Source organism: Mustela putorius, unplaced genomic scaffold, assembly GCF_011764305.1.
Source record: "Mustela putorius furo isolate JIRA1106 unplaced genomic scaffold, ASM1176430v1.1 tig00000508_pilon_pilon_pilon, whole genome shotgun sequence".
Lineage (NCBI taxonomy): Eukaryota > Metazoa > Chordata > Mammalia > Carnivora > Mustelidae > Mustela > Mustela putorius.
In genome coordinates this window covers 7,847,808-7,919,896 of record NW_025421402.1, presented here as the reverse complement: position 1 = coordinate 7,919,896, position 72,089 = coordinate 7,847,808, and positions in this window count along the sequence as shown.

The window sequence follows — 72,089 nt, the reverse complement described above, 5'->3', positions numbered from 1 at the left end:
AGGAGGAAGCAGGCTCCCCACTGAGCAGAGAGCCTGACGCAGAGCTCGATTCCAGGACCCCAGGATCAGGACCCAAGCCAAAGACAGAGGCTTTAACCCACTGAGTCACTCAGGCGCCCCTGAAAAACTTGTTTTAATATTTCTTATAAGGCAGATGTACTGGCAGAAAATTCTCACATGCAAAAAAAGTATATATATATTTTTTTCTAAGAAAGTCTTTATTTCTTTTTCATTTATGGAAGATACTATCACTGAATAAAAATTTCCAGTTTGATGGTTTATTTCTTCCAACACTTTAAGTATTTTGCCCACTGTCTTCTCTACATGATTTCTGAAGAAAAGTTCCATATGATTCTTATCCTCATTTCTCTAAAGGTAAGTTTATTTCCTCTATATATTTTTTCCTTCTTAGCTTTTTTTACAGTTTGAATATGATATTATATACACACACACAAATACACGCACAGAGAGAGAAAGAGAGAGAGAGAGATTTATTTTAATATTTTAAAGAATAAGAATTTCCTCATGCATTTGTAGGGGTTGATAACTTCAAAATCTGTAGAGCGGGCTGGAGGCTGAACATTCAGGCAGAAGCTGATGTTTCATTGTCTCACTTTGATATCTCATTTACATTGCAGTCTTGAGTATTCCTGCTTTGTGGGACACCTCAGTCTTTGCTCTTAAAGCCTTCAACTGAAGCCCACTCATAAGCAGAGTAATCTGCTGCACTCAAAGTCTATATATTTAAATTTTGGTTATGTCTAAAAAAATACTTTCACAGAAATATCTATACTATTGTTTCACTGAACAACTGGGTTCCACAGGCTAGCCAAATTGACACATAACATTAACCATCATACCTAAATTAGATATTTTTAATATTTTTTCTGCTCAGTATTCTCTGAGATTCCTGGATCTATGGTTTGTTGCTTAACACTAATTTTGGAAATTTTTCATTCAATTTTCTTCTAGTCCTTTATTTTTCTTCTCTGTCAACCAGTCTCAATATATATTTTCTCACACTTTTTTTTAAAGATTTTATTTATTTGACAGACAAAGATCACAAGTAGGCAGAGAGGCAGGCAGAGAGAGAAGAGGAAGCAGGCTCCCTGCCAAGCAGAGAGCCTGATGTGGGGCTCGATCCCAGGACCCTGGGATCATGACCTGATCTGAAGGCAGAGGCTTTAACCCACTGAGCCACCCAAGCACTCCTATGTTACACTTTTTTACGTGTACCACATCTTTGGAATACTTTATTCCATCTTATTATTTTTTTCTTTTCATTTCAGCTTTGGAAGTTTTTATTGATATTTCTTCAAGTTCACATATTCTTTCTTTGGTTATGTCCTACTAATGATGAGTCCATTAAACACATCTTTCTTTTATGTTATGTATTTAAAAACAGCTACTTTCCCTTTCACTCTGCTAGGAAATGGAAACATAGGATATTTTTCTCATATACACACTGTGAGAATCTGATAGGGCTCCTTGGAGGTACAAGCCAAAAAACTGTGTGAGTGTGTGTGAATGTGGTGGGGGGCAAATACTGGCCTCCTCTAGAAATATTTACCTCTTAAATTTGTCCATACTTAGCCATCAACAATTTTATATAATATAGTTTAGGTTTTCCTATCCTGGTTTTAGTTCCTGCAAAAGTTTTCTCTTAGGCTTCTCCTATAACAAGCTGTGATTTTCTGAATCCAGTGGTTTGTCTCTCCAGTTTTAGAGAATTTTTGCTGGGTTACCTAAATTTTCCACTTGATCTTAAAAAAAAAATTATTGATTTTCAGTTTGTTCAGCTTTGTTCCTGTGATGGTGAGGAGTGATGGCTTCCAAACTCCTTATATTCCACACTGGAAGTAGAAGTCTCACCTTTACTTTTAAATGAAATTGAAACAAAACTTAACAAACAGATGAACAAACAAGAAATTTCTTTGGTTCCTTCTTTATTCCACTCTATTTTCTATATATATTCACTCATTTTACCCACCATCCTCAACCATCTGCTTCCCTATGGCTTCAATTTTCATCAAAGAGTTTAACTGCTTTCACCAAGGTCACACTTTCTTAATCATGAAAACTAATGGAAACTTTTTTTTAAGGTCTTATATTAATGAAAATATCTATACAATTTAGAAATATGGACTATTTTCTTACAGTGCACTTCTCTAGTTTTCCAGAATAGTATTTATTTTTCTTTTTCTCTGGTTACTTCTCTTGATCCCTTTTATTGAGTCTTGGTTTTAGTTTTCTTTTTCTCCCAAATTTATCACAAGTCCTGGGGACTTAAAGACTTTTTCTCTTATTTTGTACATCTCCTGTAGGTGTCTTCACCACATCCTAAAAAAATAATTTTCTAAAACAGCATCCCCCAACTACATCAAGTGCTTCCACATTTTCTTTTTTTTTTTTTAACTTCAGAGAATGATGTCCCCAGTCACCAGTTGTCCTTGTTGAGCATCAGAAACTCATACATTCTTTTTAAGGAGAAAAAAAAAATATATATATATATGTGTATATATATATATATATATGTAATATTTATATATATATCATAAAAATTCAGTCCCCTAGCATGTTATAATGCATAAAATATGCAAGAATGCTATAACATATTTTATTCAAATTTTTGATCGTTAAATTCATGTAAGTACTTCAGATTCTCTAAATAATGTGCATTCATAGGCACAAATTTCATTTCTTCCTTACATTTATTATTATGGAATTACTGTTAATCTACTTAAATATTAGCATATAGATGCAAAGGATAGAAAAACAAAAAATAAAATTCAAGGAAAATGAATAACAGAAGCACATAAATAATGTACACATTCCTCTTGATATAGAGTTTCTTTTTTTTTTTAAAGATTTTATTTATTTAGTTGAGAGAGAAAGAATGAAAGAAAGCATGAGAGGGGAGAAGCTCAGAGGGAGAAGCTGACTTCCCAGGGACCTGGGAGTGCTATAGGGTACTCATTCCCAGGACTCCAAGATCATGACCTGAGCTGAAGGCAGTTGCTTAACCAACTGAGACACCCAGGCACCCTGATATAAACTTTCTTAAAGAAGAAAAGCCCAATTTAGGGTTGCAGGAACAAAGACCTTGCAAGTAAGCTGCATGTAGAAGTTACCTGACATGATTCAATATTCAATTCAAATATTAAAATCCAGTCTTTATTTTTCTGTAGTGAAAAATTTTAAATAAATGTGAAAGATGTTTTTGCACACCTACAAAATGGAGCCCTACTGTAGCACAAAATGCAGTGGATTTAAAAGGGTTTTAAATCATCAAAATCTGTATTCTTTGTTTCCAAAAAAAGTAAGAGTAGTTTACAATAGGTTATCTTTGAATTCCTAATAACTTGAAATGATCCAAGACAGAGAGACTAACAATAAAAACGGTCATCAATAAAATAACGTATTTCATTGTGAATATATGTATTATCAGCTCACATTTTAAAAGTAATCATATTAGTTGCCTTAGTGTATCCTTCTTGTAGGCCTGATGATTTTGTTTTCCCTTGTACAAGTATTTCTTTTCCTCATTCTAACTCAATAACAAAATGTGAAGATCTATGAGCAATTGTTGGCTTCTAAGGAATTTCTCAACCGTGTAGATTTCATGAATCAGATTTTCTAAACAGATGATGGCATATTTTTCCAGAAAGCATGCAAACACTTTAAAAGTATATTATGGTATTGGTATTACCTTGAGGACACTTTGGGCAGAGACATAGTTAGGTTTTGGTGGTGAATGAGGATAGAGAATATTGAAATGTTTCTTACAGTAAATGCAGAATCCATTTTTAGAAGTTCACTGACAGTAGAGTAGAGAATAGTTTCAGGAAGAGGCAATTGAATTTGGGACCCTAGGAAGAGACTATTGAAATCACAGCAGTGGAAATGGGAAACATTATTTAGAACTATTCTTAGAGGATAGCAATGTAGAGACTTTACAAAGTAAAATCTGGAGGTGCAAGAAACAGAGGAATCAAGAATGATTCACAGCCTCTTTTCCAGCTGGAAGCAGAGTGAGTTAGAGAGCTAAAAGAAGATTATAGCTGTGCCAGATATTCTGAAGTTGGAAGCAACTTAATTTTGTAGAACTAAAGGACATGCTCATAAGAGTTTTGCTCAGAAGGTAATTATAAAAAAAAAAAAAAAAGAAACGGAAGGCAAATTGACATGACAAGGAAAAGATACGCGTATTCTAAGGAATATAGGTAAATGTTCTGAAATGAATCAGATGGCTAGAATGACTATTTAGGAATCTGGCAATTTTGGTGCACTTGAGGAACCCACACCAACATTTGTCATCAGGATGAGGGTATGCTAGTGTGAGCTGAAAGGTCTAAAAATGACTGTAGTGCTTTAGTTTTTGCCAAATATTCAATGACACTTTGTTAAGCTCCACAAAGCTTCACTTGATATGCTGGGCATTGTGAAATTGTAAGTTGCATAGTGTTACCCAAATCTGAGGTCAGAAGATGAACTGATCTACAGGTATAGCTATGGGAAAATGGATTAAAATAAAATTCTCCTGAAAATTATATGTGCCACCCAAGACTTTCTCAGTAGACCAATAGAAAAAATTAATTAATTTATTTTATCTGTATAATTCCAGCAATGATTTTATTGTTATGAAATGATTAGTATGCTAATTAATAAAATTAATGTAATTATTTTCATGTTATATTACATTGGTAGCCTAAGGCACTGAGTTATTCAGTAACATTATGACTTCAGTAAATTAAGAAGCAGTTTATTTCAAATAGATATTTTAAAAAATTATTTTCACTAATATTCTCAAAAAATATTACTTTGTAAAGCATTTGGTGACTAACAATTGTGTACTATGAAAACAGCCTCCATTTTTTTCCTTTATTTTATATTAGATTTGAAGTTCTATTACATAAGACTTATAATAAAATAATTTGAACTCTCTTTCCTTAGAAATTAGCCTCTTGACAAAGAGATAGTTTTCTTACATGGGTTGCTTTAATAGATTTTTTAAAACCTCTGTTTACCTTTTCAAAAAATATTTTTTGCCTATAAAGCAAAGATGGGAGAGTGTCTAGCTATGTAAATCTAAAGGACAAATCACTGAACACCAGCAAACAGTCATTCTAGAGAATAATAAAATAAACAAGTAAGACTCCTAGCTTAATAAAAATGTCACATGCTATTAAGTTTGATGGCATTGTAGATAAAAAGTACAGATGATCAATTTCTATTTTAGTCTTAAACCTCATTATTGTTTATTAAAGTGTCAAATCAACATGATTCTTGTTTGCTTTGCATACACCTCATGAATTATTGATAATTTTAAAATGCCTTAAAGAACTAGGCCTGTTACTGACCTAATATTCTCATCATACATTAATAAAAAAGATAAAATATTCTGAGAATTTTTGGTGATCTGAATCTACTGGTATTTCACCATCCTAACAGTTGTAGATAATGGCTTTGCTAGAACTGAGGTCAGAGGGATTCAGTGAGATGAAATGCTGGATGCCAAAAAGGTGGCAAGAGCAATGTGTAGGTCATATTGAGCAAAGTCCTTCAATCAGGGCTACTCCCCAGATCTTCAGCAAATTCCTATCTTCAGTGTGATTCTAGTATTTGGCCAATAAAAGACAGAGCTTCATTTCTCAATATGTTGAGATATGGACTCAGAAGAGACTCACAGAGAGCCATTTTTCTAACTATGGGAAGAGTAAAGGCCTTATTCAAGTTGTGAAATTAATGATTGGGACAAATTTACATAAATATGAGGGAGCACAAAATGTCTAAATGTCTAATGATGTTACAAGTTGAGTTACTTTCTCAGATTCTTTGACATGAGGTGCTTATCATATAAAGTCAATATATGTTGAAGTGAATCAACAATGCATTTCCCCCATGATTTCAAAACCACAAGATTCAGTCTAAAAACAGCATAAGAACTTGGAAACAGATGTTCAGCAAGAAAGTCCACAGTACACAGTTTAATGCCTCTCTACTAGAGATCAATTCTTTGTAAAGTAAGTGGTCTCCCAAAACTGTATTGTAGACGTAATTACAGAATCAAGAAATTGCAGCTTTTTCTGGAAGGGAAGAGAGGTAATAATATAATTAACTAATAAATTAAAAAATAGATTATTAAGCACTTAGTATGTGGCAGCCACCCTTCTTGGTGCTAGGAATACATTGTTGAATGAAACTGGCAAAAATCCCTATCTGTCCACACGGAGCTTATATTCTACTGGGAGTAAATAAAAAGTAAATTTCTTAAGTAAGCAAATTATATAATAAACTGTAATAAATTCCTTGGAAAAAATAAAGTAGAGATCAAGAATATTAGGTATAATTTATAGAGATGTTAAGTAGAGCTCATTGAGGTAATATTTGAATGGCGAAGAGAAACCAGTGAGAGAAATAGTTGTATGAATATATGGAGGGAAACCACTCCAATTTAAGTGGTCAGCCAGTGAAAAATTCATGTGATAAAAGAGTGTTGCAGTGTTTAAGGAACATCAAATAGGCTGGATTAACTGGAGTTGAATAAAAAAACTAGAGTTAACATGGAGCTAGATTACGTAGACCCCAATGGGTCATTATGAAACTTTTGGGATCTATGCTGAGAGAAATAAGGATTTGCTGGAGGAATCTGGGAAGAGACTGGTATGATCTAAATTGGTTATTAATAAGATCACTCTGAGTGATGTGTTGAAAATAGTATCTATTGAAACAAAAGTGGAAGAAAGGTAAACAGTAGGAAATTATTGAAATAATAGGGAGCAGAGGTGATGTTAACTCAGACCACAGTGCTAACTATGCAGATAATGGGAGGAAATCAGATTCTATCATTGTTTTGAGGGATTTTCTGGTGGATTAATTAGAATTATGGGAGAAAGAGAAATCACTTTTGATCACAAGTGTTTGGCTTACAAAGATAGAATTATCATTAACAGAGATGCTAAAGATTGTGAGCAAGGGATTTGGAGAGACATGTGGAGGAAAAATAAGACATTCAATTTGACATGTTAAGTCTGAAGTATCTACTAGACATTTGAGTGGAAATATCAGGTTTGGACATGTCTGGAGAAATGTGGGCTGAAGCCAATTGTAAAGCCTGTCCACTGAAGAATCTGAATGAGATCACCAATACAGTGATAGCAGATAAAGTAGAGAAATATAGAATTTGAGCACTGTACTGTTAAGAAGTCTGGGAGAAGAAGAGGAATGAGCAAAGGAAATGTAGACTTTCTCCCTAGGTTTACAAAAAGTGTCACTTACATACCATGTTAAATGATCTTTATTGATGGCTTGAGTAAGATTAAGACTAAGAGTTCACTGCCTATAGCTTTAGAGCCATGAGATCATAGTAACCATAGAAAGACCATTTTCAGAGGGGTGTTTAGAAGAACCTCAAGAGAAGATTTTAAAAAGAATGGGAGAAGAAAACTTTGAGACAGAGAGACTAGACATCTCTTTAGGAGCTTTGCTGCAAAAGGGAGCAAACAAATGAATCAAGAACTTGAGAGTAAATGTAAGTTAAAATGTTTTCTTTCTTATAATGAAAAGGAAAGTACATTACTGTGTGTGCTGACTCATATGGTCAAGTAGAGAAAGAAAAAATTATGGAGAAAAAAGGGAGAACTACTTTAGTAACATCTTTGACTTGGTATAATAGGCTGAGACTCATCCGAAAGTAAAGGGATAAATTTGCACCGAAGCAGGAACAGTTCAACTACAGTTATAATGAAAGGTAGATGGGTTATTTGGTAACGTGGCTAATGGAAGCACTCTTATAATTGCTTCAATTTTCTCCTTGAAGTAGAAAGCCAGGCCATCTATTGAGAATAATGATTGGGAAGTGATGTCAAATGTTTTAGAAGAGAAGAGTCAATTAAGAGAGAAGAAGAGTGAATGGATTAGAGAAATAGGCCATGATTGCCTTGCAATGTCAATGGTCCTTAGGTTAGAATTTGTCTTTGCTGCAGCAAGAACAATATTGATGATTTTGCCAGTGATTGGTATTGAGATCAAGAAAGAAATTTATAGGCTCACACAGTAAGTGGGTGAGTCAGAATTCAGTCTCATGTAATAGTGTTTGCCCTCTTCAGGTTGAATTCTATAGAAGAAAATATTAACCTTCAAAATGTACTGTCTAAATAAGGCAAGAGCATAGTGCAGAGCAAATCTGACCTCTTGAGTATAAAAAGGCACTAGTACCGATTTTCCTTTGCAGAAGTCACAGGCTCTGGAGAGAGATTTAAGGCATTCACTCTCCCATCAGAAGATGCCACTATCCAGTCAACAGAAGTCTCAGACACTTGATAGGCCCTATCTGGAAGGATAAAAGAATTATGACAGACTATTTAAACTCAGAATTTATTATGCCTGCCAAGATAATGATACTGTTTTTTCATATTTGACCCTCCACTTTTCATAACTACTCAGATATTCCTAAATGCTTTTTGTGATGCAGAACAAGCATTTGCTGGTTGCTAACACAGAAGACCAAGTGACAGAAACTAGTGGTTCAAAACAGGGACTAGAGTATTTCAGTTTATGAAAGGTATGTGGTCAAGTCAAGAGACAATCTGCAAAAATGAATTTAGAAAAGGAAAAACTTTTTTCCTGATTATTGAAAATAAATCTCATCCTTAGGAAAAGAAAAGATGAGCAGGATGAGTAGATGTCTAAGATTGAACTATCTAGATTACATAAATTAGTATGTACTCTGTATTTTTTCTTATTTCCTCCTTCTTACTGTAAAGAACTAGGTATTGGATTAAGAGGCTCCATTTTCTTGGATTGGCTGTGGTCAAATAAAATATATGAGTGCTAGAGAAATAGTGAATAATTCCAAAGTCCAGGCTGTGAACCCTCTCTCTTTACTTTCACTCACTTTTTAATTATAAATTATTTCATAATAAAAGCCAGTTATAGAACTATTTTCTGGAGCAGTTGAATAATCAGTGCCTCTCTCTAAGTCTTACATAGAGCAGAGTCAATTGATTTCATAGGACCAGAGAGCTCAGTTAACATATAATATGAAGATATATGTTGGAGAATTCACAAAGATAATGTAGAGATAACTGAATTCACCAACTTATAAAAATAGAGGTTCCATCCAGATTTACTCATGTCTCAAGGAAAAAGGAAAGACCCAAATTTGGGGTTATATTCAGTTCTTTGAATTATCCAAACATCATCTTTTTTTTTTTTTGCTTTTGAGCACTTTCGGACATTTCTTCCTCTTGATCATCTAAATTAAAGGATAACACGGGAAAGAGAAAAAGTAAGATTGAAGTAAGTCAGTTCTGTTATTGCTAGTAACTCTATTAATAACTTTCTGATTTAGAAGTCTCCTGAATAGTAATTATTACCCCAGGGTACTGAGTAACTTGAGAATAGAAATGTAATAGTGAAAGTGGCCTTACATAATTTGGTATATAGTATAAGCTTTTAGAATTCATATTTGTGATTATCTAACTTTGGCTGCAAAAAGGTTCTCAAAGTAAATGTCAACTTCTGTACACAGAGGTTCTCAGGGCAGAATCATGCTAGGTGGCACCCACCGTATACCTAGAAGAAAGAGAAGCTTTGGGAAAGTAATGTTTCAAGTTGTATCTGAATATGTTGTTAATCTTAACTTGAAAAATGCACAAGAGATTATTTTGTCCTGATCAAGAATATCAGGATGTAAAGCTATTAACATTAGGGTTATTGCCAAATTCTGAATTTCAAAATAATTTAATAATGAAATACCAATCTCTTTGAATGAACACTCACATTATGGATAAAGGAACTTTTAGGAGGTCTGTGCTGATGGACAGGAGAGGTATAGATGGAAAATGTGGGAAAAAATATTATTTAAAAAACTAAGATGTAGCCAGTGGGTGGTATTACTGTGCTTTATTCTTTTATTTTTTAATGATGTTTTAAGGCTTAATTCAATATTCTTGACTTTAAGAGAGAATAAGCAAAACAAATGAAAGTATGTCACGGTAACTTTTAATTGTTGGACTAAACTGGCTGTTAGCATTTAATTTATGCCAGTTTAGCTGTTCCTTTCCAATGACTTCCATTTATTCATTGCTAAAAGCAACCCAAGCATAAATTACTTTATATTTCCCTGGGTAATGAACAAAAAATATTGACCCCACAAATTTACTTTTCTCATTTCTCTAAGGGATAGTACATTAATCATCATCTATATCATCTCAGCCATGATCTTGTCAAAAGGCAAGAAAATTGAAGCAAACTTACTCATTTGCTTAGTATATGAGTAACCATTTTCTATGCATTGGTATTGCCACCTAACTCCTCATACTTGAACTTCAAATGGTAGATATGGAAAAGATTTATAGGTACTTTAAAAATGGAAACCAAACTATGCTTAATATATGACCACAATAGCCGTATTATCAAATTTGAGTTCCTCAGCAAATTCATGCAACACTTTGGAATCCTCCAACTATTATTTTAACATAATCCATTTCTGCTCTTTTTCAGTTGTTTTCTGTCTGCATGCAGAATACTCAAGCTGCTCCATCATCACCTAGGGCCATTGTACCACTGTTACAACAGGCTGATACAACACCATTTCCTAGCAATGATCAAGTAAGGAAAAATAATGACCTTCAATTTGTAAATAGTCATAAGATAATATGATCGGTAGGCATTAAAAAAGTACATATTCAAGTAAGGATTAAATTTTGTCTTTGCTTTGTTTTGTTTTTGGTATTCCTTCTTGTCAACTTTATATTTAGCCAAGAAACAATCTTGAGTTCAATCAATTTTTTTCTGGAAAAGTAACTTCTAGAAAAACAACTTCTCTTTCAAATTTGGCTTATATATTATATTTTCTCTAATTTTATTTTTTATATTTTATATATATTGCATTTTTCTCTATCTTTTATATTTTAATTTTGTATTTTCTCTAATTTCCTGCAATATACAGTCTGCTGCAATTTAAGTTAAGAACATTCTATATTTCTAATATAATTACCACATTTTTAAAAGTTACATAGTTTTCTAGTTTCTACAAAAGGTTTTTTGTCACTGATGTTATGCTGAATGGCAAGACTAAGTAGTTCTTTCTTGATAATATATTTGTATCTCAAAGATTAGGAAATTTTGAATTTTAAGACATCTTAATATATCACCTTTACTAGCTCTGGTCTCTGAGGCAATGAAACTGAACACTGTAGTTGATTTCTTAAATTTAAACCTTTCTAATTGATTGTAAAAAAAATAATTTAGAGTACTCCTTTTCTGGTGGGACCTTGGTGACTATAAGAGAATTATGGTTACCTGATATCTCTTGACAGGGTTGTTTTCTGTTTTTTTTTGTTGTTGTTGTTCTTGTTTTGCTTTGTTTTGTGTTTTATGGGAAATATCATTCTTGAATGACATTCTTGAATGTTATTCTTGAATGACCCAATGTTATTCTTGAATGACATTCTTCTGTCAGTAGAGACTGGTCCAGAAATAGACACATAGTCCAACCTGGAACATGAGATATGGGAAGCTTTTTTCAGTACCATAATAATTAATAGTACTATTGTCTGATGTTTGTGTCTCCCCCAAATTTATATATTAAAATGCTAACCCCCAAGGTGATATTATTAAAAGATAGGCCTTTGGAAGATAATTGTATTTATAAAAGATACTTGGGAGCTTGATTTCTCCTTCTACCATGTAAAGACACAGCAAGAAGACACCACATATCAACTAAGAAGTGAGTTTTCACCACACAGTGGATATGCTGGAGTCTTGATCTTGAAACTCCCAGTCTTTAGAACTGTGAGAAATAGAGTACTGTTTATAATCCACCAATTTTATGATATTTTGTTATAGCAGCCTGAATGGACTAAGACAAATAGTCTTAAAAACTGTGAATGAAAAAGTTTTTCCTGTCTGATCCTCATAAATATCCTATAATTAGGAAGGGAATGGCATGAACTTCACTTAGCATGAAGCCAATGCTGTGGGTGGCAGAATTAAATGATAGGAAGAATTGTCATCCCCAGTCATTCCACATAGTTGTAACATTGACCAACTGTAGAGCCAGTCGTCACTGTAGATTTTCTCTTTGATGAGATAAATTATCCTCATTTATTGTTAAGATAATTTTTGTTATTCTCTGTTTCATTTAGTTAAAATAATCCTAACTGATTCAGAAGTTAACAACTTTAGAACAGATATAGCAGGAAACAACTTGAGAACACATGCTAGTACATAAAAGTGTGACAGATTGAAAATATCAAATTTTCAAATTCATAGTATTGATATTTGTGAAATGCTATCTATGGGATATAAAAAGTGGAGGGTACAGATGCCCAGGGATAACTGTGAAAAGCTGAAGAAGATAAAATTGAGGTGAAAAGCAGAAAAGTCAGGATTAGATGAGAACTGAAGAACTGGTAAGAGCTAAGGAATGGATTGAGAATATACTAAATATAGAAGAAGACAGTAAAATAAAATATAAAGACAGAAAAATCTTCATAAGAAACTGTTTCCACAATAAGATAATGGCTACTGATAGCATGAAGATAGTTTAGAATGCATTCTACATTTTCCCAAAATTAGATTTTATTTTATTTCTTTAAAGATTTTTATCTATTTATTTGAGAATGAGAGAGAGAGAGAGAGAGAGAAAGTGAAAGAGAGCATACGAGGGGAGAAGGTCAGAAGGATAAGCTGATTCCCTGTGGAGCTGGGATCCTGATATGGGACTCGATGTTGGGACTTGAAGATCATGACCTGAGCCTGGGGCAGTCGCTTAACCAACAGAGCCACCTAGGTGTCCCCCAAATTAGATTTTACATTAATAATGTGGATATAACCCAAATATTACAATTAGATTTTATTTCTAATCCATCTTTATATGTAATTTAAAATTACCTTCAATCCTGATACAGAGATAAAGAAATTAATTATTCATCATATGCTCTCTAATTTGAACACATAAAAGATTTTGGAGTCAAAATTCAATTACTTTTGATGAAGGGTATATCCATATACTTTTTCATATCCAAATGTATAGCTTAGAACATAAATATACTTACAAGATATAGAATAAAAATCATTGGAAATAATTCTAAGTTTTTTTTAAAGAATTACAAGTTACTGTAAGAAATGTTGATAAAGGGTTGTCTGGGTGGCTCAGTGGGTTAAAGCCTCTGCCTTAAGCTCAGGCCATGATCCCAGGGTCCTGGGATTGAGCCCACACTGGGGCTCTCTGCTCAGCAGGGAACCTGATCCCCCTCCTCCGCCTGCCTCTCTGCCTACTTGTGACCTCTGTCTCTCAAATAAACAAATAAAATCTTTAAAAAAAAAAGAAATTTTGATAAAATTTTTCTTTTCATGATATATTTAGTCTTGTTCTTATATTCAACCATTTAATATTATAATATAGTCTGAATTAGCTTCAAAAATTTAAATAAAAAAATAGGTAAAGTTATACCAAGGGTCTCAAAATAAAAATCCTAAAGGAAAAAAAGATTTTTTTTTTCCTTAAACAAGTGGAAAGGAAGACAGAATAGCACATGTAGTTAACATATATTGATGAGCTTCCACTTTATTTGTGTCATTGTCCAAAGCTGCCACTCAGTTATGGCTCCTCCGACACATAATTGCAGTAATTTTCAGGCAAAATCCTGACTGAGAAAGTTGTCTTCATGCCTAGCTCTGGTGAACATATTGTGTCAGAATTAAAGCAGAGAATGACCTTTATATCTTAGTTCTCGGTTCTCTAATAATTACCATGAGTTTTCACTTCAAGTTACAGATAAACGGGGTTAATTTAGGAAGTCATAAAGAATCATTCTGAAGTCTTTTCCCCCTGACAATAAGTAATATTGCTCCATTCAGCTTTGGTTTATTGCTATCCTTGTTATTTCTCCTTGTAATCATTTGCAATGGTCCACTTCTGATTTTCTCTGGTGATAGTTTCTTTTCTTACACATTTAATCCTATTTTGTGTCTCTATGGCTTTTTCATGCTGCTCTCTGCCTGTAATGACCTTCCAGTAACTCGAGATTCACCTTTCTAGTAAAGTATTAACAGCAATGCTTTAAACACCAGGTTATGTCAAGTGCTGATCTGTGCTCCCATAACATCCTGTACATATATCTACATTGTTCACTATATCATATTGGAAATAAATCCCTTTATTTTGTCTTATATTCTGCTACTGCATCTGAATTTCCTTAATGATATAGACCCATTTATATATCCTTCAAATTTTGGTGTTAAAAGTTTGGGGACAAACTTGCAAGTAATTTTGGGGGGAAGTCTTGAAGTTAAACCCAAAGAGATGGATTAGAAAACAAAACTGAGACTTCACATTCCCAATTATTGGATTCCTTAGATCTTCAGTAAATATCTTACTTTCTTATACTAGTCTCTTTATTTTAATCACCTAAGACTTTGGCATAGAGTATAAAACTCAAGTAACATGAAAATTTTGTTTTACGTTGAACAGACCCATGCTTAAGTAAAAACAGGAGACCATAAACATTTAACGTTTAATGTTTTATTCTGTTACAATTTTTTAATTTCTTTTATTCATGTTATTCATTTGATATCTTTCCAGAATGAATTTAAATGGTATGACTTGACCTCCTATTTATTTTTCTATGAGTGATATAATTATCTTAATGAAATATGTTTAGCTAAAATACTTTTATAGGAATGTATTAGAAAGTAATGAAGATTGAAAAAATGTAATCACACACACATACATACACAATCCTCAGATGTATTAAAGAATTTATTGACATTTCTTTGAAATCATAAGGAATTTTAATATGCTAATAGCTTGCATACAATTTCAGTGAAAATGGTAGAACATTTAGCTCCAAGGAGCTATCCCTCCACAAACATGGTCAAAGTAAGCAAAAACTGTTAGCTTTTGGATTTCTGGGAAAAAAAATCAGAGTCTTATAGGGACAAACTAAACAATGAATCACAATGGCAACTTAAAAATAGTTGGAGAGCTCTGAGCTATTTTTACTTGCCTTTCTTTTACCCAAACTTTCCAACAGCAGTGGTCTCAAAGATGGCAACCCATGTTCCCAGCACCTGGTACAGAGGGAGCAAGACAGATTTTGTTCTTAAATAATTGTGTTCATCTAATTTAATTTGCCTAGTGGTTGTCTGAAGGACTAACAAAAGCACTTGCTTTGGTTTCACCTGGTTCAGAACTCTCTCAGGGCACAAAAGTGACTACACAGAGGAAATTCTTCACTCCTGCATGGAGCAAGTGATTGAAATTTGAGAAACAATAATAGACATCACAAAAGCCTGAGAAGAAAATCTGTGAAGAGTCTTCGAAGAGTTGTATCACTGAAAAATCTCACAGATATATTGGGGAATATAGAAAGTTAGGTGCATGTCCAGAGCAGAATGTTTGTTCGGAAAAGACCTGAGAAGATCTTAAGCTTTCACCTCAGACTAATCTTCAGGCTCTGTACGAGCAGAAAATAAAATTAAGGCAGGGTTGTAAATAGCCTACTTAAGTGTTAAAGGAGTGTTCTAGCACATATCCACTGTGCAAAGTTTAAAAGAGTTTTTGTTTTTGCCTTCAAGAATTCAAATAAATCTGTCAACATTAGCTAACAAAGAGATAAAGGAACAGAAACTTCAGAGACTACACACAATAAATAATACAGTCTTTGCAAATATAGTTTAGGAAAGTTCTTAAGCAAACCAATTAGAAGGCAAAGAAAGCAACAACCACCACAAATCCTGAGGTGGAAGAAGAATCTGACTACTAAAATTAATATAATATTCAAGATGCCCAAGTTTCAACAAAAAATTATAAAGCATGCAAAAAAAAAAAAAAGTATTCCTCACTCATAGGAAAATTAACCTAAACTATTTCAGTGAATAGGATTTCAGTGAAAGGTTGAAAGGAGATATTCCATGCAAATAGCAACTGGGAGAGAACTGAACTAACTATATTCTATCATAAGAAAGAGACTTTAAGTCAAAAATTGTTATGAGAGACATAGAAGAACATTATATATTGATAAAAGTGTCAATTCATCCATCAAGGAAATATAACAATTATAAATTTATATGCACCTAACAGCAAATAGATATCTAAGAATAGCAACTTTTGAGTCTTGAAATTCCTTTTCTGTTGACACTTCTTTGTAATTTACCTTTTTATAATTTTACCAATGATCTCAAAATAAAAACTTCATTCTTTTTTTCTGAGTGATAAATCTTAATTTTTTTTCATAATTCTTTCTTTTATTCATCTTTATCAACTCAGCAAATTCTGGACAATAAGAAAAGCATATAAGATGTGAAATAAAGCAATGTCATCTGAACTTAAATTAAAAATTACAATAGATAGGGGCACCTTGGTGGCTCAGTAAGTTAAAGCCTCTGCCTTTGACTCAGGTCATGATCTCAGGGTCCTGGCTTCGAGCCCTGTGTCGGGCTCTCTGCTCACCAGGGAGCCTTCTTCCCTTCCTCTCTCTCTACCTGCCTCTCTGCCTACTTGTGATTTCTGTCTGTCAAATGAATAAACAAAATCTTTAAAAAAAGAAAAGAATTACAATAGATAACACATAAAATAATGCTCTAATAATAAGAGTGCTCTAATAAAAATAATGGAAAAACCTGTTTATCTCAAAATAATAAATTTATAGTGAGGCTCTGTCAATTACAGTACCAATACAAGAAAAATAATCTATTTCCAACTAATTTAATCATAACAGTTCTAAGAAAAAAACTAATAATAAGTGTCAACTTATACAAATGTGGGTCAGAAATGAGTCTCAAATGTGATGAGAATTTCTTAAAGCAAAATGTATGACAATAAAATTAAACTAGGAAGTTATTATGTTTAGCACTGAAACACTGCATATGTGTGTGTGCATGTGCGTGAGACAAGGTGGGGCAGTAGTGGGGAGAGAGAGAGTATACATATATAGTCTTTCCTTAACAAGTGTTTGCAGACTTTTTTCTATTATTAATAGGGAGTTTCCTGAATATATGCAAAAGATAATTCTCAAACTCATCCTATTCAATATTTTTTACAAAAATATGTAAAAAAAAATTATTTGATCAGCCTATTCCAATCCTGTGAACTAACAGGGAATTTAATCATTTTTAAGACTATATATCCTATTAATATTTTTGGCTTTGTAATAAAACCTAATAATTTTTAGGACAAAAATACAATAATTACATTAAAGCCACCTAGAATATTGGCCACGATATAATGTCCAAACAATGCAAGTTGCAACATACAAACATACAGATACAATAAGTAGAAGCTACCAAGACTCTGAAGGTCATTTTCCTACAAATATTAACTTAACTCCTCTAGGTATCAGTTTTTGAAGGGTGTTTTAAATTCTTGGTATTTTTATCATGATGAAGTAAAGTTTACTTGTTTAATTAAAAGTATGAAGAAATACAGAAATAATTCAATTAAAGATTTATATTTAAATTTTATAAGGCAAAAGTACGCAAGTATCAAAATATTAATTATTTAAAAATAAGAAAATTGTCAAATTAACAACTTACAAATTGCTAATTTATAAAAAGGAATATGTAAAGAACTAGGAAGAAAGATACAAACCGACTGGAACTTTAAAAATAACATAGTAAGCATTTCCTGCTGAATACCAGCAGATTGTTCTTAAAGATTTTAAGTTTTTTATATAAAAATTCTAACTTTAATGCTATTTTCCCATAGATAATTTATACGTTGACAACAAATCTCCAATCTATTTTTCAAAAATATAGCAAAAACAGCTAAATGTATATACACACATGCATTACACATACAAAACAATCTACTGTGTGAAATATTTGATGTCAAATACTTAGTAGATCTCTGACCACCAAAGTATCAGTATGTTATTAAGCAATTTCTCTGTATGTTCACAATAACATTTCTCTTTGCCTTTGCTCTCTCTATACATTTATTCAGCATATTTTTGAATCTTTAGATATCCACTGTATTAACAGAAGCATAGATTAAATATGCAAGGCAATGTAGAAATGTGTTCTGAACAAGCACAACATCATCACATTGAGTACAGCATTCTGATGCCTCTCTTAAAGCCAACAACATCCAAGACAGACAAACCTTTCTAGATGTACAGTGAATTCTTCAAATAGCTACATAAACTACTGGTTGCTACTAAATGAATTTGGAATACAATTCTAGATTTTTCCTACATATATATTTAATATTTTATTTATATTTTAAAGTAAAATATAAATGTTTCCATGTAAATATTAGCCAAAAACACTGAACTGAGAGACATATAATGTATAGTCATAAAGATTCAAGCAATGGTCTACTAGATTAAATATTGGCACAGAAAAATATTTTGTTCTACTCTTATCTTTGTTCAAGGATATGAGATTGAAATTATTCACATACAACATATTAAGAGAATAAAAGAAATAGAAACAGAAAGTTAAATCCATGCTTAAGGACAAAAAAAATGGACATATTTTAATAAGTACACAGGTATCAACAAAGATATATTTAATTTTACACACAATGATATCACTACCAACAGCCACCTGCCTTTATTCAAGTTTGACATATTCAGAAGCAATACATAAAACTACTTATTTTGTAAAGTAGTTATTAGGAGTACTTCTAATAAATATATTTATTATAAATCTCCCTTCTACAATTCAGACCATCTGGGTTGACATCCTATTTCATATAGCACTTCATAAATTGTGATTTTACCATGCTTTTATTTAAAATAGCCTATAATTCAAATGACAACATTTAGTTATTAAGTTGACTTTAGTATTAATTAGTTAATGCATAAAGATGATCTGATTTACGTTCCAACATTGGGGGTAATACATTCCAAGAAATTTTATCCACAACCCATTTTCCTCTTCCATTTTGGCTATGTTTGGCTTGAAAGTTCATAAACAAAATTCACAGTTTATGCAACTGAAAGTAAATTTTCATTCATGGTTATTCTCACAAACTTATTTGGAGCATTACAGATATGCACATACATATCTCGATGTTCCAATTTAGAGGATGAACACTTTTTTTAGGTAGTTTTCTATGATAAAATAAACAAAATACATTTTCCCAAAGCCTATTTGAATTGTAGCACTAACGGAATAATTTTTCAAAGTTGTATAGAATTTTTCTCTTTTAAAGAACAATTGTACTTCTGGTTTCCACTCCTGTATATAAGAAGATTGGAAATGGCCAATCCATCCCAACAAGTAAACAACTGAATAGATTGAAAAATCAACAACTCTAATTCTATTCCTAAAAGAAAGTAGTTTGCAGGAAAAACTGCTGCCATGAAAACAGAAGAGACAGCCTAGCATGCTAAAGTACTGTCAGAGCCTAACTGATCTGGGGAAGGGAAACAACGAACTCCATCTGGCTCAAGTTTTCCACGTGGGGGTGAGAAATATACAACTTTAGCCTACTATCCATACTGACCTACCTAAGAAGGGAGGGAAACAAAACAAAACAAACAAAAAATGGAGAAACACTTGTGAAGTTCAAAGTCCATAGGCATAGGCTCACTAAAAAAAAGTGAGATCTAACTTTTGGGCTATAGTATGATTCTTTTCCTCTCACACCTCATCATCATATTACTGAAAGTCTAGTTACAGCAATTCCTTTTAGTCTTTAATCACATCTAGTTAATCAAGAAAAAAATTACAAGGCATACCAAAAGGTAAAAAACTCAATTTAAAGAAAAAGAGCAAGCATCAGAACAAGACATGGAGGGGATGTTGGCATTATCAACAGATTGGGAAATTAAAACAACTATGATTGATATGCTAAGGGCTCTAATAACAAAGTAGACACCATCCTAGAACAGAAGGACAATGTAAGCATAGAGATGGAAACACCAAGAAATAATCAAAAATAAATTCTAGAGATTAAAAAACATCTACACACAGAAATAAAGAATGCCTCCAATGGGTTTTCTAATAAAGTGGACACAGATGAGGGAAGAATTTCTGAACTAGAGGATAAAATATTCAATAGAATCAATAAAAACTGAAAGGCAAAGAGAATAATGACTGAAAAAAACAAATTGGAAAGGCCAAAGCCTGTAGAAGAACTATAAAAGGTATAACATGCACATAAATACCAGAAGGAAAAGAAAGAGAAAAAGGAACAAAAAAGAATATCTGAAGGAATAATGATTGGGAATGCGAAATGGTGCATTTTGCACTGTGGAAGTCACTTTGGAAGATACATGATCCAGAAGTTGTGCTCATTGGTATTTATCCAAAACAATTGAAGACGTATGTCACACAAAAACCTGTACATAGATGTTTATAGTAGCTTTATTTATGGTTGCCCAAATTCGGAAACAACCATGAAGTCCTTTGATAGGTGAATGGATGAATAAACCACAATCAGACAAAGGAATCTTAATCAGAGCTAAAAAGAAATAAGCTGTCAAGCCATGAAAAGACATAGGTGAGCCTTAAACACATATTACTCAGTGAAAGAAGTCCATCTGAGATGACTATATACCATATGATTATATATACCAAATAATTCCAATTATATGACATTCTGGAAAAGGCAAAATTAGAGAGCAATAAAAAGATTAGTGGTTGCTTTGGGTAGCAGCAAATGGGAAATAGAGATGAACAGGCAGAGCACAGAGGATTTCTTAGGACAATGAAAATACTCTATGTGATTATTATAATGGTGGATATATGCTATCTTGCGTTTGTTCCAATCCACAGAATGCACAAAACTAACAGGCAATTCTGAGGTAAATTATGGGCTTTGAGTACAGTGTATCATTCTGGTGAGTGTTTTTGACAATGAGAGAGGTTCTCCCATGTGTGTGGCCTGCGGTGATATGGAAAATCTCCTAACTTCCACCCAATTTTATTGTAAACCTAAAACTGCTTTAAAAATAAACTCTTCAGGGGCACCTGTGTGGATCAGTCAGTTAAGCATCGATTCTTGATTTTGGCTCAGGTCATGATCTCAGGGCCATGAGATTGAGCCCCATGTCTGGCTCCACAATCAGAGTCTGCCTGAGATTCTCCCTTCCCCTCTAGCCTTTCCCCTATTCAGGCACTCTAAATAAATAAATAAATAAATGTATTTTTTAAAAAAATTAAAAAGTAAAGTCTTTTTTTTTTTTAAGATTTTATTTATTTATTTGACAGAGAGAAATCACAAGTAAATGGAGAGGCAGGCAGAGAGAGAGAGAGAGGGAAGCAGGCTCCCTGCTGAGCAGAGAGCCCAATGCGGGACTCAACCCCAGGACCCCAAGATCATGACCTGAGCCGAAGGCAGCGGCTTAACCCACTGAGCCACCCAGGCGCCCTATAAAGTAAAGTCTTAAAAAGAAAATTACATCTGAAATTAGAGTATATGCAAATTAAATCACATATTTGAATTCATATGTTATTTTAACATTAATTAAATTTTTTGTCTCAGTAATTATGTTAAAAGGTTTATGTTTATGTTGGGTTCATAATATAGATTTTATTAGGGTAAACAATACTAGGTCTTAACTAAAATATAATTAAATTTGTAATGTAACTTTCATGCACTCAATAATGTCTAGTATATCTGATTGCCATTTTAAAAAATGTTTTATAAAATAATACTGGATGATGGTGTTTTAGTAGTAATTTGAAACATTTTTTAATTATAAAATTTCATATGTCTACCTATAATAATCAAATGAAATTACAACAAATGGAAATTTTAAGTTATGGCACCCTTTAATATTTAAAGATTTTCCTCATTTATAATAATATTTTGGCATATTATCAGGTACAATTCAGGTTTTTTAAATATAAGACTAACTTTGTCAATATAAAATTGAATTTTTATGTTGAATAATGGACTCATCCCAGAAGATACAGAAGAAAGGAACACTAATTTGCAAACTACTAACACATTGACAAAACAAAACAGAGTAATGTGAGCTGCAAAATGTTAAGACTTTAAAGCAATCAAAATATAGCACATTATTTAAACTGAAACTTTCCAAGAATAATACCTAATCCTCTAACTTCATGGAATGCATTGAATAACTTGTCAATCATAGAAACTTTATTTTTTTTTATACTTGAGAGAAGTTAGGTGTACCAGCATTATTTCAGATTTATGTAGGGCATATATGAAATGTGAGCAATTTAGGGCTAAAATTGAACTTCCCAAGTTGTATTTTCATGTAATGTCCATGATTATCTAGAGATTTGCATCAAAAGATCAAAATGATGAGGTGATTATGCACAGATTCAAAATTTCAATCACACCATCTGTAGGTGGTCTCAATAATGAGATCCTCGTTGCCTAAAGGGAATGAAAAATCGGCAAGCTCGTTTTCTGCAAAATTAGAGGAAATACTACATCTCAAATAGTTTCTCCAATCATGAAATAAACCTTTGTTATCATTTCTCTCAAATAATTAGCTCCTTTTAAACATAAAATAAATATTTTGAAAATAAAACTGAGGTTATTTGCAATGTCACTTACATGTTATGTGGTTAAATATGTAGTTAAGTATCTGTAATTTTATAAAGTATATATAGCTCTCATCTCTCAAATTTAATCTTCATTTACAAAAGCTTATCTAGTAGACATATTTTACAATAGGTATAGTGAAAATGGCAGCTAGAGTGTTCACTCTCCATTTTCCCCTGTGGTGCTCAGCCAGGAGAATGACCATGATTGACTGATCATTGGAATCTGCAGGGGAAATAGATAATCCTCAGGCCAAAAGTCTTTAGGAAGATGCTTCATTATGAGTTATAATTTGTTATGCTACAGTGAAGACTAAGAACTCAGCATATTGTTAATAAATTGTCATGCTTGGGTCTCTTACGGTAATGATCATCAATCAATTCACTTAATGGTTAAAGTGAATGTATTTCCTGGGGAAATGATGGGGGAGAGTTCAAATATAAACTATTCAAATTGTTCAGAGTTTGGGAGATAAAGAAAAATCATTAAAAATCACAGCATTGATCAAAGGTCAAAAACACTCCAGAGTACCTATTATAATAAAATTCAAGGGGCTCCCAGATGGCTTAGAAGGTTAAGCATATGTCTTCAATTCAGGTCATGAGCCTGGAGTCCTGAGATCTAGCCCCAGGCTCCCTGCTCTGTGGGGAATCTGCTTCTCCCTCTCCCTCTATTCCTCCCCCAACTCATGCTCTTTCTCTGTCTCAGTTTTTCTCTTGATCACTCTCTCCCAAATAAATAAATAAATAAATAGATAAATAAATAAATTTTATAAAATAAAATTCAAAAGTGTTTGAAAGACTCCTTCCAAAATTCAGGTAACACAACAATCCTCTTGAATGTAAGTATGTATTCACTGAATACACTGTTTTTTTGAATCACAAATAGCAACAATTGATGATTTATAGTACATGGAAACTGTAATAAATGACAGCAATGACATAAAGGATGGAAAAGAGGAATTGGAAACATAATATATTTATGTGTTATTTATTATCCTAATATATATGTAGATGCATACTAATATAAGATATAAAATATACTATATCTATATATTATTAGTATATAACTCTACTACACATGAAATAATGTATTGTTTGAAGGAGGCCCGAGATTAGTAAAAAATGAGTGCTGTAAATGTGAAAAGAACTGTTATGATGGAAAGGAAATAAAATGGGATCATATAAAATGCTCAATTAAAATCAGATAATATAGCAAAAGATGTCTCTTTCAATATATTGAAAACAATTATGAACATGGTTTATATTAATCCATCTATGCCAATAATCACTTTAAATAGAACTGCTCTATGACTCCAATTAAAAGTGAGATTGTCAGAGTGGATTAAAAAACAAAATAAAACAAAACAAAAGACACCAAAACCAAAACCCAAGACCTAACTATATGAGGTCTACAAAAAACCCACTTTAATATAAAGACTCGGGGTGCCTGGGTGGCTCAGTGGGTTAAGCCTCTGCCTTGGGCTCAGGTCATGATCTCAGGGTTCTGGGATTGAGCCCCGCATCAGGCTCTATGCTCAACAGGGAGCCTGCTTCCTCCCCTCTGCCTGCCTCTCTGCCTACTTGTGATCTCTGTCAAATAAATAAATAAAATATTAAGATATATATATATATAAAGACTCAAGGGCACTTGGACGGCTCAGTCAATTAAACATCCGATTATTGATTTCAGCTCAGGTCTTAATCTCAGGCCCTAAGATTGAGCCTGGCATAGGGCTCCTTGCTGAGCATGGAGCCTGCTTGGGATTCTCTCTCTCCCTCTCCCTCTACCCCTGTTCCTGCTGCTTACACCCCCACCCCTCTCTAAAATAAATAAAGAAAGAAAAAAAAAAAAAAGGACTCAGATTAAAAGTAAAAGGATGGACTTCAGCCTCTGGAAAGATGAACTGTCATGCTTTTCCCTATTCCTCTTCCTAAATCTATAAAACCCTGGATGTTACATATAAAACAAAGGTAAGAAGTTTATGAAAGATGCAAGGACCTCAATGCCTAAGGAATTGCATGGTGATGAATTCTTTGGCTTTTTTTTTTTTTTCTATATTCTAAACTTGGAGTTGAAGAGCCCAGCATTCTAGGGTTTCAAAGAGCACTGACCAGAAAAAGAAATAATGGTAGAAATAGTCCCAATTCAGAAAAAATATCCCACATACCTTTAACTTTAAGAAAGTGAGTATCAAATAGAATAAAACTACAGAAATACTTAACAAAACATTTCATAATTAAGCTTTTGAAAACTGAAGATAAAGAGTCTTGACAGCAAAGAAAAATGACACTTCACATACATGAACAGAAATTTACAAATGTGGATTCCTTTAGGATTTATTTATTTATTTTAGAGTAAGAGAGCACATGCACATACACACATGAGTGAAGGGGGAAGGAGAGGGGAGAGGCACAGGGAGAAGGGGAGGAAGAATCACAAGCAGACTCCCTGCTGAGCATAGAGTTCTCAATGCAGGGCTCCATCTCACAGTCTGGAGATCATGATCTGAGCTGAAAACAAGAGCTAGACACTCAATCAAATGATTCACCGAAACACTCCAACAATGGATTTCTTATCAGTGACTATGGTGGCCAGATGGAAGTGGCACAATAGATTTTTAAGTGCTGAAAGGAAAGAAAGAAACAAACAAACAAACAAAAAACTATCAACAGAATCTTACACAAAGTGAAAATATCCTTCAGGAATAGAAAAGAAGACAAGACAAATTCTTGACATTCTCAAATTCAAGACATTCTCAAATGAAGAAAAAGAGAATTTGTTATCAGTGGACTTATTCTAAAAGAATAGCTAGAGAAAGTTCTTTTATGGAAAGAAAATAATGTAAGAGAAAACACTGGAAGAGAGGGAAAGGAGAAAGATCATGATTAGCAAAAACGTTGATAAATACAATAGACTACATTTCTCATGGGTCTTCTAAATTACTTTTGGTGGTTGAAGCAAAAGTTGAGGTACTATCTAATGTGATTCTATTCAAATGCACTGGAAATATCTAAGAAAACTATAAAAGAGGGAGGATAAAGACAAACAGAGTGAAGTAGTGCTTCAATTCTTCACCCAAACTGGTAAAATGATGATAGTAGTAAACTGTGATGAGCTATGTTTATACTTAGTGATACCTTGAACAAGCATTAATAAAACCATACAGAGAAATTCACTAAAAAAAATACTATAAATAAATCAAAATGAAATCCTAAATAGGTTTTCCAGATAAGTAAAACAAAAGGTCAGGACAAAGAAAACATATAAAGAAATAAGAGAAGGAACCCTCTCTGTCTCTCTCTCTCTATTTATATATGGATATAGATAGACATAGATGATATAGATATATGGATAGATAGATGCAGACTTAAGCCCTAATATATTAATAACCACATTAAACATAAAATGGTCTGAATGCACTGATTAGAAGACAGATAGTAATAGAGTGGATCAAAACATATGACCTCAATTATGCTTTCTACAAGAAATTCTCTTTGAATATAATTAATAGCAGGTTGAAGTAAAAGAATTAAATGTATACATTATGCAAACAATTGATCAAAGGAAAATAGTAATGGCTATATTAATATCAAATATATTAGATTACAGAACAAAGAAAATTATTAGAGGAAGTGTGGGCAGATCATATAATGATAAAAATGTTGCCCCATCAGAAAAATACAGAAATGTATATATTGTATGTCCAATAATAGAGCTAAAAATATGCAAAGCAAATTTTTATAGAATTGAAAGGAAAAAGCAAAGATGGCCCATTTGTTTAGACTTAAAATTTCAACACTCCTTACAAAAAAATTAGTAGATCAACTAAAGAGAGATTCAACAAAAATACAGAATTCAGGGACACCATTGATACCAGAATTCAGTCAAAATTCATAGGATACTTCATGAAAATAAGCAGAGGACACATTCTTCTCAGTAGTCATAAAACTTATAACAAGACATAACATATCCTGAGCAATAAAACAACTTCAACAAATTTTAAAGAATTGAAAATCATACAAAGTGTTTTCTCTACCCACAGTGAAATTAAATTAATAATGAATAGGAAAAAGAAAACAAAAAAATCTCAAAACACTTGTGAATCAAATAATGGACTTCTAATTTATGTGTATATCGAAGAGAAAAATATTAAGAGAAATATAAAATACATTAAAGTGAATAACAATAAAAACACAACATATCAAAAGTTGGGAAAAAGCTAAAGCAGTGTTGAGAGGGATATTATACCACTAAATGTATTCATAAAAAAGAATAATATCACCACGTATACATAAACTTTTTAATATTGAAAATTCAAAAGCTTCCAAATTCCTGCCTCCAACTCCTACTTCAAATGAGTATCCTGTGTTCTCCATCAGCAAGGAGATGATCCCTGCCATCAAATACAGGAATACAGGTGCATTGGGTTTCTCAACCCCAACTCAGTGAAGCAGCAAGGTTGCTCTATGAATGAGAAGCAGAGAGAAAAAATGAGGTGTATGCACTAGATCTGGATATTGAGAGCAGCTTGAAACAACTGGCCTGGTGGTGTACTGACATCATTGGTATAAAGGAAATGACCATTAGTAAGATCAGTGAGGAGGAGATCCAGAGGTCAGAGGAAAAGATGATCCTACACAGCTACTTGGATACACCCAGCAAGTTGCCCAGACCAATATCATCCTTCAGGAACAGACTGAGCTATCCATGGGCCAAGAGTCTGTGCTAGAAGCCATCAAAAAGAAGACTGGCCCTATCAAGTCCAATGAACTCCTCCAACATTCAACACCTTAGTCTTTGGCCACAACATACCTAACTCATTCCAAGACATCACCGTGGTGCTTCCAACCACCAGCACTGCTGCTTCATGTCTACACCACAGTTGTGTCTGTAATGTATCCATGCATCCTATCATGGCACCCCCCCAGCTCCCACAATTGTTCCTACAGCCTTAATGCGAGCCCCACATGTGGCACTTGTCCCAGCTATTCTGTCAATGACTCCTTCCTACATTCTACTCCATTGAGGATGAGCCAAACCTGTCTCCAAGAAACTGAAGACAGAGGACATCCTCAAGTTGGAGAAGAAGTTCATATGCAGAAACAAGGGTCCACTACCCATCAAATCCAAGTGCCCCAAAGATAAGAGAATTGAAACTAAAGGGGCAGATGATGGTTTTTATCCCTGTGCTCACAGGCAGTTCTCTGTCATCCAGGTGAAGATTCATGACGTCACAGACATGCAGCAGGGAAACAAACTGCAGTGTGAGGTCATCTTCATTGAGGATTCCAACTTGTTTACTATAACATGTCCAATGGCATTGTCATCCACCTGGCCCTCAAGGAAAGAAGGAGAAACAAACAGAAAAGAGAAACCTGCTCCCAGCTACTGCCATTTTGCCTTTCCTTTCCCCAAGTCCCTGCTGTAGACCCAGAAGACCTACTTGGAGCCTTCAAATGTCTTTTCTCTTATTAATTGGAAATTCAAACTGTCCAGCAGAGTTCCGTTCCCCCATCCCCTCCCCACACTGGAAAGAGTAGCAGGCTTTTGAATCCACTCTCCTTCACAGTGGTTTCTGGAATCCCTTTGTGTTAGGATCTTGAGTTGAGAGGATTCATTTTTGGGGAGAGCCTATTAGGAATTGTGAGCCCTGAGATGTCCTGCAGGATAGTGTCACAATGCCAAATGGCACTTGACTGATCATATATGATAGTTATAATCAGTAATAATTTTGTATCTTGCCATGGGCTGTCTAAAAACCTTCTTGGACCCTTTATTGTCTCGCAGGCCAATCCTCTAGCTTCTGCTTTAAAAACCTAGGAAAATAAAAGAAAAACAAATCCAAAACTGGCAGATGGAAGGAAATACCAAATATAAAAGCAGAAATCAATGAAGTTGAAAACTAATTAATAATAGAGTAAGTCAGTGAAACAGAGAGCTGAAAAGATCAATGAAATTGGCAAACTTCTAATAAATTAAAAAAACAGAAGGCACAAGTTAGCAGGAATGGAACAAGAGTTATCCCTATGAACCTGCAAATATCAGAAGGGTAACAAAGGAATAGTAATAACAACTTTATATGCACACACTTAACAAAATTTTTGACTGAGTCTTCTAAAACACAAGCTACCATAACTCATCCAATAAAAGAGATCATTTGAATAGTTCTGTAGCTATTAAGGAAATCCAGTTTGCAATTCTGAAACTTGCCAAAAATAAATTTTTAGTTTCAGATTCTTTTATTGGAAAATTACACCAAATGTTTTAATATGAATTAATATTATTTATACACAAGTTTTTCCAAAAAATAAAAAAGGGGAGATCATTATCCAATTTATTTTAGTAAGTTAGTATTATCTTCATTCCAAAACCAGACAAAAAAGTGGATTAAGAGAAAAGTAAAGCCAAATTACTCCATGAATTATTTATAAATATTCTTAACAAAAAATTATCAAATAGAAATTAAAACTATATGCAATGATTCCTCAGGCCCAAGTAAGGCTTATTCCAAAGGTGCAAGGCTTGTTCAACATTTGAAAATGAATCAAAATTATTCACCATATTATCAGGATAAAATAAAAACAAAAACAAAATAAAACAGGATAAAAATAAAACAAAACAAAACAGTGAAGAGGGTGACAATGCAATTATATTCAAGACATTTCAAAAAGCCTCTTTGAAAGGTATCCTTTGACATATATTTGGAAGGAGTAACTATTTGCTCAGTTAAAAAAATATCCCCTTGTAGTCATTTGAAAATTCACTTGTTTCATTCTATCTTTTTAAAAAATTATTTTATTTTATTTTATTTTTCAGTGATCCAAAATTCATTGTTTATGCCATACCCAATGTTCCATGCAATACATGCCCTCGTTAATACGCACCACCAACTCACCCAACCCCCTACCTGCCGCTTACAAAACCCTCAGTTTGTTTCTCAGAGTCCACGGTCTCTCATTGTTTGTCTCTCCCTCCAATTTTCTCCAAATACTTCTCCTCTCCATCTCCCAATATCCTCTGTGTATTCCTTATGCTCCACAAGTAAGTGAAACCATATGATAATTGACTCTCTCTGCTTGACTTATTTCACTCAGCATAATCTCTTCCAGTCCTGTCCATGTTGCTACAAAAGTTGGGTATTCATCCTTTCTGATGAGGACATAATACTCCATTGTATATATATAGGCCATATCTTCCTTCATTCGCCTGTGGAAGGGCATCGTGGTTCTTTCCACAGTTTGGCAACTGTGGACATTGCTACTATGAACATTGGGATACAGATGGCCTTTCTTTTCACTACATCTGTATCTTTGGGGTAAATACCCAGCAGTGCAATTGCTGGCTCATAGGGTAGCTCCATTTTTAATTTTTAAAGAATCTCCACAGTGTTTTCCAAAGTGGCTGCACCAACTTGCATTCTTGCCAACAGTGTAAGAGGGTTCCCCTTTCTCCACATCCTCTCCAATACTTCTTTATTGTCTTGTTAATTTTGGCCATTCTAACTGGTGTAAGAACTCATACAGCAGCTCAGTGATATGGCAGGATACAAAATCAGTGTAAAGAAATCAGTTGCTTTCTTATACATTAACGAAGAAAATATAGAAAGAGAAATTAGAGAAACTATTCCATTTACTAGAGCACCAAGAACCATAAGATACCTAGGAATATACCTAACCAAAGTAGTAAAGGATCTGTACTTGAGAAATAATAGAACACCCATGAAAGAAATTGAAGAAGACACAAAAAGATGGAAGAGCATTCCATGCTCATGAATCAGAAGAATAAACATTGTTAAAATGTCTATACTGCCTAGAGCAATCTATACTTTCAATACTATTCTGATCAAAATTCCACCAGCATTTTTCAAAGAGCTGGAACAAACAATCCTAAAATTTGTATGGAACCAGAAGAAACCTCGAATTGCTAAGGAAATGTTGAAAAAAGAAAAACAAATCTGGGGGCATCATGTTGCCTGATTTCAAGCTATACTACAAAGCTGTGATCCCCAAGACAACATGATACTGGCACAAAAACAGACACATAGACCAGTGGAACAGAGTAGAGAACCCAGATATGGACGCTGAACTCTATGGTCAAATAATCTTCCACAAAGAAGGAAAAAAATATACAGTGGAAAAAAGACTGTCTCTTCAATAAATGGTGCTGGGAAAATTGGACAACTATGTATAGAAGAATGAATCTCAACTATTCTCTTATACCATACACAAAGATAAAGTCGAAATGGATAAAAGACCTCAATGTGAGGCAGGAATCTATCAAAATCCTAAAGGAGAACACAGGCAGTAACCTCCTTGACGTCGGCCACAACAACTTCTTTCAAGGTATGTCTCCAAAGGCAAAGGAAACAAAAGCAAAAATGAACTTTTGGGACTTCATCAAAATCAAAAGCTTCTGCACAGCAAAGGAAACAGTCAGCGAAACAAAGAGGCAACCCACAGAACGGGAGAAGATATTCACAAATGACACTACAGACAAAGAGCTGATAACCAAGATCTATAAAGAACTCCCCAAACTAAACACACACAAAACAGATAAATACGTCAAAACAGATAAAAACAGATAAAACGTCAAAAAATGGGGAGAAGACATGAACAGACACTTCTCCAAAGAAGACATATGAATGTCTAACAGACACATGAAAAAATGTTCATCATTATTAGCCATCAGGGAGATTCAAATCAAAACCGTTTGTTTCATTCTTATTGATATTTATCAAATGGGTGTTTTGCAAATATTTTTGTCATGTCTGTCTTTTCTTTCTCTTAACAGTCTTTCAAAAACCCAACTTAGCAATTTTTTCTTTTGTGAATTATATTATGCTTTTGAATTTATATCTAAGATCTCATTACCAAACCCCAAATCAATTATTTTATTGAAGTTTAAACTATTTTTTCCAACTACAAATATTAGTGTTGTGTTATTTTGAAAAACCTGATTTTTTTCATCAAAGCAAATGAAGAAAACAGGCAGATTCTTTACTGAGTAAGAAACTAAGAAACCAAGAAAACAGATTGTTTTTGTTAAAGTAACATCCCATTCCTGCAGGTGTAAAAGATTATACACTCTTACAAGTCTGGTTATGCTCAACTGGAAATGAATCCAAAGTATCCTGATGAGAGGGTGATAGGAACATTAAGTTAATGTTTGCAAAGCCTCAGAATGTTTGGCCAATTTGTAATAGCTAAAGAGGCCCTTTACTGAATGTTCACTCCAAGATTAGGGTTTCTAAATCAGTTGGTGGCCATATATGTTCTTGGTTGTATTTTCAGTTAAAAGACATAAAGGTAATATTGTTTCAGTGAGCTTTGCCTCCAGAACAGCGGACACTGTAGGGAGCTAAATCTCAGAGTCAGGACTTGCTGTCATCAACTGGAAAATTAAGAAGAATAAATACCAGATGGGATAGTATTAGAGCAATGTTCTTTCAAGTTATTTTTCTGTTTTCTATTATTTAATTTAGGGTCACTTAGACCTACATACATATTGATCTTAATCCTGCTTATTCCCTACAGAGTAACAGTGGATTCTGCTTATCTGTCAGTTACCAATATGCACATTCATCAACTCCCAAAAATTTACTTGTAAGACCAAGTCAATACTTGTATTGCTCAGTTCATAGTTGTTCTGGAACATGCAGAGAGGGGTGAAAAATTTGAGTTGCTCTATGTGCACATTACTGGCTGAGAATGAACAAGATGGTGCTTTTGGTGATTTCTGTTGGTGATTTTACTATTTAAAATGGCACCCAAACCTACTGCTGAAGTGTTTACAGGCACAAGAAGGCTATGACTGTGATGATGGATATGTTTTGGATATCCTTTGATAAAATCCATATCCATGATATCCTTGGATAAAACTGTAGCACATAGAGTTTAAAACACTTGCTTGGGTTCCATGACTAGTAACTGGTAGAGATGAGATATAAACTGGCCTGCACTTTCAGCTGTTGTGTTATTTGAAGTGTTAAATAATATGCATGGGGAGAGAGAAACTGCTCTCTTCAATACTAAGTTACCCTGATAATTCTAAATAAAATGAAGAAAAACAAAAATTAGAAAGGAAAAACATCATTTTTTGCAAATCAAAGTGTATCTCCTGTCACATCAAGAATTCATTTTAGGGACAGCCAATGCATTACTTTTAAAAAATAATAATAAATTTCAACATTTTTATATTTTCAGGATTATTGAGACAATTTTTATTTATATAGACTTAATTTTAAATCAGTTTCACTTTAAAATCTGCAATTACAGGAAAAGTTTCATCATTCTGTTTTATTCTGTTTATATTTTATTTATGCTTATATTATATTATGTTTATTAAGTATTTGAAAGCAACTCAGTCAAAAGTTAGAATTGGGGAAATTACTAAGACACATTATTTCATTTAATTTTATTAACTTTACTAAGACACATATTAAATAAAAATCTAACATGCTATATCCATTACTGTTAAATACTTGCTAAAGTATAAAATGATTTTATTAACAAAAAGCTACTCTGAACATAAATCAAATATAGATCCACATCTCCATTCACTCCTAATAAAGCCCTCCTGAGCAACTCTAAGAACAGGTGAAATAGTTCACCAGGAGAATACAACAGCTATAAAATTATCTGATTTATTTAGAAAATATCTTTGCTTTCTTGAATGAAAATTATTTTGTAGATATATGGCTGTGAAACAATATACATATATTCTTTTCCCACTAGACTCACAAAAGGGAAACAAGATCTATTATATCAATTTTAGTTTTCAGTTGTGGGGAAAAAAAAAGAATCTTTCTTTTAATGAAATCATGACCTTTTATTTCCATTATTAATGGAATCTTTTTGGAATGAGTCAATTTTCTTTAAAATTATATTTGATCTCTCAACATCTTGATCTGTAGGTTAAGCAAAATATTTATAGCGTATGTCCTAAATTGCATTTTTGATCTTCCAATTAAATTAAATTACTGTTAAGGGACCCTTAAATTATAAATATAAATCTTCTTTTGTATAAGAAACCACTTTATGTTAAATTATAAAAGTCTTCTAATTTTTTAAGGTAAAACCATGTCATAAAGTTTTGATTGTCTTGAAAAGAACTGCTAATATCTTACTAAATAGTTAGAGAAAATCTCATATAATTCTAAGTTTTTCCCACACTAAAAATAATGTTCATCTAGTATTGGTAAACCCCATGTATTCCATCACCCTCCAATGCTGCTACTTTTTGACAACAAGAGACAAGTTCACATACTCTCCTCAGAAAATTAGAAGAGCCTTAACTCATTTCTGGGGTGAAAAATTTTGGTGTGTGTATGGAGGAAAGAGTGTAGGGGCAAAGTAAAGAAAGTTTATTACAGTTAAGAAAAATGAGTTTCTTCTGGAAATGACCTATATTTGCTTCCATCTATGACTGTGAAATAACACCAAATTTCAAACTAGAGTGAATTAAACCTGTACAAAGTGAAAGACGAGATGTGAAAATTCCTAAACATGTAGTCAGTTAGGTTCACAGCAATCACTCATTATTTGGGGCATTGAATATTACTCAGGGGCAACTTTTTTTGTTTTGATGGTGAAAACTTGAAGTGAATCAACACACTTGAAACTTTTGTTAGGAACAAGAAAATGCAAATCTCATTTTTTTTTTTTTTCCTTGCTGGGAAAACTGACTGGAAACAACCATCATTGTTAGATGAGAAGAAAGGTGTAGACATTTGATAGTGCAATGGATCTCAGCAGGAAACACTGTCTCGTAAGATGCTCTTTAAAAATCTGTAAAGACATTTTTGGGGACATCACTTGGACTTAGCCTAAAGACAAAGATGTTAGAAAATTTTCAAGGTAAGGAAACTTCCCCCAAGTCAAAGATTTGTTTTAAGTCCCACATGAAAGTTAAATACCTGACAACTATTCAAGACATCTGCCAGACATTTAAATAATACATAAGCCTTATATATTATATATAAATTATATATATTATGTAAGTCATATATACATATATGAGATATATATATAATATATATCTGTGTATATATATCTATACATATATCTATATTATAGGCATTGAAGAAAGAATAAATGGGAAAGACAAATTAAAATCTAAACTTTTCTGCTTACACAATACAAGCATATAACCAAATATATCAAGCTGTTTGTTTCCATTGTGACCTAAAATATTTACATACATCTTTATCTTCAAAATTTTATTTAAATTCCAGGTAATTAGCATACAGGGTAATGTTAGTTTCAGGTGTAGAATTTAGTCATTCATCATTTACTTGCAACACCCAGTGCTCATCACAATATATGCCCTCCTTAATCATCATCAACCCTTTAATCCATTTTTTTGGTAATTTAAATTTTTAAAAAGTGCTTCTCTGTTACATGCAAATATGGTTGTGATCAGGCAGATCTCAGGGAATGTGGTGATTTGACAGAATACTGTTTATCTATGTCTTGAAAAAATATTTGATTAGAGCCACACATTAATTTTTTTTGCATAAATATGCTTAAACAACTTATAATTTCAAAACACAACATTGAAAGAACCAACAAATCCTTTAGATAAGTAAATAACAAAATTCCTTGATAATGAAAAATATATTTAAATTTATAATTTTTTTCTGTAAGTTTATTCATGTGAGAATTACATAATAGCGGTCAGTGTCTTTGAGTCTTTATTGGTAATGCAGTGTAATTTCCACTCTGGCAAAGAGCAAAGAAGTATCACATATATTTTGTCAATCTCAAAGTGGTTCTTGCAGCCTAAGCAGTGGACTGTCAGTAATGTAACAAGAATGATAGAACCAGACAAACAGGTTGAAGTTCCATTGGCCATTTCCATTGGTAGCTACCTATATTACTACTTGAAATTTTTAATCTACTTCTTCCATCACAAGGATGACACAAACTGTATGTATGGGCATCTGTTCATTTAGTTTTTCCTAGTCTCATACTAAATATTTTGGCTGATATCTTGTATCTTATGACACATGATAATGACTGAGTAAAACTGAATCAGTTGGTTCTCCTCTTCTTAAACTACAGGATGCTATTATCATCACCTTGTCATCAGGGAAGCATGTTATACACCTGCAATATTCCTTGGTTCCAAGCTCTACAGAAACCACAGAGATTGCTTTACTTAAAGTATACACATAGTGTTAATGATGTACATCCCATCCACCCAAACAAAGGTCTACTCTAAATTCATCTCAGGAAGTGTAAGCAAAGAGTACAATTAAAACTGTAGTTTATAAAAAATAAAAAATTAAAAAAAAAAAAAAAAACTGTAGTTCCAAACCTTCAATTTGGTCAAACACCAGACTGTCGATCCTTGGGAATGAGAATACCAATAATACCTGTTCCAATGACCTGAAATCAAAACCACTAGAAATCACCAGTCCAAGGACAAGCTCTAGAATCTCCATTGTCAGCAAGCACTATGTGTGCATCTAGACTTTTCAAGCTCTGGCTAACCCAGTTTGAGCCCAGAGAGTTCACATGTGAGACACCATTTTGTTGTCATCATTATCTTCTGTCTAGCTGTTTTCCAACACCATCAATATTTGGAGTTATCCATTTTGTAGTTCTCCTCCTTTTCCTAAGAGGTTCTTACTTCTAATCTAATCTAATCATCTATCTACCTACCTATTTATCTATTTATCATCTCTCCCTACCTTCTTTTTTCTTTACCAGTTCTTGCTTTCACTTGGTATGGGCTGCTTCAGTAGAGATACTTCTCTATGTGATGGAATTGTTGTACTGATAGTGCCAACACCAGAAACAAATGTAAACATTGGCTGAGCTCAGAACATTTGGAGCTCGGTGAGCATATGTACTTTTGCAGTGACTGGAATGCCCTGGGCACTCCAGGTAGAAGCTGGGCTCCAGAGCATCTTTCACAACCTATCTGCAGGCATTTAGGAGACTTACGGCCAGAGAAGGGTGTGTGCAGTGGCAACATCTTTGGATTCAGCCAGTCGCAGCTTTCTTGCTGCACAGGGAGCCAAAGCCCTGAGCACTGGGTAGTGGGAGCCTGAGTCTGGAATGGCCTGGACATCGCCAGAGCAGGCTACTCCAGCCTGGACAGATAACTATACTCGATCCTCAGAAAGCACTTGTATCCCAAGGTCTTGTCAAAGGGAAAAGATGATTCAACTGAAAACAGTAGTGGAGGAAAAAATATCTCTCATTATTTTGTCTTATTCAGTTTAGTTCATTTTAATGGGCTAGTTTCAGTAGTAATCATGACCATGATAATTATTATTTTGGAATTCCTACTAGGTAATTTTCATTGATTTTTAAAATGGCTAGGCCCAAATGTTCCATCCTAGCCATTCTGTTTATTAGCTACATTACCTTGGGCATATGGCTTTAATCTTTAATTAGTTTTTCCTCATCTATAAAATGAGAATAATAGTAGTACCAAGTTCATACGATTATTATCGGAAACAAGACAACAGGTCCCAAATGGAGTCAATTATGCTAAGTCCCACATCACCAGAGATTTGACTTAATTACATTTTAGCCTCTCCCTGAAGTGAAGTCTTAAATCAGTCAGTCAGGAGTCACCAGATCAGCAATACCGAGATGATCTGCCTGACAGATCCCTGACATCCCCTTAAGGAACTTGACCCTGCCACAACCAATCCACTTTTTGCTGGCTTAACTCCTTGCTTCTGCTTCCTTCTGCTTATAAATTTCTCCATTTTGTACAGCTCTGCAGAACTCCTTTCTATCTGCTAGCTGCGATGTTACCTGATTTGTGAATCATTGAATAAAGCCAGTATGATCTCATTGGTTTTTTTTTTATATTGTTAAAATGAAATGAAATGAGAGCATATGAATTCTGAACTAATATTAACTACTATTATTAATCCACACAATGACACAAAGAAAGGTGCCATTTTTACAAATAAACAGATAAATGAAAATAAAGTATTTTTTCTCTATAGAACTCCGTATTAATTCAGTATTGTTATGCCAAGTTCTTAACCATTGAATATAGTAATTCTTTTTAGGTCAGATCCTCATATGTTAAATGTCTAAATCCTGATCAAAAGATATGCTTCCAGTGCTATGAAGCTGTCATGTCATAATAGACTTCCTGAAATATCCAGGAAAATAGAGAATAACACTGATCCAAAAAAGGATCCCTCCCAATGGCATATTTTCAAAAACAAACTAATTTCTATCCACTCCCTTATTTAACACATCTAACTCCAAGATGCCAGTTATTTATTTATTTATTTATTTTTCTTAATGTAAGCTCTAGGCCCAGCATGGGTCTTGAACTGATGACCCCAAGATCAAGAGTTTTGGACATTACCAACTGAGCCAGTCAAGAACTCCTCCAATCAATCTTCTAAATTATCCTATTTCTTAAAATGGATGTGATGACTTGAGTCAGATATATTGCCTTAATATTGATGTGAGTAATAATTCAGAAGAAGTGATTAAAATAAATACAAAAACATTGCTGATGAACTTTGTTATCTGACATTTCTATAGGTTCATAATCAGAGTTGTTAAAATGTCTCAAATTTCTTAAGCATGTTTCTATAGCTACACTTTACTTATAAGGTCAGCACAGGAGATACTGCCTTTATAGTTCAAATTGACTTAAGTCATGTCATTAATGAATGTTTTCTTCCTATGTTTTATGGTTATCTAATTGCTTTTATTAAAAAAAAAAACATTTTAAAAATTCAACCAAATTTCAACAGAACAAGAAATATTACTTTTTTAAAAAAGATTTTACTTGTTAATTTGTCATATAGAGAGAACACAAGTAGTGGGAGTGATAGGCACAGGGAGAAGCAGGATTCTAGATGAGCAAGGAACCCAATGCAGGACTCCATTGTGGGACCACAGGATCATGACCTGAGCCAAAGGCAGTACACTTAACCGACTGAGCCACCTAGACATTCCGAAATAAGAAATTTTAAAGCTGTCAATATATACTACATTTTAAAAGCATTACGTTTGTATTATGGAATAAAAATAATTTAGTTTTCTTTTATCTAATCATTACCATCATGATAATTAAATAAAAACAAATATGTTTAAACAAACAAACCTCAACTTCCACCAAAATACATGAAATCATATTCTGACTCATGATAGTTGAATTTCTGGCAGATTTTCTCTGATTTTTAAATAATTAATTAAATAATGAAATGATTAGCTAAATATTTAGTGGAAAGTTAAAATATGTGAGGAGCTATAGTAAGAACCAAGGGTACTAATATCAATTTAAAAGGACTCTTGCCTTGAAGAGATCCTATTCTCATTGTTGAGAAAGACAGTTAAAGGAATAATTATAATCCATTATGTTAAAGGATCTGATTAATTTTAAAAAAGAAAAGTTCTATAGGGTGACAGAGAAGGAATTACCTGACAAATTATGTGTGTACTATGTCCTTATGACAATTAGATCTCTCCTAAGAAGACAAGAAGAGACAAGAACTCAAAATAGAAAGCAAGAAATTTAAATGCACAACATGATGATTCTGCATTTGCCGGGAAAACTCATTAGAGCTTGAGGAAGACTGTATCACAATTATACTCCAGTAGGAAGTGGTGTGCATGGGGCAGGATTTCATGGGTATAGAAATGTAACAGAGGACTGAGATCTCTTCTGGTTTGCAGATGCCAGAGCCCAGCAATGTTTGGAGATGATCTGAAACAAGTCAAGCTCAAGTCTTTGCTTTAGACTATCCAGGAACTTACCTGGATGGGTGCTCCTGTGGGGAGGAAGATAGATGTGAATATCTTCAAGGCAAGTTAGATCGATGCTGGACAATATGTCAAGAGATTATGACTTGTATGTTCTCATACTAGGCCAGCAAGTAGTGAGAATCCCTAAAAGCCTCTCCCAAGGATAGCTACAGGAAGACAAAATCATTCCTCTATAATATTTTAAGAATGACATGGGTTGAGTTTCTTGCAAACATCTGATAGAATTTTCATTCCAATCAATGTGTGTGCTTTCAAGGAAACTTAAAGCAAGGGACAACTGCATCTCCAACAAAGAACATATACACCTACCGAACTATGTGACCATTTACCCAAATTAATGGCTCTCCTTACCAATAGTTTATTCTCTGTGGAATGCAAATACTCTACTACTACTATTATTACTTCTACTACTACTATTATTACTGTGTACTTCCAGAGTGATTTTGAGGTTTAAATATATTAATTATTAAAAGTGCTTAGAATAGTGTCTGCTCAGAATAAGCATTAAATAAGTGTTAGCTGCTATTACCATTATAATTGATCCATATTATCATTATATCAAAGGAGATTTTATTTGTGCTTATCTGCTGATGTCATCATTTCTCATCCACATTGTAATAATCATTTGAGGCATGAAAGTGGTTAGATACAGATCATAAAGTACTAGGGATGTTACCTTACGTTAGTAGACATGTATAAATTTTAATTAAAAAAAAAAAAAGACTCCTGAGAATCTGCAGATTGAATTATATGTAACATGACTATGATCAAATAGTCTGGTCAGAAAATGCCTAATAAAGTAATAATGAACATATAATTAAAGCTTAAAGTGAGACAGTGGAATGAAAACTGCAGGAGTCGAGATGGAATTATCAACTGGGCGTAAAGGCCCAACCAAGTAGATGTGGCAGAGGAACCTACTAAGGGTACCTGGCTAGGGAGTAAACTCTCTAAGGAATTTTCTATCTTGGGTTGCCAGGCCGGCTCACTTGGTAGAGCATGAACCTCTTGATCTTGGGGTCATGAGATCGAGCCCCATTTGGGTATATATTACTAAAAAAATAAATAAACTTTTTAAAAAAACCTCTTAAAAAAGAATTTACTATCTTTATCAAATATGCGTAAGATAATTCGTATTATCTTGGACAAGGCAGTTCCTAAATGTAAATGTTTTTTAACAAATTGGAAGTTTAATGAAGTCATTAATTTATATCAAATGCAGGCAACTGATAATTTGAAAAAAGGCAAATTTGAAATAAATTTTGGATAATTTGTATATGAGAAGATTTGGGAAAATATAAAATAAAATCTAAAAGAATTTTTTAAATGACTACATATGTTTAACAACAAATTTTTGACATCTCCCTAGTTGTTAAAGTGATAAGAATGATTGTTATAAACAAATGCATCTCCAATATTAGATATAAAAATTCAGAATTTCCAATTTGGAGGAACTCAGTGTGCAAATCCTATTAATGCATTCTTTATATTATCCTGGAACTGATCCATGAATTATTTAACTTGAAGCATGCCATTTAATCTCTGTGGAACTTATTTTCCTCCTTTGAAAAATAATGTCCTGTCTAACTCACACTCATGCTGTAAGGATAAAATGAGATCAACTTTAGAGAAAGGTTTAAAAATTAAAATAATATTAATAAATAATAATGTCATAAGGTCTAATATTAGCATTTAGCAGGCCAAAATCAAATAGAATCAGTCAACTTGCAATAAGGGAATCTCACATGGCAACTTTTCCTATCCACTCATTGAGTATTTATATACTACATCTACTTACTTCTCCCCTTATCAGTAGTTCATCAATTATTTAACATGTAATTATTATATGCATACTACACATCAGTTAAGTTCCAATGATGACAGGCTTGAAATATGTTTCCCTGTAATGACTTAGAGCTTAGTAGTAAATGATAAGTGTGGGTTTTGATTTTATCCCTACAGAAAAATATTAAGGTAACCTATTACTGTTTCTCAGAAGACCCAAGACTCCTAGGTGAGAGTGAAATGATTTAATTACTCATAGCAAAGTAGGCACCATAACTTTCATGTTTGCATTGATTCCTTTTGTCTCTTGTGTGCTGTGGAGACCAGGTGAACGCCTACACACCTAGTACTGAGCTTGGAAAAAAACCTATCCTTTATAGTAAGCAGTATGCAAAACCGTTCTTTGCTCCAGAAAAGAGACAATACTTCATTTCTCAAGGTTGCTCTCTGAAAAGTCCACTTCTTGGGGTTCAATATCATTAGCCATTAGGGAAATGCAAATTAAAAACACAGTATGATGCACCCATATCAGAAGAGCTAATATAAAAAATAGTGACAACACCAAATGCTGGTGAGGATTCTGAGAACCTTGATCACTCATATGTTGTGGGGAAATATAAGATAGAACAGAAACTCTGGAAAATGGTTTGGCAATTTCTCAAATAACAAAGCACAGAATTGCCATCTACTGAAAATAATGCTCCCCATGCATTTATCCCAATGATCATGAAAACTTGGGTTCACAAAGAAAACTTTGAGACAGACGTTAATGTTCACTGTACTCGTAATAGCAAAAACCTGGAAACAACTCACATATCCTCCAATGGGTGAGTGGTTAAACAGTGGTAAATACATTCATACCATGGACTACCAGTCAGGAATAAAAATGAAGAAACTATTGTGTGTACAACAATTTAGATGAATCTCCATAGAATTATGCTGAGTGAAGAAAAACCTAGTATCAAAGTGATACATACGATATGATTTCACTTACATAGTAGTCTTGAAATTAAAGGAAAGTAGAAATGGGGAATGGATCAGTGTGATTAGCAGTTGCCAGAGGTGAAGGATGGGAGAAGAGAGAATTGTGTGGCTAGTCAAGGATGAAAGGAGGCTTCCGGTGGTGACGGAGCTGTTTTGTATCCTGATTTCATTAACTCAGTATCCTGGTTAATATTATAATAATATTTTATAATAATAATATATTATAATAATATAATATTGTAAGATGTTACCACTTGAGGAACTGGATAAAGGGTAAATGAAGCTCTGCATTATTTCTTACAATGGCATGTGACTCTATCCATCATCTACCTATTTTTAATTCAATTAAAAATATGTGTAGTTCGAAATGGTTTACTGTTATCTCTTCATTACTTATTTGAGTTCTGTGTTAATGTGGGACATACCTTTAGGTTTTTTGTTTGTTTGCTTGCTTTTTTCTGAAATTTTTTTGTCCAACTGAATGGACTTTCTGGAAACCAAACTACACTCTAGAGTTTTAAATAAAAAAACATGATACTCTCATCACTAATTTTGTTTTTAAATAAAATACATGGCCTTTTTCATTATAATGTTAAAACATAATTGAGAAATTATTTAAGTACCAATATTCATTTGGAGCCAGTTTTTAATAATTTTATTTTTAATACGTTGAAGATAGAAAAATGGTCCATGTTTTAACCCTGCAAATTCCAAATTTTGAGGGGCTTGCTATACTCCTTCTCATTTCTGCTTGTAAACTAACAATTTTTTTGACATGTTTCTTTTAAACTCTTTTAAAATATAATCAATTCTACCCAAAGCTATTTGTGACAAAATATCCTTCAATATACAGGACAGACTAGAGATGGGAGAAGCATCCTTTACCTCTTAAACTTCAGCTTAGTCCTGGCACAATGTCATTCTACCCCGAGTTTGACCAGTCCATGCATGACACTGACAACTTTTTTCTTATAGATTCACACACATAAATTTATTTATCACCAATGGTCATGTTGCTGTGTTTCTCACCCTGTCCAAATTTATATACATTACTCATTAGCATATATATCCAGGACTCAGGAATATTTTCTCTTTGCAATGGAATGAATGAATGGTTTGAAATCCCAAGGATCATGGATTTGATGAAAAGGTCTTTTCAACGTACATCTGTCTTTTTCAATTAAGATATCATGAATTATTAGTAATCACTATTCAGATGTTGCGTGTAGTTTCAGTCCTTGGTTGTTAAGATTCTTCTTAGATACCTTGTTTTAATTTAGTTTAAAAAGTACCCATCCCTGCTCAAGTTCTTCCCACATGACCTGGTTGTCACATCTTTCTTCATAGTTCCAGACCCATCTTTACAAACAGTGTACACTTTTCCATTTTTATTTTTAGTAGTGATAAATTGATTATTTAAAAGAGACAATAAAATGTGGAAAGCTTAAGAAAAAGCCAAAGGAAAATGTGAAGATATAAATATCATTGAATTTCTCAAGCTTTGTTATTTAATTTTATAGGCATTTAAATTATACCTGGCACTAGAAAATCCTAAATCTGGTTACAACATCCTCATCTCATCACAATTTGTAGATATAGTTCACAGATTAAAGAGTTATTGTTAAATAGTGAATGACGAGGATATCCTCAGGTAGAGGGTTCTCTCATGTTTTTTACCCATCAGTCCTTACTAACAATGGAAAAAGATGGGCACAGTGCAGTTTAAGGATGTGCAAGTTCTTGGATTTCAAGACATTATCTAATTGTCTGAAGCAATATGAATGAAGGACAATGATGTCTAGCAACATTTATGAAATAATGGAATCTAGCCCAACAATGACAATATTGCAAAGACACCGATGTTTTACCAATCATCACTGTGATTTCTATTCACAAGGTTTTAAAAAATATATTTGTTACAAAGTGGCATATATTTCCAATATTATGTTATTTTGATTTTACATAGCACCAGATGAAATCACTTCACTTTAAAAAATTCATATTAAGATAATCTACAAACTGAGGTATGTCCAAATTTGCTTCAGCCCAATGAGTCCAGGTATGATTTAGATGATGTTATGTATCTAACCTTTACATGCATGATCAAAGCTTTATATTAGTTGCAAGTTATACTATTTTTCCTTCAACTATTAAGTGGTTCCTCATAATTAAGTTCTCCATAGCTTTTCAGTGATGATTAAATTTAGCAATTACATTCATTGGTTTAATTCAATTGGCAAACATAATAATACAATCCATTATTTCCTTACTATCTTATAAAAGATTTAATATGATATCTGGATTGTCATGTGCAAAATGAGATCATATATTTTTCTAATTCCTGGAAAGGAGTCCAGAGCTCAAAAATGGAATAGGAACATGAATACAAGTTTGACAACGGTAACACCAGGTAGTGCTGATAATTATGGCAGTTAAATTTATATAATTAATTGGAAGAATGGAGGTGAGCTGATATTTTAGAGGATATATGGACATTGCAAAGTCCTAGACAGATCGCAGTTCTTTTTAGTAATTAGTTGTGTGCAGGTAGAACCAAACTACACTGTATGTGTTATATAACTGGATTCTTTAAGAAATTTGTAATTTTTTTGGAATGGATGAATGGAGTGTATCACAACTTTATAGTGTGATCTTCTCTCTTCAATCTATAAAAGTAAATTTAATTATCCTGCTGATTTTACAAAAAATATAAACATTCCTGTTTTTTTTTTCATTTTAGAAAGTAATAATTATAAAGGAATTATTTCATTCTCTAGCTTTAGTATTGCCAGAGTAGTTTGTTTAAATATCTCTGAAAAATGATCATCTCACAAAGTCCTGTCACTCAGTTCCTCTTAAGAACCACAAAATACATTTTCTAAATTCCCACTGTCTATACTTATTTGCAAAGTAAATTGCAAACGTTTAACTATCATTATCTTTATTTTTGAAAGGAAGTAATCACTTTATTTTGTACTAAAATTATAAACTATATACAAGATAGTATGATTTGTAATTTGAACTTTTAAAAAAATGTTTATTTTTATTTCTTCCTTAAGTCCTTAGTCTCCATTGCTAGTTCACCATTTTTCCTGCAATGCACATAGTTAATATGAAATAAGCTTATATTGAATATTTTATATATATATATGTGTGTGTGTATATATATATATATATATATATATATATATATATATAATGCTCCTCTCTACTTGGCATGGCTTAGTGACAGTTTGAAGAAAAAGGCAATGAATATCTGGTCCCCATGATGATTTCATTGTAATTCTAAAATACTGCCAAGGCCTTTGAATTGCAATGCAGTCATGTGTATGTAAAACAATACAACTAATTTATTACATCCAGTAACAAAAAATATATATATAAAAACTAAGTATGAAAGTCCATGATATACTGACAAATATTCTACAGGCAGAAACTCTTTAAAGTGAATGATATCAACAGGCTAGTGCTAAATATAGATAAAGGTAATTGAACACATATATTGAAAACTCACAAGGTAATTCAAGATTGCTGTCAGAAGCTATCAAATCAAGGGCATGGAAAATAGATTGATGATATAAATTATTCTTTGTATTTTGCATATGGTTTTTACTCATATTTATTTAAGATTTAAAGAAGAAGATCTTGTATATATTATTTACAGTTTTCTTTCTTTAATTTGAAAATTTACCATGCACCAGAGTGTGACTTTGCATATGCTGCAAGACATATCTTACAGAAAAATAATATTACTTTTAATGTTATTTAACCTATTTTAATTCCTTTTGTCATTGGGGAAGATTGATAAGTTTTTGTTTTTCTTTTCCTCCAAAGTCCTTTATATATCTTCTATCTCTGTCTCTTCATTCCTAATAATCTGTACTTCTCTTCTAAGGTAAAATCCCACTTATTTCTGTTAAAGTATTTTATTGTGCCCTTTTGAACTCCTCTTTGTGATCAATAAAATTCCTACATCCTCAACAGTATATATATATATATATATATATATTTTTTTTTTTTTTTAATGCCTCATTGTCTGAGCCAGATCCTAGCTAGTTCTGGGAAATAGAGTCTTCCTTAGAACTCTTCTAAACAGTTTTTTCTTTTTCTTTCACATTTGGCTTATATCAGTGTGAGAAACCACGTTCACTGACTTGCTTCCTCTACAGTTTGATAAAAACCTACTATGCCACCACAAACTTGACAAAGTCCCCAGAAAGTTATGGCAGACTCCATATTTCTAGTGTCTTTGTCTTGGCTGACACAAAATAAGCTCTAAATAAATATCTGTTGAATGGTATAGAGCCACATACTTCTCTAAAACTTTTCATAATTGTCCCCAATATCCAAAGTAGATCCCAAATCTAGCTTTGTTACCATATTCATTCTCTATTATTTAAACTATTGCAAAAAATTTCAGTTGGTCTGTTTATTCCTTTCTTTGCCAACAATCTAAAGATTTACCAGCTGGAAATATATCTCTGTTTATAGCATTATTGGGGCATAATTTAAATAAAAGAAATTACACTTAGAGTATACAATTTAAGTTTTGATATACGTATACACCTGTGAAACTATCACCACAGTCAAGTTAATGTACCTATCCATCACTCCATAAAAATTTCCCTGGGCCCATTTTTATCACTAAATCCTGCATCCTAGCCTCTCATATCAGAATCCCCAGGCAACTACCCATCTACTTCCTGTCACCATAGATGAGTTTGTATTTTTGGCAATATTATATAAATGTAATATTGTGGGATGGTTTTTGGAAGTGTCGATTTAGCTACTGTAAACTACAGTCCTCAGAAATCCCCTTCTAGTGTATTTCTGATTGCAGAAGGCAGAAGATTGTTTCTGGTGGTTCTGTCCCTTCCTCTTGCCATAACACAGATATTCTCTCTCAAGCAGTAAGCTTCAGCAATTGTAGGGCTCATCTCCTTTGTTTCTTATCTTTCAGGGATTACTGTCCTTCATTGCCTAATGTCCAATGTCTTAAAAACTCTCAATTCATATATTTTATCCATTTTATGGTTGTTTAAGTCCAGAGGGTAATTCCAGTCCCTGTTACTCCACCATGGATAAAAAGAGTCATTGATATTTTCTAAATGTGAATTAGCTCAAATAACCCTTCCTTTTAAACTACCAATAGCTTAGTAATACATACAGAATAAAGTCTTAGTAACATAAAATATATAAACTTACTTCTCTAAATTCATGTATCATGACCTATCAACTCTGTTCTAGCCATAATGGCTTTCCTCATTGCCTTAGATCAGACATTTTGTGCTAACCCACTGTTCTTATATTCACTTTTCCTTCTATGTGGTATGCTTTTTCCTCAGATTGCCACATTGCCTCTTTTTTTTTCTTTATCATTAAGGTGTCAATTGTAGCCTTCTGTTCCTTGCTAGGATGAAGCAGTTTGTAACAGACTGACAATCCCACAGAGAGATATTGAACTGTAAATGATGGATATGATATTTGAAACTGATGTTCAAAGTCACCAGAGAGCACCAAGACAGTGAGGACTTGGAAAGCCATGATTTTAGAAAGCAACAATTCTCTTGTAGTTTTTTAAAATTCTTATCACAGAGAGTAGAAGGTGAACAAAAAGCGGAAGACTGAGGCTTAAACAAGTTGTATATCAAACTTGTATATCTCTATATCAAATAAATTTTTTTAAAAAAGTTAACCTCTGTCAACCAATATGAATACAAAGCAATATAAATACAAAGATAAGCACATCAAATCAAATGCACATTTTTAAAAAGATTTTATTTATTTATTTGACAGAGAGAGAGATCACAAGTAGGCAGAGAGGCAGGCAGAGAGAGATGGGGAAGAAGGCCCCTCGCTGAGCAGAGAGCCTGATGCAGGGCTCTATCCCAGGACCCTGAGATCATGACCTGAGCTGAAGGCAGAGGCTTAATCCACTGAGCCACCCAGGTGCCCCTCAAATGCACATTATTGTAAAACTTCTGATATCAAAGAATAAGAAAAATCTGAGAAACATACTTTTAATCTCAAAATTGTAACAAATAGACTGGGAGCTCGCTTCTCAAGAAATGATTAGAGCCAAAAAAAAGTGGAATCATATCTTTAGTACAGTAACAAAAATTAAATGCTTATAGCATTTATATAGCATTTATAGCATTTAATTAGCACACTATATGCAATGAATGTACCCTTGAAATACAAAGATGAAATAAATGCACTTTCAAAACTGAACAAAATTTAAGAGAATTAATTTATAGCAAACCTTGCCATAAAATAAAGAAAATACAGTAGATAGAAGAATAGTTTTGCCAAACAGGAGCTTGATATTAGCAGACACCAGTGTAAGTCACCAAAAATGTGTAAATATGTGAGAAATCTAAATTACTATTAAATGAAAAGAAAAACACTAAGAAGTATGTTGTGGGATTTAAACTGTATGTGGCATTAAAATATTGTCCATGTCAATGATAACACAAAAAATATGAAAAGGGTAAGTGGAATATCATGTTTTAAGGTTCTTGAGTTATCCAGAAAATGGCAAAAGTACTTGAAGCACCTGGGTGGCTCAGTCGGTTAATCTTCCAACTCTTGATTTTGGCTGAGGTCATGATCTCAGTGTCCTAAGATCTAGCCCTGTGTCGGACTCTGGGCTCAGCACAGAGTCTGCTTGAGAGTCTCTCTCTCTCTTTTTCTTTCCCCTCCCCCTATTCTTTCTAAGCAAACAAACAAATAAAATCTTCTTAAAAATAACAGAAGTACCAATGCCAAGTAGACTGTAATAGGAAAAGGTTGTTTCTTGTCTTTCAGTAACCTATAAATGAATATCAAACATTTCAGTGGATGAATGGGATTGATTAATCAAAAAGAAATCAAGAAAAATGAAAAGGGGAACAGAAACATGAGTAAAATAGAAAACAAATATTTATATGGCAGATTTAACCCAAATATAAAAGCATTTACACAAAGATTGTAGGAATGGCTTGCAAACTAAATATAAGCTGCTTATAAGACTAATCTCTTAAATATAGTGTGCTGGAAAGTTTGAATATAAATAAGTAGGGAAAAAAGATATTCCACACAAAAAAAAAATCAGTGGCTCAAAGACATATTTCCTCCTCAGATAGAATGTGTTATTTTATCTATTTCTCTCACCTGCCTCCTAGCCCTCCTACCTCCACACACAAAAATATAATCTACCTGAGGAGATATGTATGTTTACTCCCTACTCCATCCAGAGGAACTACAGGAGTACATGGAACATAACAAGTACTCAGTAAATACCTGGGAACATTTTCTTATTTATTATCTTCTCACTGGTCTAGTCCTCATTTTTATCTCAAAATGCTATATTACTATACTAATTACCTCGAAACATCTCTTTAAGTATCAACAGCCTGGTCTTAACTATACTTTCTTCGTGCGATCTTTTGTCCTTTCATTGCATCTTTGTGGCTAGACTCTTCTCCTGAATGAAGTCAAGTATTCCTTTTGCTTCCACCTGGGTGAATCAGTAAGATTTCCTGATGATTCTCCCATGTTCTGCAACCAATTCAACATGACGTTTTATGGCTTTAAAATGCTGCTTTTCAGAGGAGAACATTGATTTCCTGCAAATGACAAAATAATAAATAGGATAAAATTACAAAGCCATTATCTAAATATGGCCATAGACATTCTATACAAGATTTGTATGTATGTGAATAGAACTTAAAACATGGAAATTTCCATATAGTCTCTATCCCTAGCAACTCACGAATGTTTAGAAAAAATATAGTTCAATTTGATTAAGAGAAAAATGGAAGTAGATTCTGCTGCACAAAGATTAAAATTAAGCTTCAACAAGTGCTGCATATCATCTCCTATAACAAGGGTTTAGAGAATGACATAAAACAGGCCTAGGACTTACCAGGTGAAGTATTCAAACTCTAGAGATCAGTAATGCCCATCCAAGGAAGGTCATGCTATGCCAGCATCAAAAACAAATTTAGAAAACAGTGGAACCCTGATAATTGAGATGGGTACACTTAGGTGGATGCTTGTACCGAGAGTTCGCACTCTTAACTAACTTAAATGTACGAAGAGGCACAGTTCCCCTCAGGATGAACCTCACCCTTCCCTGCTACGCACTAGGCATACACTAATATTAAGTTGTGGTATAACCCAGTGGGGAATTTGCTGAGCCTCTTAAGAAAGTAAGGGGATGATGTCTCAAAGGACCTAATCAGCATGTACCAGCAGTAGCTGGGGGAGTACAAATATAATTTAATTCTGAGCATTCTGGACCCAGGGGTCAAAATAGAAGATTGAATAAGGTGGAATTTATTTAGGAGAAATTTTGGAGGATATGCATTTTAATATCCTGTCAAGGACCCCAGAGGATGGTGTGAAATCTGAAATGGCTACAAGGATAGATTTTGGAAGCTGGGAAAAGCAATGAGCATGCTATGTGGAGGCAAAGTGCCCAACCCCCACTGCAAATTGAAGAAGAAAAAATTCAAGGGCTTGAGAAAATGGGACTGCTTGAGTGGTTATAATATGTAAGGCAGTAAACCTCTCCAGATGATTACATTCCTCAGGAAGGCCTGAAGGATTCAACATTTGCCAAGGCCATAATAAACATGCTTATAAGAGTGTCAACAACAATATTAAAATGTTCATTAGTTGTTCTTATTGGTAGACCAGGGTTGATTGTAGGAGAGGCAATTATGGAACCAGGAACAATAATAAAAGTGGAAATGATAGAACCCCCAAACTGAAGAGGTCTACGAAGTGTACTTACCCACCTGAAGCTAGGTGGATACAATTATTGTAAATAACAAAGGTTTGGATTAGCAGCCAAGAGGCCTAACTTGCAGATGTTTAATGAAGATAGTAAACAGAACACAGTCCCTATAAGGGCAAAATATAAAGGTGGTTGAAAAGAGAACTACTTACTTTAACCTTTTGAAGAAATCAGATAGATGACCTTTGGTTGTTTTTCCCTAAAAAGTTATAATTATATGTCCATATTCCAGACATGGGCTCATTTTCAAACCCAGAAGACTTTTATGAAAAAGGAGACCAGATCTCTGGGAAGAAGGAACCTGCAACACCACTGTAATAGCACATGCTAATGGTTCTTGCAGACCTCTCCTAAAAGAACCCTTGGTCATTGATTTGGATAGATAACTGTATTAGGCAAAGAGAATATTCATACTTCAGAGAATTGTTTTTCAGAGGGTCCAAGTTGCCATGAATACCAGGATCTCCAAAGAATCACTAAGATACCCTATTTGACTGGAGACACCAGGTAATAATGTATCCCTTTACATGATTCAGCAAACAGTGGGGTTTGACATACCTAGTATGGAGTTGTTGAAATTCCCAAGTCAGTCTTGCGCTTTATAGGAAAAGCACACTCAGAAAGGGTGAAATCAAATGGAAGCTTCTGTAACTGACCCCCAAGATAATAAATCAAAAACAGTATCATATCATGGGGTAAGATGGCAAACGTCAGTACATCCTCTAGATTCTAAAGGATACAGAGATGGTGGCCCTTGACATTTTCCTATTAAATTCATCATCTTCCCCTGCAGAAACCAGATTGATCCTGAAGACTGACAATAGACTATCCCAAATTTAATCAAGTTGTAATCTCAAATGCAGCTGCTGTGTCATATGTCTTATTTTTTTATAGATTTGGGAAATAAGTTATTTTCCATTCTTGATGGAATGGAAAATTCCTGGGTGGCTCAGTGTGTTAAAGCCTCTGCTTTTGGCTCAGGTCATGATCCCAGGGTCCTGGGATCAAGCGCCGCATAGGGCTTCCTGCTCAGGAGGCAGCCTGCTTCCCCACCCCCAACCCCCCACTCTCTCTGTCTGCCTCTCTGCCTACTTGTGATCTCTGTCTGTGAAATAAATAAATAAAATCTTAAAAAAAAAAAAAAGAAAGAAAGAAAAGAGATCAAAAATAGTGTTCAAACGAAATGGACAACTATATAAATTTACAGTTTTGGGGTTTTATTCCCTCCTAACCCCTCAGGGCTATATTAACTCTCAGTCATAATATAGTTAGAGAGAACTGCATCTTCTGGAGATCACTCTGAATATCACATTGATTAACCTTACATTACTAGAGCAAGAAGAAAGGGAGTAAGAGATGTGTATATTTTACTTTTTCTTCTAGGTGATACTGTCATGTCAAGATTTTACATAAAAAATGACTCAATCAGAGTTGCAATTTATTTATTTTTATTTATTTATTTTTTAAAATTTATTTTACAGATGGAGATCACAAGTAGGCAGAGAGGGAGGCAGAGAGAGGAAAGCAGGCTCCCCGCCGAGCAGAAAGCACAATGCGAGGCTCGATCCCAGGACCCTGGGATCATGACCCGAGCCGAAGGCAGAGGCTTTAACCCACTGAGCCACCCATCCACCCCCAAAGTTGCAATTTAAATAAATCACCCTGGTTGTTTTGTGGAGGATAGAATTTTTACTTGAGCACAACTTGAAGTAATATGATTGACAAAAAACACAAAACAAAACAAAAAAAGACACTGAAATAGCCCCAGTGAGACATGCTGGATATTTGTCAGTCCTGGGAAGGCAGAGGACCTGACACATTTAATTGAGGTGAGACTATGGAGACGCTTCAACTTGTGAGGAGAATTTCACAAAGAGGCACTTCAAAAGGTGTAGGTGAGGTGATGGAAACCAAAAGAATTGTGGCATTTATGGACTTCTGAACATGACAGACATCACTGTATTTAGCCAGGGATTCAGAGAAAGGAACAGAGAAACAAACTGAGAGTTTTGGAAAGGAGGATGGTGGGGGCATGGGTGAGCCTGGTGGTGGGTATTAAGGAGGGCAAGTATTTCATGGAGCACTGGGTGTGGTACATAAACAATGAACCTTGAAACACTGAAAATAAAATAAAATTGCCAAGAAAGAAAGAAAGAAAGAAAGAAAGAAAGAAAGAAAGAAAGAAAGAAAAGAAAAGAAAAGAAAAAGGAAGGAACAGAATTAGCAGGGCATCCTGTATGATGGGACTCTCCAGAGCAACTGTGTATCTCTCGGTCCCCATATGCTGATAATGGAAATCAGGTGTGTTAGCACCATTTAAACTAACTATCTTCTTTATACAGCATTCTTGTAAGTGTTCTTAAGCAGAAAATATTGAAATATACCATACAATGTACTTGAACAATTGTTGAATAACGTCCTAAGCTAAGTTTTCCTTGATATCATTCACAGAATAAGAGCTATTTTTGAGTGGCTACTGTATTTAAGATACTGTAATGGGTGACTTACACTCTTTATGTCATTTAATCTTTGTCATACTTAGTGGTGTATAATATTAACTGCAGTAGTTTCATCTGAGAAGACTAAAGCCAAGAGAAGATAAATAATTGAAGGTCAAGTGCAGACTAAGTGTATGAGCCAGGGTTGAAACCCACTTTTGTCTGTTTACGTATTTAAGTTTAAGCATAAACAACAATGCTTTTATGACCAGAGTATGCAATTTAATTAGAAAAATAAATTTCCATTTAATAAAAAGAGCTATACAGGGTAGTATGTAATCAAGGAAAACCAATTTTGCACAGAAATCAAATAATTGTGGGAGTAACATTGACAAGAATTAAAAAGTTGATAACTAGGAATAATAAATGAAGTGTTAAAGAGCAGAGAAATATCTAACTGGAACTTTAATAGTGGGTAATTTGCATAAGAATCTATAAAGATACAATAGACCGCATTATGAATCAATTGTCTTTGAAGTCCTCCTTAAAACTAATCTCAACTGGGGCACAACTTCATCTCTGTGATTCCATGTTTTATTGTAACTATGCATCTCCTTATCTTCTTACCAACATTATTCATTTGACCTTTGCAGACAAGAAAGAGACCATTTATAATCTTACAAAATTGAGATTTTTAAAAATAGGTATAAAAAAGGATATTCTCTCCATTTATAGCTGTGCCTTATTTTGTGGAGCTCAGTGAAATTTAATAAATCATAAGGAATGTGTTGGGTCAAAATAATCAGAGTTTTTAATCATTAGTGGATTGCAATAATCATAATATACAATATTCTAATTAAGATAAGATAAATTATAAGCTATAGCATGTAGCAATAAAAGGTTTAATTCTGATATTTTTATGAATAAGATTGAGATTACTTTCCCAGTCTTTGTCTTCACAACTACCTGACAGCTGATTTGTGAGTTTGTGTCACAGTTGGATGGTGTGCACCCATCTAAGAAATAACAAACGTGGGGACCTGTTGGAACAGATGGAAGGCACTCATGAATGGTTTCACCTACTGAGGGGATTGGTAAATTAACTGAGGAATTTGGGTTCTGATATTGAAATAGTTGCTTGCTAGTGTCACTGCAGAAGTCATCAATGACAGCTGCTATCTCTAAGTATTTTAAACTCTTAGAGATGCCTGTGTTCTCACAATTCTTCTTTTTACATTTGGGAAATAAATCCCCATAATAATTATCAGGATTTTCTTGCATGTTTTTTGTTTTTGTTTTTTAGAATTTTCATAATTAAGTGTTTTTATACTGAAGAGAAAAAATGTTGAGTTACGGGTAGGAGTAGAGAGACTATATTATAGTTAAGGAAAATAAGGGGTCATTTATAAAATAAATACCCAGTTTGAAGTGTAACAATTTCACACATTTTTCCGTGCAAAGTTCTCATCATATAAAATTCCCTTTCATCAGAAAAAAGTCAAATTTCACTGAAAATATGAACACTTACCTGACTTACCTAAGTATTCTTAATTTTAAGAAGTCCGTGATAGGTGACTTGGCTTCTTTCTGTTCCACTACAATCTTTTGTTTTTCTCAAAAATATCAAGGATTCTTTTCTTAGAACAGGACAAATTATGTTATGTGACATCATCTTTTTTTGAGTCTTTTAAAAATTTCCGGATTCTATGATTACATTCTGATTTTCCTTCTGGTTATTTTTTTCTAAATCAATCCTCTGAAAGTTGAATATATATTTTTAAGAGCAGTATTTCCACTTTCTTGAATTATTTTCCTTATGAGCCACATTTATACTTCATGTACACTTGGACCACATATAAAAACTGATAGAGAATATTTTCATATTTTAGCTTTCTACATTTCCCTTTTAAAGTTATTAATGAATTAAATGTTGATAAGTTTAAGCATTTTTAAAATAGCTGTTCTGCCACAGCTGTTTCCTTTTTTACCTCCCAATTAATAATATGTAAATCTATATTGCATACTAATTAAGTTCATGGATAATGCTAAATTGGGAGTAGTTGTTAACAGAAAAGAGAAGTAACACAAAAGTGTTATTATGGTATGGAAATGTGGGAAGGAAAAAAGTATAAAGAATTTTCAACTTGAGGAAATGTGGCTTTTTTAGGTAGAGAAAGTTACTGGATTTTACCTGTCTTTGCCTTCATTGAACATATGTGTAGTTCTGTAAATCCAGACTAGAAACCTACCAAGTAATGAACAGGCAGTGACTACTCACTTGAAGCTTTGGAAAATAGAAACTTTTGATTGTCAACACATAATACTTTATCTGCATAAGACCATGTGAAGTTAATTACAGATATCCTTTACTCTGCTGATTGTTTTCTTTTAAGTTGCATTTAAGGTACAATTTATTTCTAAGCACAACTCTTTCTATTTGGGACATTGTATAAGATCTTTAAGACAGGATATGAATCTCAGAATTTTTTTGGTAATGTTCAATAATTTTTCAGTTGTGTGTAACATCCAGTGCTCATCACATCATGTGCCCTCCTTAATGTCCATCACCCAGTTACCCCATCTCCCCACCACCTCTCCTCCACGAAGCTTCAGTTCTTTCCTATAGTTAAGAGTCTTACACTGTTTTTCTCCCTCTCTGGTGACTTCCCATTCAGTTTCCCCTCCCTTCCCCTATGATCCTCTGTGTTGTTTCTTACATTCCACATATGAGTGAAGCCATGTGATTATTATCTTTCTTTCTTTGATTTATTTTGCTCAACATAATACACTCCAGATCCATCCATGTCTATGTAAATAGGAAGTATTCATCCTTTCTGATGTCTGAGTAATATTCCGTTGTGGATGTGTGTGTGTGTGTGTGTGTATGTATGTCCTCAATATATATACATATATATACATATATATATCCTCAATAGCAAAACTGTGGGAAAAACCAAGATGTCCATCAACGGATGAATGGATAAAAAAGATATTATATATACATATAATGAATGGATAAAGAAGATATTATATATACATATATATGTATGTATATATAATGTATGTATAATGTATATATACATACATATATATAATGTATGTATATATAATATCTTCTTTATCCATTCATCTGTTGATGGACATCTTGGTTCTTCCCACAGTTTTGCTATTGAGGACGTTACTGCTATGAGCATTTTCAACCTTGGAGCTCACACTTTTTAAATTAACTTGATTTGTCTTAACAGTAATAGCATTTATTTTGGCCTAAACTTTCTTATGAAATTTGTTTTAAGGAACTAGCGGGGAACTCGTGTTTTATTTACTAATTTTCTTATCATTGTTATTTCAATCAAAGGCATTAATAGACATCTAAATGAATAGCATAATTTCCTACTGGATAATAAAATAAGTAATAATATCAGAACATAATAAATACATAGAAAGCAATTATAAGTGAGAAAATGAATATGTACAACACACATAAAACAGAGAGAGAGAGAGAGAGAGAGATGACTGTGAATCAGTCTTCTTTTAAATATGAAAAAAAGAGTAAGTTCATGTAATTAAATGATGAGAAAGTCATGGCATTTTAAACTTGAATAGGTGATTTTTTAGAAGATGTATTTATTTATTAGAAAGACAGAGAGTGAGAAGGAAGAGGGAAGAGCAGAGAGAAAGGGAGAAGATCTTAAGCAGACACCCAGCTGAGCACAAAGCCTGATGTGGGGCTCAATCTCAGCACCCTGAGATCATAACTTGAGCCAAAATCAAGAGTCAGTGATTTAACAAACTGAACCACACAGATCCCCAAGAAACAGGTGATTTTTTAAAACAAAGAAATTTGAGAGCTAAAAGAGCTTTAGGGAGAATCTATTCATATAATAATAAAATCTTATATCAGTAAATAATTTTTGAGGTTTTGGCCAAAGATATATGTGGTAAAGAAAGAGGGAAGTCATCGTTTATGGGTAGAACTAAAGCTAGAACTCAAGTATTTTATTCGACATCTTGGTGCTATTTTCACTGTACCCGGTGGCCATTATGTTGCACTTCTCATGAACAGGTTTTCCTTATCCTTAGACATTAGTAACCTTTCAGTAAAACATGCATTGCTGTTTATCAACCATAAAAATAACAACTTTGGGGAACCTGGTTGGCTCAGTTTGTTAGACATCTATCTGCCTTCAGCTCAGGTCATGATCCCAGAGTTCTGGGATGGAGTTCCACATTGGACTCCCTGCTCAGCAGGGAGTCTGCTTCTCCCTCTGCCCTTTATCCTGTTTGTGCTCTCTCTCACTCTCTCTCTCAAATAAATACATAGAATCTTTTTTTAAAGAATCAACTTTTACTCAGCAACTTCCTACAGACTATAATGAACAACATCCGAGGGATGGAGACATATAGAATGGTATCTGTTTTTGAGAAACCTATAACTGCACCTTGTAGATTAAAAACATACTCAAGGGGAACCTGGGTGGCTCAGTGGGTTAAAGCCCCTGCTTTCGGCTTGGGTCGTGATCCCAGGGTCCTGGGATCAAGCCCCGTATCGGGCTCTCTGCTGGACGGGGAGCCTGCTTCCTCCCTTCTCTCTGCCTGCCTCTCTGCCTACTTGTGATCTCTGTCTGTCAAATAAATAAATAAAATCTTTAAAAAAATACTCAAAAAAGGACAATCATAAAAAAGGACAATCATAATAAACATTGTTTAAATTCTATCTGAATATTAAAGATAAATTATTGCATTTCAGAAGATGAAGAATTCACTGAAAAACCCATTGGCTAAGTTTCATTCGATGAAAGGGCTTCAAAGTACAAACACAATGGATCAATGGAAAATTGGAGAAAGGCATTATATGTAGAGGAATTCTTAATTAGAAAATGTTTGGATATTGGAAGAATGATTTGTTCGGTGTGGATACTTTTATTGAAATAGATTTTTTTTACATATAACACAAGAACACTTCATAAGACACTTCTAATTACAGAACCACGTATTACCTTCAAACATTTAGACTAAGTAAATTTTGGAAATGAATAACACAATGTTCTAAGTGTTGGAAGGAACTTGAGAATTTCATTATAGGAAGAATTTGTGAGTAAATTTTATAACTTGTTCAAACATACTAGATGGATCTTTAAGATTACGAATGATTTCAACAGCAATGACTTTGAAGCTTGACCCAGGAAAGAAAATGAGTTCTTAATTAGGTAGTGTCATTGCCACAGAAAATCATTCTTATAGAGAGCGTGGTGAGTTAAGTAGATATATATCCTGAACCTTTGGTATTTGATCTGATGCATTGCCACACCTAAAGAACAAATAGAATTCCCTAAGAAGAAAATTGCAAAGGAATTCCATATTGCCTCAGTAAACTGTGGCATTTAAGAGCAAGTCACAATCAGTAGAACTCACTTTTGGAGCACATATGAACTATTGCTTCTTGTCATAATGTAACTAACTGTCCTTCTGTTTTTCTCCAGTATCATCCTTGACTTGATTACCATGCTCCACTTATCTGGATCTTTTTTACTCATTTTTTTTTTTTTTGGCTCTCACCATCCTGAATGAAGCTTCTGGTACAAGTGCTTTATGTATAACTATTAAATTTCAAAACCTAGTCCCGTAGGCCAAGACTAAAAAGTGCATTTGACATATTTATTACTTGCTTTCTTCACCTGCCTCATGTTCAAGTACAGTCAAATCTGCAACCATTATTCATTATTCAGCCACTAAACCTGATTTAATAATATAGAGTCCTTTCTTATTTACAACCGACCAACTTCCAGCTTCTATTAGTAAATTGTCCTAGTTTGAACCTTGACATTTAATATAGGCATAAAAATTGTGTAGGCATGAGTATGGAACAAAGAAAGTGATATTTTATAAGATTAATGTATCTAAACATGCAGAATGGATTGGAGAAGAGTGGAAAAGGCACAAAGGAAACTGTAACAACCAAGGTGACATTGCCCTGAGATATAGTAAATACAGTCACTAGGAAAGGGACAGATGTGGACACATAATAATTTAGAGAGAAAAATCATCAGGACCAAGTAACTAACTAAAAGGAGAACAAAATTAAAAAAAAAAAAAAAAAAGAAAGAAAGAAAGAAAGAAACATTGCAGCATTTTAGAACCCAGTAATTAAGAGAAAATACTATCATGAGAAGAAATTAGGAAACCCAAAGAAAAATTATGGTAGATGATACCTAAAAGGAAAAGAGAGAATGATGAAAGGGGCTAAAATCTAAGGGTATCATTGACATTAGGAGTAAGAATGGTGCTAGTAAAATATAGAGAGAAAGAGGCCAAAGCCCAAGAGGAAAGCACAAATAGTGTGACCTCCAGAAGATAGAGAGAGAGAGAGAGAAAAAGAGGGGAAGAGGGAATGAGGGCCAAAGAGAACTGGTATTTATGTAGACACAAAAAATAACCCTATAATTTTGAGTAAAGTAGTTACAGCTGATACTTGGACATGCAGGGATTAAGAGTGTTGTCACTCTGTGCAATTGAAAATCTGTATCTAACTTTTGACTCCCCCAAAGTTTACTGTTAATAGCCTACTATTGACCAGAAGTCTTCCTGATAACATAATCAATTCACACATATTTTGTACGTTTGTGTATCATATACTGATTCCCTACAATAAAGTAAGCTAGAGAAAAGAAAATGTCACTAAAGTGTTCCTGAGTGGCTCAGTTGCTTGAGCATCTGCCTTTGGCTCAGGTCATGACCCCAGAGTCTTGGAATCAAGTCCTGCACTGGGCTTCCTGCTTGGTGGGGAGTCTGCTTCTCCCTCTGTCCCTCATCCACTTATGCACTCTCTCTCCCTCTCTCTTTCTCAAATAAATTAATAAAATGTTTTAAAAAATTAAAAAATAAAATGTCATTAAGAAAATCATAAGGAAAAGAAAATACATCTACAGTGCGATATTGTGTTTATTAAAATAATCCACACATAAGTGGACCCATGCAAACCCATGTTGTTCAAGGGTTAACTGTATATTTATAATTAAATCTGGATGTTTGTAGGTGATCATGCCTAGAAAAAAAAGAATAGCTATCATTAAAACAAAACACATACACACACACACACACACACACACACACAAGCCTTTACTGTGAAGCACAAAATCAATACTCAGTAAGTTGTGTTGGTTGGTTTTTGACAACATCTCTAGCTCTGCTTATTTAAGAAGTTCAAGGATGTCCAGTTTCTACAGTCCAAACAACATCAGATTTATGTTAAGAGCTTTTTTCTGTTAATGCTTTTATTTTCTTTTTAAAAAGTGATTGTTAATAATAAGATTGTTAACTTAAAATTTTGAAATTAAATGTAGTAAGTTGTTGTTTTAAAACAAGTACATGGAAATAACAAATATATTAAATAATGAAACATATTTTCACATGGAAAGTAGCTAACCAGTTTGATATTAGGTTAAAATGAGACAGTGTCTGAAATATTTTGAAAAAGAGGATCCACAAAGTCCTTAATATTTAAATAAAATATATGTTGTCTTTAGTTTGAGAAAGTGTGTATTATAGTTTTAAAACTATATAAGATGACTAAAAAATACTTCTAGGTTGAACAAAATGAGCATATGATAAGGACAAGGTTTTATGTATTCTAATAAGGGCAGCTTATAAGCTGTGATTTATACCCCAAAAACATCAACCCCCTGATTCACTCTCAAACGTCCTTTAAACCCCAAGCACACTCAAAAACATAGATAAGATCTTTAAAAAGCAGAACGATGGACAAGGCTAAAGTCATATTAGAATTCACAAATTTGATTGCATCTTAAGAAATGATCATGTAATTTTTTGATAATAAAAGAAGACTCAAATCTCTGCTACAGGCCACAACATGTATTAGTCTCTAACACATATGCTAGGCGAAAAGAAGCTGGACCCAAAAGGCTGCATGTAGCATGATTGCATTTAAATGACATTCTAGGGAAGAAAAATCTTTGGGTACAATAAACAGAATGATCACTGTAAAATGAGTTTGGGGGAGAAGGGACAGAATGCAAAGGAGGCACAGGGAGCTTTCTGAATCAATAGGCTTACTCCATTTCTAGATTTTGGTAGTGGCCACATGACAGTACACTTTGTCAGAACCCAGTGAAATCTCCCTTTAAGCAGCAGCGAAGTTTAGCCCATTCACATTCAGGGTAACTATTGAGAGATATGAATTTAGTGCCATTGTTTTGCCTGTAAGGTGACTGTTACTGTATATGGTCTCTGTTCCTTTCTGATCTACCACTTGTAGGCTCTCTCTTTGCTTAGAGGACCCCTTTCAATATTTCCTGTAGAGCTGGTTTGGTATTTGCAAATTCTTTCAGTTGTTGTTTGTCCTGGAAGCTTTTAATCTCTCCTTCTATTTTCAATGATAGCCTAGCTGGATATAGTATTCTTGGCTGCATGTTTTTCTCGTTTAGTGCTCTGAAAATATCATGCCAGCTCTTTCTGGCCTGCCAGGTCTCTGTGGATAAGTCAGCTGCCAATCTAATATTTTTACCATTGTATGTTACAGACTTCTTTTCCCGGGCTGCATTGCCCCTGTCAAAAGACACAGGGTATCAGAATGGATAAAAAAACAAAACCCATCTATATGTTGCCTCCAAGAAACACATTTTAAGCCCGAAGACACCTCCAGATTTAAAGTGAGGGGTGGAAAAGAATTTACCATGCTAATGGACATCAGAAGAAAGCAGGAGTGGCAATCCTTATATCAGATCAATTAGATTTTAAGCCAAAGACTATAACAAGAGATGAGGAAGGACACTATATCATACTCAAAGGGTCTGTCCAACAAGAAGATTTAACAATTTTAAATATCTATGCCCCCAATGTGGGAGCAGCCAACTATATAAACCAATTAATAACAAAATCAAAGAAACACATCAACAATAATACAATAATAGTAGGGGACTTTAACACTCCCCTCACTGAAATGGACAGGTCATCCAAGCAAAAGATCAGCAAGGAAATAAAGGCCTTAAACGACACACTGGACCAGATGGACATCACAGATATATTCAGAATATTTCATCCCAAAGCAACAGAATACACATTCTTCTCTAGTGCACATGGAACATTCTCCAGAATAGATCACATCCTCGGTCCTAAATCAGGACTCAACCGGTATCAAAAGATTGGGATCATTCCCTGCATATTTTCAGACCACAATGCTCTAAAGCTAGAACTCAACCACAAAAGGAAGTTTGGAAAGAACCCAAATACATGGAGACTAAACAGCATCCTTCTAAAGAATGAATGGGTCAACCGGGAAAGTAAAGAAGAATTGAAAAAAATCATGGAAACAAATGATAATGAAAATACAACGGTTCAAAATCTGTGGGACACAACAAAGGCAGTCCTGAGAGGAAAATATATAGCGGTACAAGCCTTTCTCAAGAAACAAGAAAGGTCTCAGGTACACAACCTAACCCTACACCTAAAGGAGCTGGAGAAAGAACAAGAAAGAAACCCTAAGCCCAGCAGGAGAAGAGAAATCATAAAGATCAGAGCAGAAATCAATGAAATAGAAACCAAAAAAACAATAGAACAAATCAACGAAACTAGGAGCTGGTTCTTTGAAAGAATTAATAAAATTGATAAACCCCTGGCCTGACTTATCAAAAATAAAAGAGAAAGGACCCAAATAAATAAAATCATGAATGAAAGAGGAGAGATCACAACGAACACCAAAGAAATACAAACTATTATAAGAACATACTATGAGCAACTCTACGGCAATAAATTTGACAATCTGGAAGAAATGGATGCATTCCTAGAAACATATAAACTACCACAACTGAGCCAGGAAGAAATAGAAAGCCTGAACAGACCCATAACCAGTAAGGAGATTGAAACAGTCATTAAAAATCTCCAAACAAACAAAAGCCCAGGGCCAGACGGCTTCCCGGGGGAATTCTACCAAACATTTAAAGAAGAACTAATTCCTATTCTCCTGAAACTGTTCCAAAAAATAGAAATGGAAGGAAAACTTCCAAACTCATTTTATGAGGCCAACATCACCTTGATCCCAAAACCAGACAAGGATCCCACCAAAAAAGAGAGCTATAGACCGATATCCTTGATGAACACAGATGCGAAAATACTCAACAAAATACTAGCCAATAGGATTCAACAGTACATTAAAAGGATTATTCACCACGACCAAGTGGGATTTATCCCAGGGCTGCAAGGTTGGTTCAACATCCGCAAATCAGTCAATGTGATACAACACATCAATAAAAGAAAGAACAAGAACCATATGATACTCTCAATAGATGCTGGAAAAGCATTTGACAAAGTACAACATCCCTTCCTGATCAAAACTCTTCAAAGTGTAGGGATAGAGGGCACATACCTCAATATCATCAAAGCCATCTATGAAAAACCCACCGCAAATATCATTCTCAATGGAGATAAACGGAAAGCTTTTCCGCTAAGGTCAGGAACACGGCAGGGATGTCCATTATCACCACTGCTATTCAACATCGTACTAGAGGTCCTAGCCTCAGCAATCAGACAACAAAAGGAAATTAAAGGCATCCAAATCGGCAAAGAAGAAGTCAAATTATCACTCTTCGCAGATGATATGATACTATATGTGGAAAACCCAAAAGACTCCACTCCAAAACTGCTAGAACTTATACAGGAATTCAGTAAAGTGTCAGGATATAAAATCAATGCACAGAAATCAGTTGCATTTCTCTACACCAACAGCAAGACAGAAGAAAGAGATATTAAGGAGTCAATCCCATTTACAATTGCATCCAAAACCATAAGATACCTAGGAATAAACCTAACCAAAGAGACACAGAATCTATACTCAGAAAACTATAAAGTACTCATGAAAGAAATTGAGGAAGACACAAAGAAATGGAAAAATGTTCCATGCTCCTGGATTGGAAGAATAAATATTGTGAAAATGTCTATGCTACCTAAAGCAATCTACACATTTAATGCAATTCCTATCAAAGTACCATTCATCTTTTTCAAAGAAATGGAACAAATAATGCTAAAATTTATATGGAACCAGAAAAGACCTCGAATAGCCAAAGGGATATTGAAAAAGAAAGCCAACGTTGGTGGCATCACAATTCCGGACTTCAGGCTCTATTACAAAGCTGTCATCATCAAGACAGCATGGTACTGGCACAAAAACAGACACATAGATCAATGGAACAGAATAGAGAGCCCAGAAATAGACCCTCAAATCTATGGTCAACTAATCTTCGACAAAGCAGGAAAGAATGTCCAATGGAAAAAAGACAGCCTTTTCAATAAATGGTACTGGGAAAATTGGACAGCCACATGCAGAAAAATGAAATTGGACCATTCCCTCACACCACACACAAAAATAGACTCAAAATGGATGAAGGACCTCAATGTACGAAAGGAATCCATCAAAATCCTTGAGGAGAACACGGGAAGCAACCTCTTCGACCTCTGCCGCAGCAACATCTTCCTAGGAACAACGCAAAAGGCAAGGGAAGCAAGGGAAAAAATGAACTACTGGGATTTCATCAAGATCAAAAGCTTTTGCACAGCAAAGGAAACAGTGAACAAAATCAAAAGACAACTGACAGAATGGGAGAAGATATTTGCAAACGACATATCAGATAAAGGACTAGTGTCCAGAATCTATAAAGAACTTAGCAAACTCAACACCCAAAGAACAAATAATCCAATCAAGAAATGGGCAGAAGACATGAACAGACATTTCTGCAAAGAAGACATCCAGATGGCGAACAGACACATGAAAAAGTGCTCCATATCACTCGGCATCAGGGAAATACAAATCGAAACCACAATGAGATATCACCTCACACCAGTCAGAATGGCTAAAATCAACAAGTCAGGAAATGACAGATGCTGGCGAGGATGCGGAGAAAGGGGAACCCTCCTACACTGTTGGTGGGAATGCAAGCTGGTGCAGCCACTCTGGAAAACAGCATGGAGGTTCCTCAAAATGTTGAAAATAGAACTGCCCTATGACCCAGCAATTGCACTATTGGGTATTTACCCTAAAGATACAAATGTAGTGATCCAAAGGGGCACATGCACTCGAATGTTTATAGCAGCAATGTCCACAATAGCCAAACTATGGAAAGAACCTAGATGTCCATCAACAGATGAATGGATCAAGAAGATGTGGTATATATACACAATGGAATACTATGCAGCCATCAAAAGAAATGAAATCTTGCCATTTGCAACAACATGGATGGAACTAGAGCGTATCATGCTTAGCGAAATAAGTCAAGCAGAGAAAGACAACTATCATATGATCTCCCTGATATGAGGAAGTGGTGATACAACATGGAGGCTTAAGTGGGTAGAAGAAGAATAAATGAAACAAGATGGGATTGGGAGGGAGACAAACCATAAGTGACTCTTAATCTCACAAAACAAACTGAGGGTTGCTGGGGGGAGGGGGTTTGGGAGAAGGGGGTGGGATTATGGACATTGGGGAGGGTATGTGATTTGGTGAGTGCTGTGAAGTGTGTAAACCTGGTGATTCACAGACCTGTACCCCTGGGGATAAAAATATATGTTTATAAAAAATAAAAAATTAAAAAAAAAAAAATGAAGCAGCGAAGTTTATTGAATGTGAAATGTAGTTCCATAAAGTCGATTTTATTCTTTCTAAGTTTTTATTTTAGTTTCAGTTAGTTAACATACAGTGTTTTATTAGTTTCAGGTATACAATATAGTGATTCAGCAACATAAATCTAATTTTAAATAAAAAATAAAGATCATGTGCTATCAGGTACGAATAAGAAAGGCTTATCTGAGTGTTAATGGTGGGCAATATTTATTAGTGGTTATCCTTATTAGTAACCTTGTAGTAATTAAATTTTTTTATTATTATATAAGAAAATGGAGAAAAGATAAGTAGATGCTGTTTTATATGTAAAATTTGAATGATCCTTTTAAGATTAGAAGCCAGACTGCATTTTATAATCATTTTTCTTAATGGTTCGTATGGTAAAAGGAGTTAATCCCTAAATTGGACCCATATTCTAAACTATTAGTTGTAGTTCCGGGGTTAACACAAATTACTAAAACTAAAGCTTCATAGAAAATTCTGTGTTTCCTTAACAAACTATTTTTTTTTCTTTTCTGCACACACTAGAGCTTCATTAATTGAATTTTCCTGTAATGTCTTATAAGTAGAAAATGTATTAATCTATTTTATTTTAAAGATGAGTAATTTGGTATTGAAAATAGATTTGCCATTTGTCCAGGGATTGTTACATGGTTAAACATCATTAATATTATTACAATAGCTTCATAAAGCAGATCAAGACTGGGTTTATTAACATCCACCTAATTATATCAAAGACACTTCATTTAGTGCCTTTTTCCACTGTGGGGGTTCGTTTATTATTGAGGCAGAGTGAGAAAGGTTTTCTCCTAATTTATTCCACATTTTATTTTCAACATGAAGTGCTAAACCTATTGAACCATAGACCTTTGGTGAATTGATCTCTTCACTTGCAGTATTTACCGCTCCGGTAAATTAGGTGTACATAATAACCAGCTGTCGACCTCCAGATGCCATGGAGTCAAACTGCATAAATTCCCATCCTTACAGACACACATATTTCGATAACTTTATCTGAGAAGTGGTCTACTGCTGCTGTAAATAATTTCATACTGTGCAAACTAATTTCATGCCATCTTTGTTTTTATTTACTTTAAAATAAGGAATATTTGTGATAAAAGTTCAACCACAGCAGCAAGCAACGTCTTTTGAAAAGGATATTTTGTCTAATGGAAGTTCATATTTAAAATTATTCCACTGAAATAATATACTATCTAATAAGTGAAAACCGTCTTTTCTTGATAAAAATGATCTGTATCCTGGAGAGAATAATGTCCAGTCATTGAATCATGACATTGTTTGCAAAACTCTGGCAATGAAGACCTGACTGGAAAAAAAAAAAAAAAAAAAAAAAGGCTTTTTTTGAAGTTGGAAAAGTCAGTCTCTGGATAGTGTTGATTGGAAAAATGAATAATATAAATGACTCTGGCAAGTAAACTCAATGGGCAAGGAAATCAAGTTTTCTAAAACTGAAATTTCTTTAAGTTTGTAGGTACGCTCAGAAGAAAAAGCAATGCATTACTCACATGTGAATATGCATACATCAAATAGTTTGGATTGCCAATAATGTACAGGGAAGAAAATAAAAGAGTAAGCGATCAGTTTGATTGCATCAAAAACTGTTAGATGGGGCGCCTGGGTGGCTCAGTGGGTTAAGCTGCTGCCTTCGGCTCAGGTGGTGATCTCAGGGTCCTGGGATCGAGTCCCATATCGGGCTCTCTGCTCAGCAGGGAGCCTGCTTCCCTCTCTCTCTCTCTCTACCTGCCTCTCCATCTGCTTGTAATATCTCTCTGTCAAATAAATAAATAAAATCTTTAAAAATATATATAAAAATAATAAAAATAAATAAAAAACTGTTAGATGTATTCACTGCAAGAGAAGAGCACCATCGAATCCACTGTAGCTCCGAAGAGAAAGAACTTACATAGGCAAAACACTAGCAACATGAAAGACAAAGGTCAGCAGGAAGGACTTAAGTAATTATTAGAAAGTCCGAATTTGGCATTTTTGAACTGTATCTTAATTTGAAAAACTGATGGTATTACAGTTATAAATAGATTAATCAATAAATAGCAAAAGCTGACTGAGGCAGTCAAGGGCTAGTTAGTCTTTTCTCAGTCAGAATGATAAATGCAACACAAAACCTTATTGACAATCACTCCAGGAGATATTCTGATTGACAATGAAGACATGATGTGAAATGCAATATTATATAGGTAGTCTTGATGATTCTAGAAACATTTTTTAAAGCTACTGTTGTGCTGGTCATTTAGTAAAAATTGACTTTTCAACACAGCAGGGATTAGCTGTGTCATTTTAAAAAAGGGGTTCCAAAATGAGGGCACTTAATAAAATCTGTAATATCAATTTCCAAGTAATAAAACTGAATTTAAAAAGCAATGAGGAAATTATACCTTTTTATATTTCAGACTGCTAATGGAAGAGTAGAGGCAGGTCCTCAACATATTAATGCTCACAGATAAACCTTTGTTTCCACCCCCACATGACCTTCCTCCATGTGCCACACAGCATCACTACCTCTCTCCTGGAGCACAAAGAGTAACCTGACTGTAGGTATGGATTGAACATTCAGCTGGGCAGTTACTCCTATCACAAGAAGAAAGTTTTCAAATGCAGAACAAACAAAAACCTAGACAAATAAGCATTTCTTGAGTGTGCAGGGCTAATTTTTCCAGTTAAGCCAGAATTTTCTCTCCAAGGAGCTGATAATTGGAAACTTGCAGTGACAGATATGGACTGATTGTGGCAATAATAAACTCTGATTAACTATGTATACAGGTTTTAAACAGAGAGAGGCTAGTAGCCAATAAGTTTTATGCAAATCAAATCAGATGTTTGATTACCACTTTGGCCATGTCACAAATGTCAAACTAATCTTGCAAGGGTGGTGACCTCAAAATAAGTAGTATGGATAGGGAATAATTTAGCACCTCTTTTCTCATTTATACAACACCTAATTTTAAAAAGGTTACACTAACAACATTCAGGATTGTATAAAAGACATCTCTTTCAGTCCACATTTCTCAATAGAAAGGCTCTTGAAGGTTCCTTATTTAAATACACTGTATAAGCAAAATGAAAGAACCATCACATTTTTATATGTTCAGATTCTAATTAGTTACTATTGAGATCTTGGTGAAATGCTGTAAAGACAGAAAATGTTTACTATCACTAAAAATACTTCCTTGTAACAAAAAAATATAATTTGTAAAGTAGTTTCAATTTTTAAAATTATAGAGACCCATATTCTCTCACTCTGATGATATGTAAGCATGCACACATTGTACAAATGAATATAACACTTTTCTATTCTATTAATAACTTTTGTGTTCTGAGATATCAGATAAATACTGAAACTGAGATATTTCCAGCATACCTAAGATAAAGCGACTCTGATGACAGTTATAATAATGAGACAAATCCTTTAATCCTTATACCACTCATCTGAAAAATAGCATCTCTTGTTTAAAAAGCAACAAACCCTTTGGATGAATAGTATCAGAAGGTATAGTATGAAAGGGGTCAGACTCTGAAATCTTAGCTCTTCTGAATAAACCATGTGTCATATTTGTATCATGCATGATCCTCTCAGTTCTGTTAAAGAGATTTTGATAAATGTTTCCATTTTGCATTTCATTATATCCAAATGCTACAGCCATCTAGAAGAGCTTGAGCATCTGAACCCATCTTGTTTGTAGTTAGATAAGGGTATATACTATTTGTATTTATTCTTCAGACCTTCCTATATGGAAAATTATTAGTAAATTGGAAAGAGGTTATCAATGGATCTTGGAATATCTGGTTAGTCCAAAGTCCTGATCAAATAATAAATTAAAATCCACAGCCTCTTTTGAGGTGTGTGAGTGGGATTACAGAGAAAGGATTCTAGTCTCCGTGTTATCAACACATAACCATGATCCAAAAATCAAAAATATCTGTGTCAGTTATGGATGCGTGATCCAAGATGGCTCAGACAATAGCTCTTAGTTTTTTGATATTGAGGTACAGAGACACTTGAAACAATTTATTTCTTCTAGGTGCTTAACTTGGAATCTGACCATAAGACTCCATTAACACTTTTCTGTGCAGATCTTTGCTACAACCCTCCCTCCCTAGATCTTCTTACTATTATGAATTTATCCCATTTGGCCCATTTTTAACTCATTAGGAATTTCAGGAGGTAAGAGGCACAAGTCAAGATCACAGCAAGGAACTGATAGCACAATCAGAATGATGAGCTGAACATTTAGTAGGGGATCTTTTTGCATAGACATGCATAAGGTTAAATCAGTCAACAAGGGAGATACTTGCATACTATGAAGGATACTTCAATAGGTCCAGAAGGTATAGTCAGGAAGGATGTAATTAAAAAACTGGAAAAATTCTGATAATGAACCCTTACCATGGAGTGACATTACTTAAAGAAGAACCAAATAAGTCCTTGGAACTGCCTCCCATCCATGTTCCCTTAGCTTAAAAAAGAAATAAATACTCATCTTGGTAAATGGCTGCACATCTTACTGTGGGAAACGTGAAGAAAGATGCATTGTGGCCTCATTGCTGTGTTCTTCTTCAAAAGATGCCCTATCCCCTCAATCAAGGAAACCCAGTTCTATAAGCTGGCTCCAATTTGATAATGTGATAAGAAAACAAAAAGTTCCTGCATAGTCAATTAAGTCAGCTTCTTCCAATAGACCTAGATTTTTTTTTTCTGTTTATATATGTTAAATAGCATTTTAACACACTACCAACTATGTCTTTCCTATGGACCCTATGATGAATTATATACTGCTACAGATTTCTAGGGGAGATCAAAAGTTCAAGTGTTCCTTTCATCCATGTGTCTTATAATAACAGTAACCAACCTCTCTTCTCCTACTCTCTCAGACCCTCAGTGATCTGAGTGACCAAACCAATCAGAAGACATGAAAGTCTGCTTGGTGTAGAACAGGCTTGTTTTTCAGGCCACATAATATTGAAAGATGGAATATGAAATGCAAACATTACTATCCAGCCCAGAGAGTAAGACTTGTCTTTAGAACTACATTCCCTATTGTAATTAATTTTTTTTTCAGTTTTCCTTTTATTTTTTTTTTCACTGTTATGCTTTGATTATGGTAGAAAAGGTAAAAATATGTCAATTGTTTCATTTCCTATCCCAAGAGCTTTTCTATTCAGATAATAGATCTAAAAAGATCTGTTTGACAGGAATGGACATTACACAAAATACTCTTTCATAGCTACATATTCCCCTCTGGAGGTGGTTTTGAATCACATATGGTATAATTGATTTGGGTTATCTGGGACAATATTCAATTTGAATTTGGAGGGGAAAAAAGTTATGTTTCTGTGTATCTATGTGAGTATATATGCATGGCCATAGGGTGAACAGTAGTAGACACCTTTATTTTGATTGATTTTCAAAAATTTAAATTCCTACAAAATGGGGAATCTGGATCTACTGATAAGAACATGGAAAATCTGAAGCTGTTGGTGGTATGGCTTCTACAATGTTGGGATGTTCAATTGATAAAGTGAATAAAACCACAACACAAACGAGGAAGAAACAACAGCTGGGAAGAATATGCTCCTTTTCCCTGCAAGTGCCTGTATTCAGTGATCACTGTGGCCAAACTTGGGAGTGAAAGTCCTCACTTGGGAGTGAAAAGCATCCTAATTAAAGCACCTGTTTGCCTAAGCTAGTTTAAAGTAGATATCGTCCATTTACATAGGTACAGTACTAAACAATTTGTAGAAGATAATTTAATCAACATTCCTAATCATAATTTTTCAATTTTTTTACACTTCCAGTATAAAAATATATATAACAAATATATAAAACAAATTATATAACAAATTTATTATATCCCTTCTAGTAGATCACCAAAAGAATAAGTAACAATTAATGAGACTTTGCTTCTAATCATTGAATGAATGTTTTTAACCTTCGACCTCTTGCATTTTAAGTACTATTTCTAATTAAAATTAAAGATTATTTTAAAATTAATACTACATGGTATTAATTACATGGTCCAAATGTATATAAAGTTTTTTTTTTAATTTTTTCAATTTATTTAAGTTTTTTTAAAAAGTTCATCCATTTTTCTTCCCTGCTTCTCACCTTTGCAACCACCCCAATCTGTTCTCTGAGTCTATAAGCTTGTTTTTGTTGTTGTTTTGGGTTTTTGTTTGTTTGTTTGTTTTTAGATTC